The sequence below is a fragment of the Arachis hypogaea genome, chromosome 9 (genome assembly GCF_003086295.3).
Source record: "Arachis hypogaea cultivar Tifrunner chromosome 9, arahy.Tifrunner.gnm2.J5K5, whole genome shotgun sequence".
Classification (NCBI taxonomy): domain Eukaryota; kingdom Viridiplantae; phylum Streptophyta; class Magnoliopsida; order Fabales; family Fabaceae; genus Arachis; species Arachis hypogaea.
In genome coordinates, this window is record NC_092044.1 from 19232917 (window position 1) to 19305005 (window position 72089).

At 34.0% G+C, this 72089-nt stretch overlaps 1 protein-coding gene, 1 long non-coding RNA gene and 1 pseudogene across 2 annotated transcripts; all 3 read right to left on the reverse strand.

The window, feature by feature from the left end:
• Positions 1-1300: 1300 nt before the first annotated feature.
• LOC112710608 (lysine-specific demethylase JMJ13-like) lies at positions 1301-12136 on the reverse strand (annotated as a pseudogene).
• Positions 12137-13619: 1483 nt separating this feature from the next.
• Positions 13620-19010, reverse strand: LOC112710609 (uncharacterized). The gene is made up of 4 exons (XR_003156925.3): positions 18874-19010; positions 18674-18710; positions 17993-18526; positions 13620-17808 (listed from the first exon to the last, which is right to left on the reverse strand). It is a non-coding gene; the product is annotated as an uncharacterized lncRNA (long non-coding RNA).
• Positions 19011-26784: 7774 nt separating this feature from the next.
• LOC112710610 (uncharacterized) lies at positions 26785-31020 on the reverse strand. The gene is made up of 4 exons (XM_025762894.3): positions 30591-31020; positions 29548-30134; positions 28560-29075; positions 26785-27067 (listed from the first exon to the last, which is right to left on the reverse strand). Exons 1-4 carry the CDS (start codon positions 30820-30822, stop codon positions 26903-26905), a joined length of 1500 nt encoding a protein of 499 aa, XP_025618679.1. The 5' UTR covers positions 30823-31020; the 3' UTR covers positions 26785-26902.
• Between the last annotated feature and the right edge of the window lie 41069 nt (positions 31021-72089).

Consider the following 72089-nt stretch of genomic DNA (forward strand, 5'->3'; position numbering starts at 1 on the left):
GTTTATTTTCTTCCCTCGTCTTTGTTATTACAATTTTTGCAAGAGGGATAGGAGTTGTATGATTTATATATATTATATTATAAGATATTATGTAAGAAGTCTTGTATATGAATCTATGCCTGCTTGTTTTTTTTTAAGATAAAGTATTTATTTTCGATTTTCAAAGAAATCAGCGATACGGTGTTGAGTCACAGGCTCCTATTTTAATATTTAGTATGTAAAGTAGTCGTAATACTTCTTGCTATCAGAGTGACGCAGCCGGAAGCGTGATATTCTGGTAGTGAGGGTGTTACATTATGGTATCAGAGCGGTTCTTCCTGTAGAGCCTGAGGAATGGACTGATTATGCTTCAATTGCATACTCTGAGCGTCTGTCATGTAATAGGTCTCATTCAAATAATGAGAATTAGAGTTTTATACACATGACGATTTATTGATTAATGCCATTAGTCTTGCATTGCATAATTCCTGGTATTAAATTTGGCCGGCTTAATACTAGTAAATTATGTATATGGAAGCACCAATGGGTTATGATAGACAATATGCGAGTCATAGATAATGCGAGTTGCAGGTTTTGGGAGCGTTAGAAATTAATTCTTGAAGTTAGTTGACATGTGATCCTTATCTGTGATAGGTGTTAGTTTTACCTTTATCAGTTGTATTGGAAATCCTTGATTCAATGCCTTTCTTGAGATACGGTTTGATTCTCTGTCAAATTATATTTCTGACTATCCCCTGGATTCTTGATGTTATGATTCTCAATTTTATGTTCTTTTACAAAAGACAACCCCAATGAGAAAAGATTGCCTTCAACCTGTTTCTTTTTTTAATCAAACACATAAAAATATAAAGAATTAATCTCCATCTCAAGACATTATTCTTACCAAAGCAGTTCACATATAAATCATCTATATTTACTGGAACTTCCTCATAGTGCAGTATGCAAAGAATTCTTGTTGCCAAAAAAATTATCTTTATATCAGTCAACAAAAACTACATAACAATACCGCCATAAAAATGAGAAGAGACACTTATACATTCTCTTGATTTCATTAGTAACCAACGGGCACAATGTTGGAAACGAATCAAATTAACAAAAGAAACCATAATATGATGTTGGTATGTGAAGCTTTAAGCTCCATGGATGAATACAGAAGCATTGCTTCTTTGCATAGAAGTTCTTCATGGTGAAGCAAAGGAATCCTATTAAGCAGTGCATATATCCGGCTAGCAATAACTTTTAAAGGAAACCAATCACTAATTGCAAAAGTTCATAGCTTCTCCGCAGTTAAAACCTATAATTTAAATTAAGATATGCAACATTAATTTTTAATGTATTAACTAACAGGGTGGGAAAGGTAGCAGGGCATAATATTCTTGAAAATAAAGTCTGTGGGAATGAACAAATTTAATTATGACTGAATCCAACATGGTCTGCCTTAGCGAAGGTAATCACAAACTCCCCTAGCTTTTGAACAGCCTTGTAAACGGGGATTTCATGTTCCAACACACTATTTGGCGAAAATAGAATTGTTTTCCCCCAAGAAAACATCAAAGGCTCCATTTTTTCCATCACTTGACAAAATATCATTAGTATATACACATGTTCTCTCACCACCCTTTCAAAGTCCAATGCTGCATGACCTGGAATATCATTTTGATGCCCCACAGTGATGATAATTAATTCTGCAATAACAGGATAATATATTGATACCGTTAAATAAACATCTGAAATGGGAATTCTTGTTAGTAATAATATAAAGAATTATCAGCCAAAGTAATATTAACCTGTATAAATAATGATCCTTAACATTCCAAGCAAACATACTAAACATCATTTCAATGTACAACATGGATTCAGTTACTCCCTAAAATAAAACCATGTGTAAGTCATGTTATAATAGTATAAAAAATGTTGGTGTTATCCAATACAAAGAAAGCAAAACCAAAACAAAAGACCAAAAAAAACTTATTGGAATAGATGATTCCAAGAGCCGCCATGCAGATTTTGGCAACCGAAAAAGTTTCTGAAATTAGTAGAAAAAATGGTAGTATTCAGTACAATAATCAAAATAGTAAGGTCAAAGCATTCAACTTATCTATTTTGTTAGAATATTTTCTATTCTAGACTTCTAAAAATAAAGAAAACATATGTTTTTAAAGGAAGTGAAGAAAAGAAAAAAGGAGATTCTAGTAAAATTAACACCTTCAAATTCCACTTACTGCTACCAAGCTTATCAGAAGGAGATGAGAAGGCACTGCATCAACATCACATGCATATTGAACTGTTTCCATTTTTCCACAAGCAACTTCTTTCCAGAACTCTTTCTCCAAGACTCCAAGTTGGAGGCAGGAAGACATCCAGCACTGCAATAACTTCCAGAAACCATGAAACGATAAAACTTATTACCACATATTTGCATGTAACCACGGAAGAATGAATCTAATGCTTGCTTTCGCAAGTTTTTAGTTTTGGATTAGTAATGTAACACCCTAACTACTAAAGCTCACGCTTCCGGCTGCGCTACTCTGATAGCTCGGACATTACGACGATACTTATACTATTTAATACTAAAATATGAGCATGTTTAAAACTTTTTACTGCAATATCACTCCCAAGATACTTCATTCGATAACGTACATCTATAGATATCATACAACTTACAAAAACTCATAAAGAGTACATCCATATATATACATATACATATAAATAATATTACAAGCATTATCCAATACAATTCCTATCCCTCTTACAAAATATATCAAGATAAAGGCGAGGGTACAATAAATAACAATCTAAAGCAATATAGAACATCACAACAATAATTAAATAAACTCTCCGTGACTTCAGCGCCCATATCCTAAAAGGGGAAAAATGTAAGGGGGTGAGAACATCATCCTCGAAAGGGTTCTCAGTAGAGGGTTTTTGGGAATTACTGTAATAGGATACGTGAAGATAAACCGTACCAGTGATAAATAACTGACTTATGCCTCTTTTCAGAAATAACGGTTCACAGTAAAAGAGAAAATCTAGAAATCCTTTTCTGAAAGGAAACTGTTCATTTAAAATAATATTTCGAGAAGCTTTTCAAAAGGTTCATCTATGCTAAACCGAAAATAGCCTTTCATACTATTCCAAATCAGACACATAAAACTGAAACCAACCATCGATCCATCTCATTTCAACCACGGCCTTTGGCCCAAACAATCCAACCATCAACCAATCACCAGAATTCAACAGAGTCCCAGATGCAAACACAGATAGGAAGTTCAAGCAAAAACAAACAGTTACATCAAGTAGGACAATTAGCAGTTAATCACAAAGGCAAACCAAGTATAATATGCACACCCAAACAATGTCACATAGATGCATATGATGCATGCTTGTCCTAGTGGCTGATGATATCATCTGTCGGTTATATAGCCAACCCGACACGTCCTGGTAGCTAACCATGGACAGAAACACCCATCGCGGAGCAAGTAGGTTTGAGCTACAACCCCATTGCTACTACCCGCTCAACCCAGAGCCAGTGGAATAACCACTACTGCGGCTACTACCCAGGCGGGTGTTTAAAAGCTCAACCTGGAGCGAGTGGAATCACCACTACTACCGCTACTACCCAGGCGTCACAGTCTCTGACCTGGAGCAAGTGGGACAAACCACAACCCTTGCTACTGCCCAGGTATCTCAAGCATATATTCATTCAGTTCCAGCCATGGATCAACATCCATCTCAGCCATCCGGCTTAAATTCAAAATTCATAGTCAGCCATACGGCCCATAACTCATTCGGCAATCAGCCATAAATCAATATCATACATAGCCATTGCGGCTCACGATTCAATCCAGAACCAGCCAATATTCATAATCATACACAGCTATTCCGGCCCATAACAAAACGGCACTTCCACCATTCAACATCATCAAATGCATAAAACCGGCATTTAAGCCATAAATCACTTTTCTCAAGCCATTTCACTTTGAAATCAAATTTCAACTCTTTTCAGCCTTTGCTTTAAAGATCTCATTTCTCAAATCATCTCATGGCTCATAAGCCAAATTTACTCAAACTGAGTTTCCTTTTTAAAACAGAGCCACTCTCGGCATTCTCTTTCCAAAACTTCCAAAACCATGGAAAGTTAAAGATTCATTTTGGGAACATTCAAAATCACCTATCTCACAATGGGATTTTATAACAAAGTTTCTCGGCAGAGTCCCAAGTCTTTAGGGAAGGTCAATCTATATCAATTCTTTAAAATTCATTGAAACTCTTAAAATCATAGATTCTTAGCTCAAGTAAATAAAACTGAATTTATTATGAAACCGAACCATACAAAATCACAAGTTCCAACCCGGTCCAAAAATCAACTCATTTGAAACGGAATCAGTTCATTTGAATCAAACCACTTTCAGAATTTTTTTTTGGAACCCATTTTTCTAACTCTTCCAAAATGCCTCAAGCTTAATTACTCAATCAAAAGTCTGGTTTCCTTTAAAACCACTAAAAGCTCCTTTTTATATTGAAATCAATATTAGAGCACCATTCTCCCCTTCAGTGATTCAAATGGTAAAAATAGTTCATTTCTAAATAAGCCGAACTCAACGCATAAAGTTCATTAAATAAATTAAGCTTGATAACATAAATATTCTCTTAATAAATCAAATAATACAATTTCTCAAATCCAACCCTTTTTAAATAACTTTTCAAACAAGACTAGGATTTTTGTAGAAATTTTGGCAGCACCTCCCCTAAACTTGGAATGATATAATAATTGAAACCCAAATTAAATTCAACACTAATTGTATATAGAAAATACTATTTGCTCATCAATATCCACAAATTACTTTCAATAAAATGTCCAAATCAAATAATTAGAAATAATATACTTAATTTCTTCATTTTCCAAAATAGTAGTATTAATATCTTAAAATATAATTCATTTAGTCCAAAACATATAAAATCCTTTTTATTTCATAACTATCAACTTTATAATTCAAATATAGAAAATAATCCAAAAATTATAAAATTGGATAATAATCATAGCTCATCTCAAATCCAATAAATCAAAACTTGCCTTAATTACATTTAATAAAATAATTTCTGAAATTAAGGTTATAAATAACCATATGATTTGAGACTTGATCATAATAAAACTTTTCAAAAGTTCTGGGTCTTACATTCTACCCACCTTATAAAAATTTTCGTCCTCGAAAATTGATACAAAACGAAAGAAATCTCATAACAGTTCACCCTTGAACACATTTAAGGAGTAAGCAAAATATCTCAACATATAAACATATATACAGTTTTCAAATACTTTGATTGTCATATGCATAAGGATGCAAAGGTAGAAGTGTGAGTGCAAAGCAAACATTACAAGGTAGGCTCAATGCAAAAAGGTGACATGGGTCAAACATGTGATAGTAAAGCAACGCATTGAAGGTTATAAAACAGGATGAGGTTACAACGACGTGCTCAACATCCGCACACTAATCTCATCTCAACCTAAAAGCTTCAACTTCCCAACTCCATTAAGCACCTTTCAATCCCCATATCCGATCATAAGCCTAACAACCGCAAACCCGTTCACAAGGAACAAAACATCCACAACTCATAACGTTGCACACCTACCGATTCAACTTTTTTATACACGTATCACGTCTTAAAGAACTAACGCATCGCGTTACTACTTCTACAAGTCACACGTGATATCAAACAATTCTCGAGTCTACTCAGAAGGATACAAGATTTAGAAAGGAGAGTCAAATGTCAAGGATAGTTCTCATAGATTTGAAAGAATGTATCCAATCCAGGTAACAAAGACACTCAACCAATGAAGTTTGCTAGAAACAAGTCAATTGACAACTTCAAAGATGGCCCTTGGATCAAAGAAATTCAATAGGACCAATAAGCAGAAAAATCAGCGCATTAGTTGAAACAATTTAAAGCTGAGCCGAAGTAGCATGAGGTTTGCAGAAGAGAAGATTTCAAACCCAAGACAAAGCTCACAGAACTCAAGAGCACGATTAGAAATACTCCCGAATACATTGTTCACAAAAAAATCGAAAACTTGCGGAAAAATCACTTCGCAATTTAAAAGAAAATTTAAGTAACAAACATTCTCCAAGAGAATAACAAAAGCAATAACGTGGTTTTGCTGTAAAACAATTTTTATGTTGAAACAGATCATGCAGAATTTTAAAAACAAGGTGCACACAAGTTTGGCTAAAGGCTAAATTATCTCCTCAAATATTTTAGAAAGATAATTAGGTGCACAACTTAACCAAAAGCAATCATAAAACTCGGAAGAAGAATCAAATGCTTGTTCAAAAATCTCCAAAGTCCATATTCAAACAAGCGTGTATAAAAGTTTGCTATAAATTGGTAAAGGAATTAAGTGTTGCATTACAGACAAACTGGTTTTCAATAAACAAGAAAGCTTTCAAAACTTCATTTAAAATAGCGCATGCCCAATTTAAATCAACTTTGTCAAAGATTGAACAATGGTTTCAATTGTAACCAAGCAACTAAAAAAATAAGTTCGATTTAGAGCTTCTTCAAAGAGAATTAAATCTGCTTTATAAAATTCAAAACAAGACTCCAAAAATATACTTGAAATCACCATCTCACAATAATATTCAAGAAGATTAGAATGTACTTGAAAAGGAGTCAAGTCATACAAGAAAGGATCTTAAATCAAAGTAGTTCAAACAAGATCCACTAGGCATGAGACATCAAACAAGCTTTCAATTGATTCAAAAGAATACAAAAGTCATAGAAAAGACAACTCAACCATTAGTAACTTCTCAAGGATAAATCTTTGACTAAAACTCTGGTAAAGACAATGAGAGGATAAACGATGCACCATTTTGAAATGAATCAAACTAACTCATATAGGAATGAGATTCACAAGAAAATAAAACCAAGATCAATAGTAACGTTCACAAGGTGTAAAAGGTTAGTTAAAAACAAAGTCAAACATGACGTTCATAGAGATAGAAAGCTATGAGTCCAACATTCTCAAAAGAACAACAATGGCATAAACCATATAGGATGCTACAATCAAACTCAATTCAAAATAAGTTAAGTAAAGCTTATCAAACGAAACTCAACCGGGATAGAAATGAAAAATTCCTTCCTTCCAAAATTTTGAAAAGTATCCAAATACATAATCAAATGAAAATGTGCCTTAGAACTATAGTAAAATTATTAGAAAGTCAATTTGTATTTAAAGTAAGTGCAGTTCCATAACACAGTAAAAGCTCACACGAGGTATTAGAAATAGACAATTGTTAAACTATATAAGAAATCTTCAAAGTTGCACCTATAGAAAAGCATATATCTTTTTAACAGCAATTTTCATAAAAATCTCAAAATTGGCTACAATCACTGTTAAATAAGAGGAAAATTGAATCAACAATTTCTCTATTAATGGACTCAAAATCCGGAGTTAAAATGCACAGCGCAGAAGGACAAGTTCAAAGTCATATCAAAGGATACATGAATCAAGAAGAACTCAATCAGAGAAAGGTAGATACAACAAGGATTTCAACCAAGCATATGCAATTAAGTTCAAACAGGAATGCATATGAATAGAGGAATAAAGTTGAAAAATCAAGCTACTTTTCAAAAGGATTAGTAACCAAGAACTTCAAGTTAGGATACGAAAGAATATGTCGACTCGAACAGAATTCAAGACACACAACTGAATAGCCTCGAGAAATAGTTTCCAACATTCACAAAACCCGCAATTTGCTTTACTCGAAACTCGTATATCGCCTATGATAACCCATCAGTGCTCTCATGTACATAATTCACTAGTACTAAGCCGGCCAAACTTAATATCAGAAATTATGCAATGCAACACTAACAGCGTCAATCAATAGACCGTCATGTGCATAAAGCTCTAATTCTCATCATTCGACAAGACCTAATACATGACAAACGTTCAGAGTATGCAATTGAAGCATAGTCGGTCCAATCCTCAGGCTCTACAGGAAGGACTGCTCTGATACCATAATGTAACACCCTAACTACCAAAGCTCACGGTTCCGGCTGCGCTACTCTGATAACTCGGACATTACGATGACACTTATACTATTTAATACTAAAATATGAGCCTGTTTAAAACTTTTTACCGCAATATCACTCCCAAGATACTTCATTCGATAACGTACATCCATAGATATCATACAACTTACAAAAACTCATAAAGAGTACATCCATATATATACATATACATATAAATAATATTACAAGCATTATCCAATACAATTCCTATCCCTCTTACAGAATATATCAAGATAAAGGCGAGGGTACAATAAATAACAATCTAAAGCAATATAGAACATCACAACAACAATTAAATAAACTCTTCGTGACTTCAACGCCCATATCCTGAAAGGGGAAAAATGTAAGGGGGTGAGAACATCATCCTCGAAAGGGTTCTCAGTAGAGGGTTTTTGGGAATTACTGTAATAGGATACGTGAAGATAAACCGTACCAGTGATAAATAACTGACTTATGCCTCTTTTCAGAAATAACGGTTCACAGTAAAAGAGAAAATCTAGAAATCCTTTTCTGAAAGGAAACTGTTCATTTAAAATAATATTTCGAGAAGCTTTTCAAAAGGTTCATCTATGCTAAACCAAAAATAGCCTTTCATGCTATTCCAAATCAGACACACAAAACTGAAACCAACCATCGATCTATCTCATTTCAACCACGGCCCTAGGCCCAAACAATCCAACCATCAACCAATCACCAGAATTCAACAGAGTCCCAGATGCAAACACAGATAGGAAGTTCAAGCAAAAACAAACAGTTACATCAAGTAGGACAATTAGCAGTTAATCACAAAGGCAAACCAAGTATAATATGCACACCCAAACAATGTCACATAGATGCATATGATGCATGCCTGTCCTAGTGGCTGAAGATATTATCTGTCGGTTATATAGCCAACCCGACACGTCCTGGTAGCTAACCATGGACAGAAACACCCATCGCGGAGCAAGTAGGTTTGAGCTACAACCCCATTGCTACTACCCGCTCAACCCAGAGCCAGTGGAATAACCACTACTGCGGCTACTACCCAGGCGGGTGTTTAAAAGCTCAACCTGGAGCGAGTGGAATCACCACTACTACCGCTACTACCCAGGCGTCACAGTCTCTGACCTGGAGCAAGTGGGACAAACCACAACCCTTGCTACTGCCCAGGTATCTCAAGCATATATTCATTCAGTTCCAGCCATGGATCAACATCCATCTCAGCCATCCGGCTTAAATTCAAAATTCATAGTCAGCCATACGGCCCATAACTCATTCGGCAATCAGCCATAAATCAATATCATACATAGCCATTGCGGCTCACGATTCAATCCAGAACCAGCCAATATTCATAATCATACACAGCTATTCCGGCCCATAACAAAACGGCACTTCCACCATTCAACATCATCAAATGCATAAAACCGGCATTTAAGCCATAAATCACTTTTCTCAAGCCATTTCACTTTGAAATCAAATTTCAACTCTTTTCAGCCTTTGCTTTAAAGATCTCATTTCTCAAATCATCTCATGGCTCATAAGCCAAATTTACTCAAACTGAGTTTCCTTTTTAAAACAGAGCCACTCTCGGCATTCTCTTTCCAAAACTTCCAAAACCATGGAAAGTTAAAGATTCATTTTGGGAACATTCAAAATCACCTATCTCACAATGGGATTTTATAACAAAGTTTCTCGGCAGAGTCCCAAGTCTTTAGGGAAGGTCAATCTATATCAATTCTTTAAAATTCATTGAAACTCTTAAAATCATAGATTCTTAGCTCAAGTAAATAAAACTGAATTTATTATGAAACCGAACCATACAAAATCACAAGTTCCAACCCGGTCCAAAAATCAACTCATTTGAAACGGAATCAGTTCATTTGAATCAAACCACTTTCAGATTTTTTTTTGGAACCCATTTTTCTAACTCTTCCAAAATGCCTCAAGCTTAATTACTCAATCAAAAGTCTGGTTTCCTTTAAAACCACTAAAAGCTCCTTTTTATATTGAAATCAATATTAGAGCACCATTCTCCCCTTCAGTGATTCAAATGGTAAAAATAGTTCATTTCTAAATAAGCCGAACTCAACGCATAAAGTTCATTAAATAAATTAAGCTTGATAACATAAATATTCTCTTAATAAATCAAATAATACAATTTCTCAAATCCAACCCTTTTTAAATAACTTTTCAAACAAGACTAGGATTTTTGTAGAAATTTTGGCAGCACCTCCCCTAAACTTGGAATTTTGCCACCTGGTTCGGGTCCCAACTAAACCGTTCCTCATTCCTTTTCAACAACACAAAACCAGAAATCAATTCAAAGCAAGCTAAATCCAACAATCGCCTCAGTGGCGTATCTCAAGGATACCATTTAAAATCAACTCAATATCAATCGATTTAACTCATTTCCAAAGCTTTAAAGAATCGGTTCAGCAATAAATCATGTCCAAAACCAAGTCAATTAAAGTAAACCAGGCTGAATTCAAAAGTGCATTCGACTTTTCACATCATCAAAATAATCAACTCAAACCAAATCAATCCTCAACGGATTAAACCCAGATTTCAAATCTTTCAAGAATCAGCTTCAAACATTACATTTCACAGGCCGCACAACAATTCAGCCAAACCAACATCCATAAACATTCGAGTCAATCAAATAATAGATAAGGCAGATAGAATCACCACATACACAATATCTCACATCAGTATCCATATGTAATAATTCCAATACATAAAACATAATTTTTGGAAAGTGCCCCTACCTCAAAACGCAAATTCATGATCCAAACGCGTCACTGAAACTCTCAATCAACCTGAATTTACCGGCAGCTTACATCACAGCTTTGTTTACCCTCGCAGCAGCAAGGACAACCCTTACGCGCAACATGTGGCTCCGATAACTTAATCCTAGAAAACATTATCATTGCGAAAGCCTTAAAACACATAACGGGATATGAACGGGGAAGTTTCAATACAAAGGTACTTACTGTAACTAAAGAATAACGTCTGAACCAAAGAACAGAAGCCTTAACGGTGGTTTCGACAGCCACAGAACCGCCCTTGGCAGCCAAAATCACCGTGACTCAGTCTGTTACGTTAGTGGTTCCAGCAGTAGATGAAGCTGTCCCCAAAACGAACATTAGTTGCAACAGAAATCTCCAAACAGAGCCATCAACTATCTCCAGTAAAGGCAGCGACAACGTCACTTACTATAACCATTTTATTCAATATAACTAGTGTCAGCAACAATGCTTCTAAGTAGAAACGAATTGATGGAACAAGAGGGAACCAGAAACAGGGTAAAGCTTACCCAGTAGTAGCGATTCTCACGGTTCAAGATGGAGCCAGGGCAAGGCCAGAGCAACATAAACTCCAACAGCGGTAGCGACGTTTAGTCGGATTCCAAAACCCAGGAGCAGAGGCAGAAAGGCATCTCCTTTCCTTGATTCGCGCGGCGCTGCTCTTCTCTGTACCCAGCGGCAGAGGACCTTGGCGGCAGAGAGGGAGGCAGTCACAGTGGCTCCTCGACAGCACCAGGGAGCACGATGCTGATAGCGGCGCTCGCAACGGGCTTCGCGGTGAGGAGCGACCGCGACAACTCAAGCCCCACGAAGACGGCAGCAACGGTGGCAGTTCTCGGTAACCTATCATCTGCGGCGGCGCTGGGCAGAGGCGGCGACGACGCAACTGGCGGAGACGAGCTTGGACGACGACGGTAGCACGGACAGCAGAGGCGGCGCGACGGGGCTGGCGCCTTCCTCCCCCTGCGCGCGCGTTCTCTCCTCCATCCCGTGGCAATGGGTCGCAACTTCCTCTCCTACAACGGCAACACGACGGCACGGTGAAGCTCCCTCTCTTTCCCTTAGCGCTCTCAGACGTCCTCCCCCTGTTTTGTATGTGTGTGTTTGCGTTTTGGGGGAAAGAAAGGGGTTGGAGGCTGCTGTTGCAGCTCTTGAGTGTGTGTGTGTGTTGCTAGGCTGAGGGAGGATGAGGCTGCTGCCTGATTTGGGGGAAAGGGCTGCGGCGGCTAGGTTTGGAAGGATTAGGGTTTCATTTTTTTCAAAAAATAGGGTTAGGGCCATTTTGGTAATTTCACATAAAATTGGGAATGATATAATAATTGAAACCCAAATTAAATTCAACACTAATTGTATATAGAAAATACTATTTGCTCATCAATTTCCACAAATTACTTTCAATAAAATGCCCAAATCAAATAATTAGAAATAATATACTTAATTTTTATTCATTTTTCAAAATAGTAGTATTAATATCTTAAAATATAATTCATTTAGTCCAAATCATATAAAATCCTTTTTATTTCATAACTATCAACTTTATAATTCAAATATAGAAAATAATCCAAAAATTATAAAATTGGATAATAATCATAACTCATCTCAAATCCAATAAATCAAAACTTGCCTTAATTACATTTAATAAAATAATTTCTGAAATTAAGGCTATAAATAACCATATGATTTGAGACTTGATCATAATAAAACTTTTCAAAAGTTCTGGGTCTTACAAGTAAAACATAGAGTTGTAACTACTGAAAAGCAAAGTAACAATCAGGTCTCACATTCAAAACAAAAACATCCAAGATCAGACTAAGGCAACAACAAATACCAAAACTGCAAGAGACAATACCAAACAAAAAAAAGTTATAGCTACTAAAACATAAATATAGCAAATACCAAAGTTATTGTAAAAACTTCACACTTTTAGTTTCTTTCCCCGTGGAAGGTATTAACTACTAAAAGCAATAACAACATGAATTTGCTCAATAGGGATACCTTGGTCATAGAAAGAAATGAACTATATTAAGCAATCATCTTTTCAAATATTCTTCTAATAAGAGCTCAGGCATCAAAATCATCCTTGATACATTTCAAACACCAATTTAAACATTTGGTGGCAAATAAAAATCAAAAGAAAGCCAAAACACAGGATGCTCTTTAATACTTTTGTTTGAACAACTAGAGCATCAAATTAAATCTATTTAGAGTAACCAAATTCTTCGGCTACTGAAAACAACTGTTTTATCATTGCCAAAAAAATATAAAAGAGCAAAGGTTAGTACCATATGTTTAGATCATGTCTTGAAATGACATAAAAAAATAACTTGTATCATTGCATCTACCTTTAAAATTTTTGTAGTAATTTAATGCACAAAAGTTACATGTAATAAAATGAGTAGATGATTTCAAATCATAAATTATGCAAAATACCTTTTTTGTTAATCATAAAGTGCAAGTAAGAAATATCCTTAAGCAATTTCAGAACCATATTTATCCTCTATCAACCATTTCTTTTTCATCAGGTTCTACAAAAATATTTGCACAACAACCATAAAAAACAAATTCTCTTTCCAACTTTCACTGGAAAATTGTTTTAATAAAATAGATAAAACATCTATTTTGTAAAGCAAATATGAATTAAAAATACAAAGTAAATAATTTCTTCCGTAATATTCCATACTTTCAAGAGGAAATAATGTCAATTCCAAATTATTTCAATACAAAAGTCCCATCGCACATATTCAATAATATCAGTATCAGTTTTGCTTTTTTCTTTTTCTTCACACATGAATCTGATATATATCACTTGCTAAAACATTTAGCTGAATTCCAATCAGATAGTAATTGATTGACAAATTTAATTGAACAAATCATGAACATTTTTGTATCAATACAAATGGGAGTTCCATAATATTCAATCACTAACTAATTTCCCATTTTCATTCAAGAAAAAAGAAATAAAGACAACATTACATAATACTAACTATTGAACTAAATTAGAGATGATAAAAAGAACTCACAGGCAAATAAAAAAAAATCCTGATTTCAGGCTTTGAAACCACAAAAATTCATCCAGCTTTTCTATTGTTCCTTTTTGCTAGAGAGACCAAAACGCAAAAAAATAAAATAAATTTTATCTCATATTACAAAAAATGAAAGACTGCAAATTTAATGGATAAAGAATGTTAAACCAATTATAATTAAAATTTATAGAAGTGTAAAAATTAGCTAAACTATTTGATTTTTTACTTCAAATTTTGTATTAAATAATTACTACTAACATGCATACAAGAAATAGCTTGGGGAATGTTTTAAGAAAAAAAATTAAATAAATTTTATGTCAAAAAAGACATTAAACATCAAAGAAAAATAGAAAAGAAAAAAGAATCAATAATTAATTCAAATAGAACAAAAAAATTATATCCAAAAAGATTAGTAAAAAAACATATGAATTAATAAGAATAGTAATTTTAAATTACACTAATACATCAGCCTTCTCTACCTAAAGTAACAACTAACCAATATACCCTATCCCTTTACAAAGATACTTATCATTGATGAAATCAAAACAAAAGCAAATGAACTAAACTTTAATTTCTTATGAGCTTCATTGATAAAATTTTTCAATATTCCTTTATTTGGTGAGTATTATTCATATAACTGAAATATGATCAAGTAATAATCATGTGTTTAGATACAATGCTAATTTATAGAAAGTAGTAACAAAAGAGTAAGAATAATAACACTTTTTTATATTAAAGAATGTTGCTGCATTATTACTTTTATATGATTGAATTCATTTGCTTAGTTTAAGATTTTAGAATACTGGATTATAGAATCATTCAAACAATAGTTGTTGTTAGTATTCAAATTTAATCTATATGAATAAAAATAAATCAATATAGCAATTAAAAGGTAGTAGAAATACTTACATCAAATACCTTGGACTCCAATTGTTTTTGTTTTGCATTTCTCATCGATTCACCAAAGAGTATTGCCTACTCATCATAATTTTCAAAGATATCACTACAAAAAAAAGTCTATGGTCACGGTAAAAAATCGTGACCATAGCTAGTGAAAAGGGTGACCATAGATCTATGGTCACGGTTTTGGACCTATGGTCACGGTTTTTTACCGTGGCTTATTCTCTCGTGGCCATAGGTCTATGGTCACGATTTTTTTATCTATGGTCACGGTTTCTATTTTCAAAATCTGACACTTTAGGCCACGTTTTTTTACCGTGACCATAGTCTTATCTACGGTCACGGTTTTCACCGTGACCATAGCCTCTATGGTCACCCCTCCTTAAAACCGTGACCATAGATAAGGCTATGGTCACGGTTTTCACCGTGGCCATAGCCTCTATGGTCATCCTTCTTTAAAATCGTGACCATAGCCTTATCTATGGTCACGTTTTCACCGTGACCATAGACTCTATGGTCACCCCACCTAAAACTGTGACCATAGCCCTATCTATGGTCACGGTTTTTGCCGTGACCATAGCCTCTATAGTCATCCCTCCTCAAAACCGTGATCATAGCCTTATCTATAGCCACAGTTTTTTGCCGTGGCCATAACTCTATGGTCACCCTCCTTAAAACTGTGACCATAGGAATATCTATGGTCACGATTTTTCACCGTGGCCATAGCCTCCCAAAATCGTGACCATAGATCCCTTTAGGCCACCTCTTAAAACAATGACCATAGACCCTTTTAGGCCACCCCCAAAACCATAACCATAGACCCCTTTAGGTCACTCCCCAAAACCGTGACCATAGATCCTTTTAGGTCACCCTTTTTTGAAAAACTGTGACCATAGCCCCTTTTTGGTCACTGTAAAAAACCGTGACCATAGACCCTTTTAGGTCACCCACAAAACCATGACCATAGCCCTTTTAGGCCATCCCCCAAAACCGTGACCATAGACCCCTTTAGGCCACCCCCCAAAACCGTGACCATAGACCCTTTTAGGTCACTCTTTTTTAAAAAACTGTGACCATAGACCCTTTTTGGTCACTGTAAAAAACCGTGACCATAGACCCCTTTAGGTCACTCCTCAAAATCGTGACCATAGACCCTTTTAGGCCACCTTTTTTTAAAAAACCGTGACCATAGGTACTGTATGGTCACCCTTTCTAAAAAAACCGTGACCATAGCCTTTTTTTGTCACCCTAAAAAATCATGACCATAGAGGGTCTATGGTCACGGTTTTTTACCGTGACAAAAAAACCGTGGCCATAGACCCAAAATGTTGTAGTGTATATTGAAGATTATACCAAAGTTCACTACCACACCTTAATTAACAACATATCTCCTTTAAGATGAATGTTGAATAAATTACAATTGTTGAATAAGATAATTCGAAGAGATAGTTTTTCACACAACAATAACAAAAGAAGAAGGCGTTTATCCCATTACTGACATAGTTGATTTGCCCTTCACACAATTAATGCAGGAAAAAACTTGTTATCACTTATTTGCACCATAATAATATTACTAAAACATAACTAACCGCTTAATTCGTTCATTTATTTGTTTACTGCAAAATAGATTTTAATGAAAGACATTATTACATCTAGAAACAACAATATTTCTGCAAGATCCAACCTCGTTTTTCACCAAAAAGGTAGAACACAAAAAAAATCATATACTCTACAATATAAAATCCCATATATAGAAAAGTCATAAAATTGAGATAAAATATTCAATTGATTCAAAAGACAAAACAAAAAAGTGGACCAATTTAAGATATAAATGAGTTAAAAACTTACACAATTGAAAATCATTAGACCTCTTGGGCCTGGACATATAGAAACATTTGTAAATTCTCAATTTAGATATTGCAGATTACATGAATGCTAAAACAAATCAAACAAATACAGAAAAATTATTAAAACATAATAATAAGTACCATTCTTTAATAAATATAATGTTAAAGCACAACTAAATGACCGATTCCATGAGCTTAAAATAAATCAAACAAATAAACCCAGAATAAAAACAACTATATTGTAAGACATTATGAAACTATTTATGATCTTATTTGTGAAAATTCAATAACTCATTAATGTGAAGTATCATTGAAACATGCACACCCGTAAAAATACTACTCAACTGGATTACACTTTTGACACCAAGCTTCTTCAAGTCGAGAACATTTTTGGAGATAGGACTGCACCCAACAACAAAATCGATAAACAACAGCAAACACAATAAATCGCTTGCTCAAACAAAGATAAAGACTTTTTCTAAATCATGAAGAAGTTCCCACACAATCCTACCATGTATAAATCTGAAAAAGAAATCTATTAAATTAAAATTGCAGATTGAACAACAGCAACTTGTGTGTGTTTTTTTTGTCAAATTTTTCAATAATAAATTTAGTTATAAACAGATAGAACAAAGCATGGAATGCTTATTAAAACAAATCATTAAAGGACCTTAAGAAACATCAATATTATTGTCTATTAGAATGCTTTACTTACAATGATAACTTTGCAAAAACTTATTAATAGCCGATTCTTTGAAAATGCCATAAAATAAAACAATTGTGTATATTTTCTTTAAATATAATTAATTAAATGATGCATATTCAAATACAAAAGAATAATTAATTTATTATACATGCATACTTGTAGAAAGGAAAAAAAACTACTTAATTTAAAAGAATTCCATATTTACATTAATAAACTGGAGTAGTGCAGAAGAAATAAAAAAATTACTTCTAAGATAAGTGTCTCTGTTGAATGCTTTCTTTTGAGAGTACAGAGTACCGCTTGATGATTCTCACTTTGAAGAGTACATTGTAGTGCAATTATCTTTATCGATGGAGGTGATAATGAATATCAATATAATCCTTTAAACATGCATAGTTCAGAAGAAAACTTAAATAGTACCTCTTTAAAAATAAACTTGCCATTTGCCTTCGTTCCTTTTTATATATCACCAATATATTCTGGATAAAGAAATGAAAAAACTTAAAAAATGCAAGATCTTTCAAAGAAACACTTTTCACGAATTGAGTATTTGCAACCTAAAAAAATTGTACAATGATAAAAATAAATTTTTTATGTATCAATATTTAAAGAATTGAAAAAGAAGCTCATACATTGTTGGATCAAAAGAAGTAATGAACTTACCACAAAAACAATCTCTTCAACCAACAAAGCTTTCATAACAATATCTTTTCACCAATGTTCTCTCTACCAATAGGTTTTTCTTTGCTTGAAATTACTGTCCTCATTCATCCAGTAGTATATTAGGCTTCACTTTTACTATTCTATTCATGAGAAGCACAAAGTGAATATGAAAACAAATTTATAGAAATCAAAAAGCAAGAAAAAATAAAAATCGAATCATAAACACATGATATCCTTTCACAAGATGTGTTCTTATTTTTCAAAGCTATCATACCTAATCTTTCGATGAAGTTTAATGGTCAAAGAAACACTTCATAAATTTCATTGATATTGCGCAATTAAACAATTTATGTGACTATTTTAACTTTTAAAAAGTAAATTATCTCTGCAACATGGCGGATCACAAAATCTCAGATCTCTATGTTCTCTTCACCCGTATGGTCAACTTGCCGCCTCCAACTTTTGTCTTCTCAACAGAAACAGCTCCCAAGCCTATGCCACTATGTTTTCTTTTTTTGCCAGATGCTTTTTCAACTGCAATCGAAAAAGGATTCTTATACTTTATGCTAGAAAATAACAAAATTTAACCCATAATAATATCAAGTGAAAAGACAATAAACATTAAACATAACAAAATAAACATTAAGAACGAATCTTGGGAGGGCATCCTGTGTTAAGCACCTGCTTCACATAAAATAATCCTTCACCTAGCTGTAAGCTGCAAATAAATTACAGCAGAAGAGTCTCAATTCTTAATTGATTTGGAATTAGCACAGATCACATAAACTGTATTTTTCTAGTGTCATTTAAGAGAAATGTATCAATATAAAGGTCTTTTGATAAGATATTTCTTTGGTCCTGTAATAGAAACTAAATGTTACCTGTTAGAACTAAATCTTTTCACTAATAATTATCTTTCCCTCTTTTGGTATACCCCTCTGGTCTTTGCATCCATGCATTTGGGAAAAGCACGGAGGATCAAAAACATAGATGATGAGAGACTATATGTACTTAGCTCTCCCTACTTCACCGTAAGTTGTGCAGTTCTAATATATCTAAAAATAATATAAAAAATAAAAATCAAATACACAAACACAACAAAACTATAGTAACTAAGGAAGATAGTTCTCTGCATCACCAGCCACTAAAATATTTTTCTCCAAAAAACACAATTGAAATTCAGAAAAAAAATATTTTCACAGCTAACCAGTCACGGGGAAGATATTAACACAAAGCCATAATCAATTCCAATTAGCGTTTCCAACAAAACATAGTGTGCAAGCGAGAGAACTAACCATCCTGAGGATGGCTATAATTAACATAACCGAACAATCGGTGAGTGGTCAACTCACATTCGCAAGACCCACCGCCGCCGCTGGCAAAAGAGCGGCTGCAATGCCATTTTGCGATGGAAGCTGTTATGTGGATCCAACAGCGGCATGGCCTCCGCATCATTCTGCTACGTTATCTTTCTCTCTCTCTCCCTTAACCTTCTCTTCTCTGTAACATTGCCGGAGAAGTCTTTTCTTACAGGCGCCATCCCTGCCAAGAATTAACTCTCTCTCATCTTCCCTTCTTGTTTTCTAAACTTTTGTTTTCTCAGTTTTTTAAATTTCGACATTAAACGTGAACATACAAACACATATGAGAATATAGGAGAAAATTAATAAAGGTTTTGAATTTGAATTCAATTAAAATTCCCGCTCAACACTTTTTTCACAGAACTTTTTGAATTGTATTATTTTATAGATTTTTAATGTTGTGCCACATGTCTATCACAGAAAATTCTACTTGTCAATTATACAAACTGCCACTTGTCAAGCAACTAACCTCTTTCTACTCTTCTATTATATATTAATAGATAGATTAATAGAAGATATTACTTTTATTTTCTTGATCCTTCAATCATAATTTATACTAATTTTTGGTTAAAAAATAAATACCAAATTTATAATAGCCTTTTCCGTAACCCAACAATGATCTTTTGCAAATCAATTATTTTTATTGGAGAATAAAAAATTATAATTCTTTTTATTTATTTATAATGTTCTATCAGAATCGATATTAAAATAACAATATTTTTTTAGAAATGTATAAATAACATTTTTTTCTTTTCTATTTTATTAAATATACATTTTTTTCTCTAAAGTTAAAATAATACACAATTTATTCTATTTGACTAAAATACTTTTAAATAATAACTATAATTATATATATAAATTAGTGATGTTTATTTAGTTTATTCAAATAATAGTAATAAATATTTATATTTTATTTATTTTTAATACTTTATCATTAATCATGAAATATATAAAAAATTTAAATTAAATATCTTTGTAAAATGTTAAAATATTTTATTTTATGTAATAAAACATTAAAAATAAACAAAATTTATTAAAACAATAATAAAGATATATTTTATATTTTATTTATTATAATTTGAATCAACCAAATATTTATTACTAATTTATATATATAATTATAATTATTATTGAAGGATATTTAATTATTTATTCAAATGGATTAAGATAATAATTATTGAAGAAACAAAACGGATACATTTTATGAATAAAAGAATGGGGAATGTATATCGACATTTCGCGGAAAAAAAAGAAAGTATTTTTTGAATTACTCTAACACGTTGAATTTTTTTTCTTTTGTTATTAATTTCTCTATAGCCCACAAATAATCGAATTCCACGTATGTAAGAAATGTGGTTCATGATTTTTTCTTTTTTAGCAAAATAGAAAGATTTAAATCGGTCACTTTTTAAGTAAAATATCTAATTATTTAATTATCTAATTAATATTCTATTAAATAGAGAATGAGATTCTTTCAATGCACAAATATTAGTACTTTATGTACTCTATTATATTTAAAAAACATGAAAATTAATTTAGTTGAGTATCATTATTTATTAAATATTAGGACTATATTTTAGAAATATTGCTAAATTAACAAATTTTTCACTAAATTAATTTTTTACCCATATGAGATATGAAAAAGGCATAAGCTGAAACTCAAGAACATTAGAATTTTGAGATTTCTTATGTGTTAAGAGATTGCACAATAATAGAATTAATATTAGGTCCAATAAATGAGATTTATTGGTTATCCTAAAAAAATAATGAGATTATTTTTATCACTCTTCTTATGACAAAGTGTCTATGATAAGAGGTTAAACTCCTTTTTAGAAAAGGGATTCCATCTTAAAGAAAGAGGGGGAGTACAATTACTTTTATTAGAATTATATACCACTCAATAGAGAATATACTTTCTCCTGAAAGTATAAAAGGTTTGATCGTCAAACTAACTTTTCAAAAAAATAGCCTATTTGTATAATGATACAATTCTATAAAGATAGATCTAATGCTTACTTAAATTTTTTATAATCATGTTCAATAAGGATTGTCCTTAAAATAAAATTATGCACTATTGTAGTGGGAGATTTCATATTTTGAGAAAACATGATATTTATTATGCACTAGGTGTATTTTACAAAAGGTCAAGCAAACATGCTCAAGAGCAAAGGTGTTTAAGGTCAAAAGAGTTTTGATAAACACAAATGTGCATTGAAAAAGTATACACATGATTGATTGGCTCTAGTACAAGTAAGAGATTATTGTGATAATAGTATGCCCAAGATCTAATCTATCATGATTGGCTCTCATGCAAGTGAGAGATTGTTGGGAATAAGTAGTATGACCATAATCCAATCAATTACGTGTCAAATAATTTGTTATTGTTATTATATTAAAATATTAATATAATAACGTACTTGATTAAATTTAGATATTTATCATTGTGATAGTGATCATAATATTGAGAGATAAATCTTTTATAATTTAATCTAAATTGTTCTTGGTCATGGGATTATTAAAAAGGACATTAATAATCCAAAAAGATCAATATATATAATGGTCTTCATTGGATGAAGATTAATAAATTTCATTTATTAAATTATATATATAAGTGGTGCATATAGAGATATAACTATTGAACTGACTTACTCTGAAAATTCCTAATGGTTATAATTACCGCATATTTATCAATAGGATATTCTCAAGATAAATATAGTAATAGAGTTCCCTTTGACCTGCGACTATCATAGTAATTAACAATGTATTTATTATACTTTAATTTCAGACACCTAATACCCTAGAGTGCTAGTTGAATGGATATCGGCACTATAAGAAAAGAGAGGTATTTTAACATAATTTTTTTTAACAGTCATAGTTAAGTGTAAAAATTAATATATATTTTTGATAAATATTACAAATGTCAAATTCTCTATGTTTTTTTGATGAATAATTTGATTGTAGAAAATTACTCCTCAATTTTGACACTCATTTGTTTCCAACTTACTCCATTATTCTTTTTTTTCGTTAAGCTCCATCAATTTTGGCATCACACTGCTCTCAGTTTGGGATCATACTACTCATTCTTCATTTTCAAAATCTCAGTTTATTTTTTAGTTTCAAGATCTCATATCATTCTTTGTTAAAAATTTTTGTTGAGAATTTTTTTATGATCAAGTGTCAAAATAAATAGTATTTTTGACGGTTAATAAGTATCACAAAAAATATATTCTCAAATTTTTTAAACAAATTATTTTTTACGGCCAATATTTATCAAAATAAGATTTGAACTTTTTTTACAATTACTTATATGTTAAAAATACTATTTTTGACAAAACTTTTATTAACATATTTTCATAGTTAAAATAGTGTCAAATTTTATTTTTTTGACGATTTTTAATTTTTTTGACACATAATAATCCTAAAAAATAATCTATATTGTTGTAGTGCGGGTATGATTTAAATACTTGTAGAATTAATGATTAGTCAATAAGGAATTCGTCAACTCTCGGTAAAGAGTTTGAACTCTATGATTATAATGACTGAGATGAATAAAACCTTAGTTAAAGGGATTGAATGAATGAAGAAATGAGTTTCTTAAGTCATTCACAGTTCATTATAATAATGGTAACAAGTTAGAGTTTGACAATTAAACCATACTCTAAGGATTAACCAAGAGCTGGAAAGATAGAAGGAATTATACTTTGTTCTTCTAAGGTTCTTAGTAAAAATATATTACTTCATACTATCAAGTCATTGAGGAGTGTTGCTAGACGCCAACCTTGATTAGTAAATTTAGTATGACTAATTTACTACCTGCTTAGTATTGAATCTATGGGGTCACACACTAACGAGTATTCTAATCTTTGCTATAGAATTATTTAATTATTATTTTGATTTGATCAAATAAATATTTATATTAATTTAAAATAGAATATTATTATATTCTTTGCTAGCACCAAAAATATAATAATAGTATGATAATTGAGAATATTAAATGAGATTTGAGAGTAATTAGTTATTCTATTTCTAAATTTGGATGAGATCCTAACTGATTCTATTTCAAATTAAGTTATGATATGATTCAAAAATTTGAAGGATTCAGATTTAGAATTTCACGATATAATTTAAATTTGAATTGAGATTCAAATTTAAAATCAGTAACAAATCTCATACTATATATATGAATGCCAAGAGTAGAGGAAAGTGATGGAGACGAAAATAAAACACAAGGATTTTATTGCTTTACCTCTACGCACATAAACGTCGTATGTGAACCTAATTCTTGGAGAAGAATTTTATGGTGTGCAATGAGTTGCAAGAGATTTCTCAATTTAGATCAGATGTCCATTGGTCAAGGAGTTGACAACAAAGGATAGTTTCGGTGTGGATACACATAGAGTCTTCGTACAATCGAAGAATAAAGTTTTTACTAAAGCGTCTAAAGGTATTTAGATCTGAATATCTGATCTATATATTATTGGAATAAAGTTTAAGTACAAAATAGATTTTTAGGATTACCTTCTTCTCTTCCGCTGCGTGTTATGAATACATGGTAATCCTTCAAAAATGACATTTCTTTAAAATTCATCATCTTATTTTTATTATTCTAAATGTCTTTTTTATTAGATTGGATCGATATTTTGTTATATCCGATCTAATTCGACTGTGTTTGCCCTTCAAATTTCGTACTCATGTTTTTTATTCAGCTTGAAGGTCAAATAATAAATTTTGATGTTCAAGAAAAGACAATAATTCTATCTTTTTTCGACTTTAACTTATCCATTTCTGCTTCTGTAATCAAAATATTATTTCTATAATCGAAATATTAATAGTCAAAATACTTTTTTATGGAGAAAATTCATTTTTTTACCAAAATATATATATATATCAAAAATAAAAGATTGTCATGATCATAAAACATTTAATAATAGAGTGAAAAATGATTATATATATAAACAAAAGATTGTCATGATCATAAAACATTTAATAATAGAGTCAAAAATGATTTTATTAAAACAAATGATATTGCATGCATGGAATATCTGTTTGCTAGGCGCACTTGGACAGTAATCATTATCCGAGCCATTAAGACAATGCTAAACACCTAGGATTCACTTTGATGTAGTCAAGAAAATAATTAATGCATTAGGTTTATATTATTATATTACTAAAAAATTGGAAGTCATTAATCATGTCATACGTACTTATCTTCTTAACTTTTAAACTTGATAAAAAGAAGTTTAATATTTTAAATTTTTTATGTTTTGATGATAATTAAAAAAAAATTCTTTTTCTCATTTAAAAATTATAAAAAATAATTAGTAGAATAATAATGCTAGGAACTAAAATAGTTTCAATTAAAAACTAGTTAAATATTTTTGGTGAATCCAAAATCTTTACGTGATGTTTATACAAGATATTAGAATGTTTTTTTTTTATAAATTGGATGGTTTTAATTTTTTTTTTAATTTATCATGTTTTAGATATTTAGAGAAAGAAAAAAAAGTGAAGAGACAAAAACTAATTAAATTAATTTCTGTGATTCACGTTGTAATAATATTAAACGTATCTTCTTCTAATTTAAATATAATAAAATATTTAATAACTAATATTTTAAATCATAAATAAAACTAATTATTATATATATAATTAATTAAATTATTCTATTTTTTGTTGATTTGGAGTTGGTTCATATATTTTTCCTTAATAGAATTATTTAAGATAGAATTCCTTTGCATACTACTAATAATAAATCTGCAACACTGGTTCAACATTAATAATGTGTTATTAGTTATATCTGTCATTATGTTCTGCGGTCACAAGTTGCCAATTGGATAGAACCTCTACTTATGAATAAGAGAATCTCACTTTTAATAAAGAGCTTTTTTAATGAGTACATCGCTCAAGAAAATAAATAGAAGAAAACATTTAGTACAATCTTTCGAAAACGAACAACTTAACATTGGAATTATTTATTTATTTATTGTGTATGGCTTAACTAATATATTTAGAGTGATCATCAGCTCTTAAATATAATTTATATACATGTTCAATTTCGAGTTTAAACATCGCCATACACTTACTTTTGTTATAAATATAAGGTAAGTACTTAAATAAAAATAGTAAAAATATTTTTTTATAAAAATATTTTGTTTAAAAATGTAACTTATTTATTTAGTTATATTTTAAATAAAAATAATATTTTTATAAAAAAATATTTAATAACCAAAAAAATTTAACTAAAAATAACCATAACTTATTTTATTTAATATTTATTAATTATTGCGATAATTAATAAATATTAAATAAGATAAATTTTAATTTTTTTTATTTTACTAATATTACCATTTTATAAATATCAAAATCTAATCGTACAATTTATTATTTAAAAATTAAAAATATATATTTTTACATAAAAATAATTATAAAATTTTTATTATAATATCCACGTAAATATATAAAGCTTCCTTGGAAAAGTAAGAACGAACCATGCATTTTCTTTTGTATTTTATATTACTTTTATTTTTCTTGATCCTTCGATCATAATCTATACTAATTTTTGGTTAAATAAATAAATACCAATCATACAATAGCCTTTTCCCTAATCCAACAACGATCTTTATTTTGCAAATCAATTATTTTTATTGGAGAATAAAAAATTCATAATTCTTTTTATTTATTTATAATGTTCTATCAGAATCGATATTAAAAAAAATATTTTCTTAGAGATGTGTAAATATTTTTCTTTTCTATTTTATTAAATATATATTCTTCTTTTCTCTAAAGTTAAAATAATATACGGTTTATTCTATTTGACTAAAATACTTTTAAATAATAACTATAATTATATATAAAAATTAGTGATATTTATTTAGTTTATTTAAATAATAGTAATAAATATTTATATTTTATTTATTTTTAATACTTTATCATTAATCATGAAATATATAAAAAAATTAAATTAAATATCTTTGTAAAATGTTAAAATATTTTATTTTATGTAATAAAACATTAAAAATAAATAAAATTTATTAAAACAATAATAAAGAATTATTATAATTTGAATCAAGCAAATATTTATTACTAATTTATATATATAATTGTAATTATTATTGAAGGATATTTAATTATTTATTCAAATGGATTAAAATAATAATTATTGAAGAAACAGAACGGATACATTTTATGAATAAAAGAATGGGGAATGTATATCGACTTTTCGCGAAAAAAAAAGAAAGTATTTTTTGAATTACTCTAACACATTGAATTTTTTTTTTTTGTTATTAATTTCTCTATAGCCCACAAATAATCGAATTCCACCTGTGCAGGAAATGCGGTTCATGATTTTTTTTTTAGCAAAATAGAGAGATTTAAATTTGTCACTTTTTAAATAAATATAAAAAAAAATTATATCATTTGAATTATAACTCATTACTATAAGATTCATGATCTTATTATTGAAAACTAAATTGATGAAATTAACAATACACGTATCTAATAATTAAGGAATAAATTATAATAATATAATGTAGTAGCTAGTGTAATAGTTCTAATATAGCTGGAGCTTATCCTCATCGTCGATGGTTGGTGGTGTTATAATGACGTCAAAGTCACTTAGAGTCCACTCAGCAACTTCATCGCTGTCACTAACAAATATCTCAGTACCACTATCAAGTGATGTCCATTTTCTTTTAGCTGGAGGAGTGCCTGGATCCTGCACCACGTAAGAGAATAATAATGGAATCAGAAAAAGAAAAAGAAATCATATTCGTATTATTTTATGTTTTTTTTATATATTTTTTATATTTTTTTAGAGATAAAGTTTATTTTTAAATTTTTGTCAATTATTTTTAATATTAAAAGTCCAAGATATACAAGAAAAAAGATTTACACAAAAATAATACATATAACATTTCTTATTAAGAAATATAAACAAAGACTAATAACTAATTTTTAGTTATAATTTTAACTATACTTGTTGAAAATTACTTGTTCATAGGAATTGAGATAAATCTTAAAAATTGTTGAAAGCGGTATGGTGAGATAAATATAATAAAATAATATCATCTGTATATGAGCAAGGACAGGTAGACACAATAATTTCCTTATAAAATACAGTTATTAGGAATCCGGTTGTGGAATCATTGAATCAATCCTTTGAACTTTCTTTTGAAAAAAAATGGCAAGAAAATCTGCTGTAATTTTATATATTATTAAATAATAAAACTTAAAAATTATTTTACCATATTTATGTTTATTATAATTATTTTAAATTTTAGAAATAATTTTATTAAAAGAAAATGCTAGAGGATAACACTTTGTTTAAAAAGAAAAAATAACAAATATTAATTTAAATACAAGATACATATCAAAATGAAAATATTGATTACCTCATATTTTTCTTAATTAAATACTATTATTGTAATATGTACTTATTAAAAATAATTTTTATTCTTACTTTTCTAAATATACCTGCTATATCATCTGAAAGAAAATCTTCGAAAAAAAAAAGATAATTAATTTTTGAAAAGCAACAATAATACCAAACCCGTTATGACTATTAAGACTTCATAAATAGCAAGACAACAAAACATAAAAAGTGTTTTTGAATTTGAAAACATGTACACATGCCCACCCAGTTTTATCCCAAGACACAAATTTTATGTATCTTTTTTATTTTTTAAAAAAGGTAGAACAAAAAGGAATACAGACTTTCTATTTCCTAATTCTATATTTGTGACCTACCCCAATTACTTTTTTTTTTTTTGCCTACGGTATTCATCCGTTCCACAAGATAAGGACTAATTCGTCGCGGATCTGAACTTTATTTAAGGGTTTGTCGCTGGTCAATGGGTTACTGCATGCACAAGATAGGATTCAAAATTCAAATCCCCGACACTTAGCGGACGAGTGAGCTAATCACTCAGACAACCCAAGTTGGTTACCTATCCCAATTACTAAACATTACCTTATTAACCAAGGTAACGAACATCACTATACGATGAATGATATAAGAGATCAAAATAGTGAATTAATTCCAATTATTACTTGGCGGAAACTCACATGCAGATTGCCTTTATATGAAGTTGAGAGTTAAGATTCGTTAGATGAAAATTTAGTCAAAGATGTCAAATTATTAACAATTTTTAATTATCAATTTCACACGAAAATAACTGTATTTGAGTTTTCATCTTTTTCTTACTAACCTGATAGAAGTAAAGCCTACTAGACAAGGCACCAACATCAAGCTCCCATGTCCTTGCATCTCCAACCCAACCATCACCCTTTTTAGTAGGATACCCATACTGACCCCAAATAGGGTGAGGTAGCAACTGAACTATCTCTTGTGCCTGAGGATTACTATATGGGTCACAAGTATCCACTTCATGCTCCAAATGTTTAGCATTCCCTGGTGCACAATAATAGTGGTAAGCAGAGTAAGGGAAATTATCAGTGTCATTCCTGTAAATTTTTCTATCTTCTGCTGTTATATGATATGGTGGGCAATTTCTTTGCCCTGTTGGGCTGCACCATGCTGGGGTTTCAGGGTTGATGATCATCTCACTGTATCTAGTTACATCACTGAGTACATCACCATCACAAGGTGCACCATTATTCTTCCAGCAACTTCCAATGTCAAGGAGGTAGAATTGGCTCTTGGCTCCTCCACCAAGCTTGATGTCTAAGGTTAACCTCACTTTGAAATTTGGTGACTCCGGAAGCTGAAAAGTTGAAAAAACCATAAATTGGTTTAATTTTTTTGCCAACCAAAATTGAATTGAATGCCTAGTTAGAAATTGGTCAATTGTTGCCACTTTTCCAGAAAACATTGAATTGAATGCCTAATTAAACAAATTGAAGTGAAATGGTCTATGTTCCTGATAGATTCTCTTAAACAACCTTCAAATTACAAAATGAAAGAAAAACATTATTGTCCTTTAAAATTAATTGTGTTTATTTAGCATTAACCTTTAAAATATTATGTCTACAACTATATTTAATAATTGTACCTAAAGTCCTAACTAAAAACAAGAGAAAAGAGTATTGCCAAATTAGTATAGTATTTTTTTCTCTCACCTTTATTATTGTAGTTGTTGAACATAATTGATGAATAAATTTCAGACATATCTTTCTTGATCTTAAACTATTGGATCTGAAGGAACTTTGGGATTAAAGTAATGAACAACTACTCACAATTTTGAGCATTCCTCTTGTATCATAATGGTAACCACCAGAAAATCCTTTTGTTGCATCAGCTCTAAGGTAAAGCATCAACCAAGGGTACTTCTTTGAAGTCTTGAGCTTATGCTTGAACACCCAACTCCCAACACTGACCTTCTTCTCCCAAATCACTTCATAGTAAGAAAGACCATCATATCCATCATCATCACAATCAAAACCCAAATCATAAGAACCACTGAACCCTCCACTCATTGTGCCCTCTTTGATCTGTGTCTGTTGATGGCACAAGATTGGTTGGTTCATGCACCCTTTGCCAAAGCAGGGGAACCGGCCGGGGCTATCGAAAGGCGGTACCTTCTTACCATTTTGAGGACACAAGCCAGACTTGGTGTCATAGTTTCCATTCTTGAGCATTATCATCCAAAATTGCCATGGATTTGGTGTGTCCTTAACCTCACATAAAGAACCTAGGTAGAGCTCCTTCTTAGCTGCATAAATGTCAGTGTTGTTGATATCTTGTGGCCCAACACTATCAAATGGTTGCCCAACCCCAAGTTTGTTATCAGCTTCTGTAACCTTGTGTATCAGTTTCCCAGAATCTGGAATCACCAAAGAAGAAAAAAGGAAGAGATTTTTTCAACAATCAATTCCTCATACACCTTGTAGACACCCACATTCAAATTCTTCCTTTTTTTCTTTGAAAAATAATAAGAGAGGAGAATACTATATCAATATTTTTGAAAACAAAATTACTCTTCTCTCTTGTTAGTGTAGTTATTGAGCATAGTTGTTAGATATAATTCTAAACATAACATTTTTACCTTTTTCTTTTGTTTACCCTTGAATTGAGTTGGTTGTTACAAATAACAGAATTCTAAATGAAAACTCAGATTATTTTAATAATAATAATAATAAATAAAAAACTAAAGTTACTTAAGAAAGGGTAAAGGAGTAAAGGACATAAATAACAAGGGTGGTAGAATAGAAAAAAAGAAACATGAGATTAAAAGGGGCAAAAACAAATGAAAATATGAATAAAAGTGATTTTGACAAACCTGAAAGATCAAAGCAATCAGCAGCTCTAGGACTACCCATGAGAGGTGCTTCTTGTCCAACTTCATTGCAGAAGTTCCAACCTTCAAATCCCACTCTCAAACCATCTCTCTTCATTCCTGGGTCTCCCACAGCTGAGACATGGCTCTGAACTCTTGTTATGGAGAGAAACACAAGAAGAAACAGAAACGTAGAATGGGAATGCTGCTTCTTTTCCATGATTGCAATTCCCATTGCCAATGAGATTCTCTATTGGATCAAGGGACAGTGTCTCGTGAGCATTGTTGTTGTTGTTGGAGGGTCTGATGTTATTGTTAGGAGTACCTTCCACTTCCAGACACAGTTTTTTATTTGAAAGAATCTTGGCTTTTCCCTTTCAAAGTACTACTGCCTTTTTTCCGGAACTTGCTATCTGTTATTCACTTATTTCATGTCCTTATTTATTGCTCCTTGAGTTTTAAAATAAATAAATATTTTTTTAGAAACTTTTTTAACTAAAATAACAAGATAATTAAAGCATCTTTAATACTAATTTTAATTTTATTTTGAGTCCTATAAACTTATTTCACTCCCCTCCCATACGAGATGCTAAAATGATACTCCCTTTCTCTCTATTTTATAAATGTATATTTCCCTCCCTTCTAACTTTTAAAAAACATTCTCTTTAATTTATTTTAAACTTTTTGTGTTAACTAATGTTAACTTTATCTATTTTTTAAGAAAAAAATTATTTTTTAAAAAAATACCCATTAACAAAAATTTTATTTTTTATCATTAAATTTTACTTACCAAAATATCCTTTAATAAATTATTCTTTTATTGATTAAATTATATTTTTTTAAAAATTTAATAATTATATTATTGTTTTCTAAAATACCCTTCAATAATTTTTTAATTATTAAATTATAATTTTACCAAAATTTTTGTTAACAATTTTTTTATATTTTACTATTAATTTTTCGATATCTATATATATATTATTTTAACATTAAATAAAAAATTTTAGTAAGATTATTTTTCAATATCAATATATATTAATTGTTATACATATTAACAGTGATAAAAATTTTTTATTTAATGTTAAAATAATATATATTGATACAAAAAAATTAATAGTAAATATAAAAATAATTGTTAACAAAAATTTTAGTAAAATCACAATTTAAAATTAAAAAATTATTGAAGGGTAAGTATTTTAGAAAAAATAATTTAATTATTAATTTCTTTGAAAATATTTTGGTAAAAATACAATTTAATCAATAAAAGAATAATTTATTGAAGAGTATTTTGTTAAGCAAAATTTAATGATAAAAAATTTTTGTTAATGGGTATTTTTTCAAAAAATAATTTATTTTTTCTTAAAAAATGGATAAAGTTAATATTAGTTAACACAAAAATTTTAAAATAGATTAAAGAGGAGGTTTTTTAAAAGTTAGGAGGGAAGGAAATGTACATTTATAAAATAGAGGGGAGGAGAGTGTCATTTTAGCATCTCGCAAGGGAGAAGAGTAAAATTTTCTTTAATATTTATGAAACCATAGGTAAAAAATAATAAGTTAAAATTTAAAATAAAATTTATCACTCAAATATTTAATTTTAGTTCAATTAAAATTTTATATTGATTTTAGTTATTCTATTAATATAGTTTTACGAGTGGTAAAATTTTATTAATTTTTTATCAAAGTAATATCATCTTTCTAAAATGAGATCGATTTTATTTTATCTATTAATTTTAATATATATTTTAATTTTAAATAAATTTATTTTTAAAAATATTAAAAGTGATACTTGAAAAATATTTTATTGAGATGCCTATCAAAAAAAAGGTAATACTAAATTGGTACTCGAAAGATTCTGACGTTGATAAAATGGTATCTGATTTTTATTATTGACAAATAATCCTTGAGAGATTTTAAATTTTGACAAGTGTGTCTCCGAGCTCGCCGGAACACATCTTCGACAAGCACGCTGCTGACATGGCCACCGTATATTACTGAGATGGCCAAAATCCTCCCCAACCCTAATCCCTCCCCTCCCCAACACACTTCCCCTCCCCTTTCCCAATGCACTCTCCCCCTTCTCCCTCCCCCCCCCCCCCAAACGCACTCTCTCCCTTCTCATTCTCCCACATACACTAAAATTTACCAGCAACAAACTACCAAAAATCCTATTCCAAATGAGAATGGCTAAATGTCAGTGTAAAAGGTTTCCCTCTTAGTTTCTATTATGATGGCAATGAAAACTTGAAAATTTGTTCATAAGCTTTACAACTAAAAATAAAGATCTCTCATCTAGCCACATTTTCTATTTCATTATTAAGAAAGTACCAAACTCAGAAGGACCTTCTATATCCAGTATCAAACTCTAAACACAATTCACTCTCTTCCAAAGTGAGTCAGAGATCATTACTTTAATGGCTAAATGCTTACCCTACAGCAATTTCAGAAAAAAAATGAGAAGCCACAAATTATATTCTTTCCTATTATTGTTGTTCTTGTTCTTTTGAGAAGATTGAGAAGCACGACACGCAGAGGCAGAGGCAAAAAAAGCAAGTCACGGTGGAGCCAAGATGGCCGCTGCTTCAACACAGACAGAAGAGGCACGGTAAGACAGCGACTGGCAGCGAGCAGCGAGCAGATACAAGCAGCAAATAGATGTGAGTAGCGAGCTATTACGAGCAGCGAGCTATTGCGAGTGGCGATTGACGATGGGGAGATGAGGTACACCTACCAGCGAGAGGCATGGAGATAAGGCCGATGAGTGAGGCGCTGCTGCTGTTTGTTCTGTTCTTCTGCTTGACCACACAGAGAGAAGTGAGACAGTGCAGGGACGACGCGATAAGATGGCGACTATGCGGCTTTGTGAGAGTGAGAAGTTGAGGCGCCGTTTTGGCCCGTCTCAGAGTGAAAGAGCGAGAGTGTATTGGAGAGGGGGAATGGAGGATTAGGGTTGGAGAATTTTCACTTATTATTGATTTAATTTAATTATTAATTACATCTAAGTAATTAGTCTAGGAATGCTGCCATCTCAACAAAACATGGTGGCCACGTCAGCAACGTGCTTGCCGGAGATGTGCTCCGGCGAGTTCGGAAGTACGCTTGTCAAATTTTAAAATCTTTTAAGGATTATTTTGTCAATAACAAAAATCAAATACTATTTTATCAGCATCAGAATCTTTCAAGTACCGATTTGGTATTTACCTCTATTAAAAAATTATAGTTTATTTTAGGCAGTCATTGTTTGGTCGAATAAACATAGTGGCAAGCAATCAAGAACCACACAAAGCACTGAAATACATTTTTTAATTTTGAAATGAAAGCAGCAATGGTGTTATGTAGGGGATATTGCAAGTAGGCATGTATAATCCTATTGTGGAGGATAGCTGCACTGAAATCAGATGGTCACTATTCAGTGTTTTTCAAAGAGTGAACTACCAATCCGATTCCTGACCATTTTGCAGAATGACAAAGCAACTCCTGATGAATAAAGTAATCCACTTCGGTCCCTGTCTCATACTTCCGTGACACAAGGCGGTCCCTGTGGATGAATCTTCAGTAACTACGAACAGAAAACGCTGAGCTGTCACAGTGATCGTGTGTTAGCTTGCTGATGTGGATGATTGCTGCAGATATGGATACCTCAAATGGTCAGGGGGTTAATTGTCCTCATCTACGTCAACATAAAACGTGGTCGTTTTGAGGGGAGGAGACATTTCACCTTTATTTCACATTGTGCCATTCTATAAAAATCCTTCATTCACCTTTCAGAATTACTAGAAACCCTAGGAGAGAACGTTTTTCACCTTCGTAACCATTGTTTACCTTGGAAAGTTGTAGTGTCGTGTTGACGTTGTTACTGGGGTGGGCATTGATGAAACTGATGTCGTTGTCGTTGACGGAGCTTTGATGGCGCTTGGAGGAGTTCACTCACGGTGCTTGTCACGGTCCAGGTAAGCCGTGTTCTTAATGGACCTCTTTGTCTCTTGTACTTTATGTGGTCCTATTAACTGACTCTGACATACCACCATTTATCTTTACAACTCACTTGTGGTCCTGAACAAAGAAAACATAAAACCTGATTAAGTAATGTCCAACGTGATTACTCAAGGTTGATAATATATTATTTTAAGCACACATTAGAAAAAGCTAGAAATAGAGTCTACTAATTTGGACTGTGGTGAATTTAAAAAAAATTGAAATGCTTGTCTCCCATTTGTTGTTTCAATGTGCCATTAAGATCCTAATGCATATTTATTTTTCGCAGATGTCTAAATATTTAATTATTTTAGTGTTTCATCATGGGGAGAGATTTCAGAGAGATGCTAAGGGAGGTCTCTTCTACATGCATGAAAAAGTGAAGAGATTTCCCCCGTTAGACCTGGATTATATGAATTTTTTGACCTGGTGACATTGTTTAAGGAGTTGGTTTACACAGGGTATAAGGAGATGTTTTGGCTTGATATGAGAGCACCCAACATGGAGGCTGGTCTTCATGCCATTAAGGAGGATATGAAGATTAATTAGATGAGGAAAAATAAGCTTATGAACAGGGACACTGATGAATTGTATATTTATTTTGAACACGAAGAGGATATTCCTGAAGTAATTGAGGATGGTGTGGCCCTTGGGACTATTGTGGTGAGTTCATCATCATCATCCTCCAATGATGGATACGAGACTATAGAGGATGATCCTTACAAACCTCCTCCTCCTAGATATGAGACAGATGACAGCAGCAGTGATGAAGAAAAAAGAGCAAAAAAGAAAAAGATAGGGTAAAAAAAATCAGTGTTAGGTAAGAGAAAAGTGAATGAAGAGGCTGCTGGTTATGAGACAGATGACAAAAGTAGTGATAAAAAACTTAGGAACACAGATGAAGAGGGAAGAAAAAGAGTCTCAGCTAAGAAAAAGAGTGGGGGTAATAAGGCTTCTTCATCTAGCACTAGTCCTAAAATTTCACTAAACACTGCTAAGAAGAGGACATCAATAAAATATGCAGGTATTAGAAGAAGACATATACTAAGGGATGACTTGTCTGATGGGAATGTGCACGATGCATCACATTCCAGGAGTTCAATACTGCTATGGAGAAAATGAAGAAAGTGAATATGGAAGCTTAGGAGTATCTTCAAAGGTTTGAGCCTGTAGTTTAGACTAAGGCTTACTTCAGTCACGATCCCAAAGTCGACAAAATCACGAACAATATGTGCGAGGTGTGGAGCGCAAAGATTGTCGAATACCGGAAAAAATCAATTTTGACGATGTGTGAGGACTTACGGTACTACCTGATGAGAAAAATGGTCACACACAAAAAAAAAAAATTGGAGGCTTATTCTGGTCTGTTGGCCCTAGTAGAACAGAAGAAGTTAGATGAGTTTAAGCCTAAAGACAATAAGTGGAGAGCAATTTGGACTGGAGACAACGACATAATTCTTTTTGAGGTACAAAGGAAAAATCACAAGGTTGGTGTAAATCTGCATTAAAGAACATGTACCTTCAAAATGACCACGTTTTATGTTGACGTAGATGGGGACAATTAACTCCCTAACTATTTGAGGTGTCCACGTCTACAGTAATCATCTACATCAGCAAGCTAATACACGAGCGGTCACCGTGACAATTCAACATTTTTCGTTCATAATTACTGAAGATTCACCAACAAGAACCGTCTTATGTCACAAAAGTATAAGACAGAGATCGAAATAAATTACTTTATTCGTCAAAAATTGCTTTGTCATTTTATAAAAATAGTTAGAAATCGAATTAATAGTTCACTCTTTTTTAAATCGGACGGTTCACATTAGGTAACCGCCACGTATCGCGTAATTGCGTGCTCTCTCCGCCGTTTTTCTCTTCTCCCTCGTAATTGTCTTCTCTCAAAAGAACCATTCGATTTTAACTCTCTCTTTCATCCCTCACTCTTGAAAAACAAAAGAACTCTCAACTCAATATTATTCATCATCACTTCATCAATAAAGTATAATAGAGCAATGTCTATGCACCGAAAAATTAAAGATGTTGATTAGATTGAAAATTACATTGTTCATTATCTCGGTTATCTTAATCATGTACGTAATTATTTGTAAATTATATATATATAAAATATATATATATATATATATATATATATATATATATATATATATATATATATATATATATATATATATATATATAGTGTTTAGGTAATATATTAGTAAGAGTGTCGATAAGTTATATAATTCAAATGGCATAATTTTTCGATATTTATTTATGAGATTGCACATATTTTTTAAATTTTTAGATAATATTTTATTAGATATGTGCTAGTAAAACTAAAGATTTAGTAATAACATTAATTATAATATTAGTAGATAATACTGTATTAGCAATAGCAATAACCAGGGACGGATTTAAGTATAATATTGTAGGACAAGTGCTTTTACTATAATTTGAATTTTTTTTAGTAGTACACGATAATAATATTTATTTGTCTCTATTAGATTATTAAATTTAACTACACAATAATTTTTACTCAATTATTAATACTTAATTGTCAATTTAAAATTTTTTTATTAGATATTCGTTAGAATTATCAATTCTCATATTTAAACGAAATTAGTGTTCTTTTTTAAAAATCAACTCAAAAGATATATTCTTTTTTAAAATTAGCTTTAATTTTTGCATAGCAACTATATTATAATTGAAAGAACTTTTTTAATTATAAATATCAATAAGAGTTGACTTTTAATTGTGTTGGGAAATGAATTTTTAAATAATTGTTTAGTAATATATAGAATGAGAGAAATTTTGGTGATAGTGTTAAAAGAAAAATTACTTAATTTTTTAAAAATATAAAACCTAAAACAATAGAATTTTAAATTATATATTATTATTTAAATTACTATTTTAGTGTTTTAATTTATATATTAGATATTTTAAAGGCTAATCGTATTTTACAATAAAAAAATATAATTATAACAATAATCATACTATATGTACATAAAAAATTATCTGTATAAAATATATATTGAAATATAAAATACACATTAAAAATAAGTTAAACAATATATGTATTTATACACAGATATATAATGGTTAATAGATAATTTAATATTTAATTTTTTATATACACATACTATTTTTATTATAAAAGTTATTATGATGTTATATAAATTTTGTTTCCACTATCAAAATTTTCTGGATTCGTCATTGACAATAACGTTAGTTATATTCTTAGATGTATTAGTAATAACCGTAGTAGTGATCTGTTAATATGTGACAGTAATTAGAAAACACTACAATTCATTAGAATATTTAATTAGTATGTTAGAACTAGTTATTTCGATATTATAATATTAATTAATATGTTATTAGTGTTTTGGTAAAAATTAGAACTAGTGTGTTTAGAATTTATGAATAATTTTATTAATTACAAAACCATGTACCGGGAATAATATAATTAGCATTTTATATTTTCGGTCATGTTAATATTAAATGTTTTATGTTAATGAAAATAAACAATAAAATTTTTGGTAGTTTTTAAAAATGTTACTAATTGTTGGTCGTAGTTAAAATGAATTATTTCGATAATTTTATTAATTAAAATAATAAAAATTATGCATAATTTTATGATTTTAATAATTAAACTAACGAAAATTATGATTGTTTAGGTTTATGGATAACCTAATAATTAAATTGAACTTTTTTGGGTATTGTTAATAATAAAATTAATTATTATAGTAATTAGGGCAAAAAATCATAATAAGCCAATGCCATCTCGAATTTAGTATATAAGCCAAACCAAAAAAGTTTTCAGTAATCCGCCAGAGCATATTTTTATATAATTTGAACTATAGTGGTTCGAACTGCATTTGCTAATAATTCAAACTAGAGCAGTTCGAATTAGCAGTTGACTTTTGTTAATAAATCGAACCAGGTTAGTTCGAATTATGAATGCATGCATGGTTCGAATTATAAAGAGAGAAGACAGCCAAAGTTATTCGAACAAGGCTGGTTCGAATTACAAAATCCCTAATTCGATGAAGGCTGGTTCGAATTAGTGGGAGACAGAGCAGTATATATATGGTTGTAAACGTGAGTTGCTCTCATTAGAGGGTGTAAGATGGCTAGTGAGGAGAGTTTTGTTGTTTTGGTTCACCACAAAGGATCCATTAAGAGGAAAACTCGTTCCGGTGTGAAATTCACAGATAAGGATCCTCTCTGTATTGTCGTGAGTCCTTCGACGAGCTATGATGACCTTGTTAGATCTGTACTGATGAAACTTGGTCAGGAAGGTGCGAAGCGGGTTAAGAAGTTTTACTATCACATTCCAGTGACGGTTCTCCAGGATACCGTGAAGTATGATTGTTTCACGATCAGTTGTGACGAGGACTTGCAAGTAATGTATCTTTGTCGGCGGCAGTTTTCGGAGGTGAGGACACCAGAGTTGTTGGCAAAGCTGGTTGATGTGGTATCCAGCTCAGGGGGTTCGAACCGGAATACCACCACTTTAGCCACGGCAGCCGGTTTTAGTTCTCGGCCTGCCCTTGGTTCTTCCTCCATCCCTATGTACCAGCCAGTGGTCCAACCTGTCACCTCCCCGTCTTTTGCTGTTGATCTCAACGGCAGCGTAGGCGACGAGGTTGGTTCAAGGGAGAATCTGCCTGACGCTTTACTGGGCGTTGCACCAGTTGGCGTTGGAGACGAATTGTTGGGTGATGCAGAGGAGGATGACGTCGAGCCGGATATGATTGACGATGACAGCGGCGATGATATTGGAGCGAGTGAGCCTGCATTGGCGGTAGGTGGTTCTAGCTCTGGCACACAGCAGCATCCACCTCATTTTTCGTCTTTGGACTTGGATGCCATGAGACAGGAGGGGGTTTCTGGGCACTCTGTTGGATTCAGAGCTAGAGATGCGGAAGGGACTGCTGGTCTGACAGAGTTCCAGGTCGGTCAGCAATTTCAGGATAAAGATCAGGCCCTGTTAAGTGTGAAGACTTACAGCATCCGGCGAGGGGTACAGTACAAGGTAGTCGAGTCTGATTATCGCCGGTATGTGAACAAGTGTTCTGAGTTTGGGAATGGGTGCACATGGTTGATTCGACTGAGTCTCCGACAACGCAAGGGCATTTGGGAGGTCAAACGATACAATGGACCTCATACTTGTCTTGCCACCTCCATCTCGAGTGACCACAGGAGTTTGGATTACCATGTGATATCTGCGTTCATTATGCCAATGGTTAGGGCGGATGCATCCGTCAGCATCAAGGTGCTCCTGAATGCCACGGCAGCACACTTTGGGTTTAGGCCGACTTACAGGAGGGTCTGGATGGCGAAGCAGAAGGCTGTTGCCCTCATCTACGGTGACTGGGATGAGTCATACAACGAGCTGCCCAGGTGGGTGTTGGGAGTCCAGTTGACGATGCCTGGTACTGTTGCAGTCCTAAGGACTAGCCCCGTTCGAGTTGGAGGACAGGTAGACGAGTCTCAAGCTTATTTTCACAGACTTTTCTGGACGTTTCCACCGTGCATCGAGGCATTCCGTCATTGCAAGCCACTAGTCAGCATTGACGGCACCCATCTGTATGGCAAGTACGGGGGAACGTTGCTCATCGCAATTGCACAGGACGGGAACTCCAACATTCTACCTGTTGCATTCGCACTAGTAGAGGTGAGAATGCTGAGTCTTGGGCATTCTTTCTCTCCCACCTTCGTCAGCACGTGACACCGCAGCCGGGACTGCTAGTTATATCGGACAGGCATAACGGCATCAAGGCTGCGCTTGAGGCTCCTGACGGAGGTTGGTTACCTCCATCTGCATACCGTGCATTCTGCATTCGACACGTAGCTGCCAACTTTGCCCTTACCTTCAAGGGCAAAGACGCACAGAGGCTTCTTGTGAATGCAGCGTATGCCAAGACCGAGGTTGAGTTTGATTACTGGTTTGATATTCTGCGGTCTGAAGACCCGGCGATGTGTGAGTGGGCAAACCGGGTTGATTATTCCTTGTGGACTCAACATCGTGACGAGGGTCGGAGATTCGGTCACATGACAACGAATATCTCTGAGTGTGTGAACTCAATCCTGAAGGGTGTCAGAAACCTACCTGTATCCTCGCTGGTGAAGGCAACATATGGAAGGCTTGCAGAATTTTTTGTTCGCAAGGGGAGAGAGGCTGAGGCCCAGATGGGAACCGAACAACAATTCAGTCAACACTTGGCCAAGTGTATTGAGGCCAACTTGAAGACGGCGAGGTGCTTCACGGTGACTTTATATGACAGGGATAATTCCGAGTTCACCGATGCCGAAACCACTCCGACTGGTTCCTTCTCATTGGGTAGCTACAGAGTATCGCTTGCCGCTCGGACATGTGACTGCGGGTACTTCCAAGCGCTTCATTTCCCATGTCCGCACGCACTTGCATGTTGTGCCTAGTCACGGGTAAACTAGACCACTTATGTTCACAGCGTGTATAGGATTAGTTCGGTATTCAGTGTGTATCGGATGGGATTCACCCCTCCAATTCCAGAGGGTTTCTGGCCACCATACGACGGGCCCACTGTGATACCGGACCCTGACAAGAGGCGTGCGAGAGAGGGTCGTCCGAGGTCCACCAGGATACGAACAAATATGGACGAGGCAAATCCAAACCGTCCAAAGAGATGTGGCCTATGTCGCCAACCCGAACACACACATCGGAGTTGCCCACAGTTGAGTGGATCGTCTCACACTGGGGGCCATTAGTAGCCATGTTCTTAGCGGTAGTACTTATTTTAGTTAAGTTTTATGCCAATGATGTTTTTACTTTAATGTATTCAGCATGCTGTGTTAAGTAATGAATATGTTGTGTATCACTTTGAGTCTTGCTACAAGTACCCTAAATGCAAAATTTAATAAATAAATGAACATATTAGACTGTTATATGATGCAATGATTATATATACTCACTGATAAATCCAGTAAACACCCATTTTCAAACTACAATTCCATGAACAAACAACAAAGGAAAACCGCTCTAAAATAACAACAAAAGTACAATGTCTGTGATACATGAATAAACCCTACGGAACAAAATACATGATACATGACTCATCTAAACAGATGCGAACCCATACCGCAACGACGGGGTACCCGTGCCCGCTGACCTCTACGGATAAACGGCTCCTCATCCTCGATATCATCTGCATCCTCATCAGGGCCAGGCTGTACAGGTGGCGTAAAATGGGAGGCTGCCGCAGACGGCCCAGCAACAGACTCTGATGCAGCAGTGTAGGCAGATTGTGGGGTGCTTCCCAAACCAAAATGATCACCAACAGATGCCGTAGGAGGCTCGTTCAGATCAACGTCTAAAGGTGCCTGAGTGCCTGAGGTCTCACCACGCCTCCGGGCCGGCACGTCCTCCTGCATGATGGCGGTAATGTCCGCTAGAAACTGTGGACCCTCGAAGTCCGCATCAAGCGTATCTGAGCCAAGGAAATCTGACCATTGTGATCCCGGAATAACCCAAGGGGTACCCTCCTACTGAGGCTGGTCATGGGCGGGTACACCAACGAAGTAATCCCGAAGAGACACATGCCCAAGTCCAGTGTCACCAAGCTCAGCCCCATCATCCATACCTGACCCATACAACTCTCCTCCATGTCCACCATCGTGGGTACTAACACCACCAACTGCAACAGCCCCTGCACCATCCCCGCTCACCGGACCATGCTGATCGTCGTCATCGTCGTCGGCACGACGCCCTCTCCGTCTCCCTCCCTGGCCACCTCGTCCGCTTCTAGCCGCACGAGCATGGTCATCATCATCTAGAGCCGCATCAAGCCACCTCCACTCACGCTGGCTCCGTCGTGTGCCCACATGAGCTCTCCTTTCAACCCTGCGCCTGTCAGGCACGTCCTCAGGACGATCCATGTCAAGAACTCGCCCAGCACCTCGCTGTGAGGCCTCAACTGGAATAGGAATGGCTCTCGGATCCCCCAACTGCATATCCGGAGACAAGAACCTCTTTCCATGCTGACTCCACCACTCGAGAAACAAATGCGATGGTCTAGGGTCGGCAACAACATCAAACCTCAACACCGTGTCCGCACGGGACTCCCAATACAGATGCCACTTCTGAAGATTGTATGGAAACCATCGATCACCGCCTCTGCCGTCCTTCGACATCAGAAAGTCGATGTTCAGTGCGGGATTCGAAGGGGGCTGCACCCCTCCGAACTGTGGAAGAACCCTATCTATCTGATGCCACTCTATGATGGCAAAGTAGATCAGCGACGTCACTGACCGCCACAATGCCATATGCCGAGGCTCCAAAACCTCTGGATGCACAACCTGAAGTACATCGGGAGTGGTGCACGGTATCCAGATAAACTACACGGAGAACTCTCCATTGTCAGGCCAACTCATAAAGTTTGGTTAAATAAAGAAACTTATTAAGTAGCGTACTCACCTCCCCGTGCTGTAACCGGTCTATCCTCAGCCGCCACATCTCCACTCTAGGACCCTTCTCGCTACCAGAAGGGTTGTATCCTGACCACCTGCATCATACATGTGTCTTATGGCAACTTAATTGTGTGTTTAGGGTTTCTAATACATTATTAACGAACATGCATTTATTTATATTAAAATAAAATAGAGAAGGCTGAGTAAAGTACCTCGAAGCCAACGGCCAGCTGAACGTCTCATATCCAGAAGGCCTAAACCGAGGAAATCACCAGAAGATCCAAGACTGAAGTAGCTGAAGTGGGCCTGCTAACTTAACCACATGTCTGTTCGCCACTCGGCACATGCACCGGTACAACCATGCCAGTGCTGCAGAACCCCAGCTATAGGTACCCATCTCCTCCAGCCTAGCTATGTAGGGAAGCCATCTGATGTGAATGCGGTTACCAGACTTGTCCCCAAACAGCTGCGTACCCAACAACATCATGATGTACGCACGGACATATCGCCGTACAGTCTCGTCATGGGCTCCATCGGGGCACTCACCAAAAGTCTCCTGAAACCAGCTGCAGTTCACTGCGTACTTCTGAACCTGGCTGGGAGGTGGAACCACTCCAAGCAACTCCTGGAACCACACCCAGGCTGGGCGGGCACCCTGGATGTATAAATGAAACTCTGATAGGCAGCCGCTCACGTAACGCCCGTCCACAGGCAAACCCAACTGGTATGCCACGTCCTGAAGTGTGATCGTGCACCATGGATGTATAAAACAACTAACACAAACCACTAACATAAAACAACTAGCAGAAACCACTAGCATAAAACAACTAACACAAACCGCTAACATAAAACAACTAACAGAAACCACTAGCATAAAACAACTAGCACAAACCACAAACACAAACCACTAACACAAAACCACTAACATAAAACAACTAACACAAACCACTAACACAAACCACTAACACAAAACCACTAACATAAAACAAATAACACAAACCACTAACACAAAACCACTTACATAAAATAGCTAACATAAAACAACTATACCATACCACTAACATAAACCAACTAACATAAACCTCTAACTAAACCACTAACATGAAACAACCAACACAAAACAAAACCAGTAAGTCACATATACCGCTAGCATAAAAAATATTTACGTACTAACCTCGTCGTTGATGACCCCGGCTATATGAGTAACTCCGTCCAGGCGATATAACCGTGCCGGATCGTCTCCCATCAGTAGAGTATTCCGTTCAGGTCTTCGTCGGAGAGAATCTAGGTCGTTTTCTCTGAGATTTGGTGGGGTAGGGGAAAGGAAGAACGGTTCGAATGAGGGTGATTCGAACTCCTTATATAGCCGAATCACTAGTAATTCGAACCAGGTCGGTTCGAATTATGAATGAGCCACGCTAAGGGTAATTCAAACCAGGTTGGTTCGAATTACATACGTTGCAAACTTGGCTATAGTTCGAACCAAGCTTGTTCGAATTACGTTGGATTGAAGTTCGAACCAGGTAGGTTCGAATTACATGCAAAGTTTCGTCAGCCTAATTTGAACTAAACTAGTTCGATTTATTAAGAAGAGTGTTTCGAACCATGCTGGTTTGAATTATATAAAGATAGGGCTTGACTCATTACTGAAACGAATTTCACTTTGGCTTATTTAGGTAATTTGCAACTTGTCTTGGCTTATTAGGGTTTTTTGCCCTAGTAATTAAGTTTGTAAAATATTGTCTTAGCAAGTGCAATAACAGATAAGTTGTGCGTCCCTTTCAAAATCAGATTGATCAACTCAACTAGATTCATGGTTATGTAATTTCATTGGTATCTGCTATCAAATGTCAAAACATACTGTTCGTGCGAGATCTCGTCCAATCAATTAGTATAAACTTCATTCTACTTGCACAAATACTGATAATCCAAGTCGTGTTTGCACACCGTCTTAGAGTATTCTACAATTAAAAAAATAGAACCACGAAGTATAAATAACATTTATCATAAGGGTATTTATAAAAATAACAAACTTCAATATTTTTATTTACTTACATTGACGATAAATTTTTATAGGTACGGTATCTTAAACTTCCTCAAAAAATTAAACATATATACTTGATACAAAACATGTGAAAAGTTTTCAAAAGTGACCAAGCTTTATTACTACGAGCAATGACTGATCTAATAGAATTGTATCGATTAGAGACAAAAGTTAACATCATCCCATGTCATCACATGCCGCAAGTTATTGAGGAAAAAAAATCACACATCAGAGATCTCCTCCTCCACAAATGACAAATGCAATAGGCACAATATTGTTGTTATCATCTTGTGAAACTGCAACCGACAGACAACTCTTATGTTTTTCATATAAGTGAATCATGTCTGCTTATACAACTGGTTTACAATGTTTGAATGCTCTAATGCAAAGTAATACCTCCAGAATACCTTATGTAATATTCGAATATCAAGAATCAAGTCATTTTTCTGGCATGCAATTATAGTTTTAAAATAAACGACTGTTGATGACTTCTTATGACACATGACTTCAAACCATTTGAAAAAAACCTTCATAGAAAGCTTTCCAATTGTCGGAAACTTTTTCCATTGCCTTTTGTCTTGCTAGCCATAGTTTTCCATGACTTACGGTATAATTAAATTTCGACTGAACTTCAATAATGACAAATTTTATCTTTATAGATTGGTTAGCCTCTACCATTAGCTTTATTGCTTCTGCAATTATGTAGGAATCTAACTTGGAATGATCGTAAAAAATAGTGGCTCTAGTACAAATGTGACTATCATTGTATTTCTTTATGACCCACAATACTTTCTTCTGATCATGCTAACGCTGATAAGCTAATCATAACTTGTGCTATATTGTGTACATTTGGCATAGAATCTCATCAATTCTGTTTTATATACCCTGTAATTGACGTCTCTGTAGAAATTATAATCTTTGATCGCCATAATCACAGGTTTTTTAGTACTGAATTCCATCCACACACCAAATTTAACATCTACCACAACTGGAGGTTCTGCTTAAAGAACACCACCAAATAAATTCAACGAGGACAATAATTTTAATATATAAATACACGACTTATAATTTTAATATAAATAAATAACAAAATAAATAAATAAATATATAAATGAATCATAAGATCACACATAAATAAATAACGAAATACATAAATAAACAAATACAAATACATAAATAGTAAATATATAAAATTTAAATATAAATATATAAGCTAAAAAATATATTTGACCCACAATAAAAAATATTATTTAAACCATATATCTATTAATGACAATGTTATATTCTATAAATCATATCATTAATATATAATATTGAATGTTGTCAATGACTTAGAAAATAGGGTGAATTTTAGGCCATTTTTTACTCTTTTTTTTAACTTAATCACCAAAGCATATTTGAAATAGAGTTTATATAGCTTTTATTAAACAATTATATAAGAGACAATTTAGTTTTGTCTCATAACATCAAAATAGAAAATAGAGTAAAAAAGAAAAGCTTGCATTACCATGTGTCTTGGTTCAGCCACTTAGTGCAGTGTGACCTACATTCAGTTTCTATTATAATAATGGTAGAATTTTTACTATAATTTCTAAAAATTACATTCACCAATTTTCTAGGATTCTTCCTTGCTAATCCTATCAAGGAACATACAAGTTTCTAACAAATTTTGTTTCAACTAAACTATCAAACCTAGACTCTCAACACTAAGTACTTATCCAATCTAGCAAAGAGAACCTCTCAGGCTCATGACACAAAACAAAAAAGTAGATCAAAAGAGTTTGACACAATCTATGGCTTTTTCTTTAAGTTCAACTGTTTTTGTCTTTTCTTTCAATGACTTTTATTAACACCTTACTAGTATTTGTTTTTCTATTGAAACAAAGAAAGATGAACTAGAAAAGCTAAATATTTAATGTAGCACCATGAAAGAGAAGATAAGTGTAGCAATAATGCTATAAAAATCAGATATGTAGTTCTCAATATTTAGTTTTCAATTTCTAACCGATTACTTCCTTTTGTATAGGGGTAATGTTTCCAAAGGTTGTATAGCCAATTACACTACAAGGACGAGATCGTGGTTGTCTTGCTCCTTCAAAATCAGAATATAGTGGCTGAGGTAGAGGAGGTGCAAGCATGGCATGGACACAAGGTGACAGTGACATAGGATCATGGTTGTACTATTCTTGATATCCTTGTTGTTGTTAAAAGTGTAACTTTGAAAATTTCTTTTTCTTTTGCTTGTACTAATAGCATCAGCACCCTTGATTCTTTCTTTGGCTTTAAGTTGTGATCTTTTTCTCTCCAACCATTTGATGAAAGCTAATTTAGATTTGTATTAAAAAGAATCCAATTTTGTAAAACCCGGTTAATTAACGGCTAATTAGCCTATAATGAGAATTTATTCTAGAAAGTCAAAAATGTGATTTTTGTGGCTAAATATGATAGAGGAGATTGAGACGAGAATTTCGGTACCAATTTTATAGAATTCGGGCCAAGATTGGACTGAACGGGCCAAACCAGGCCAACCGGACCCAAAGTGGGCCCTTGGCCCAACTAAACTAAACCAAAACCCTAGTTTTCAGCACTCTCTCTCCTCACAACACTCAATTCACGCTGAAATTAGAGAGAAGGGGGGGGGGGAGAAGAACACTCTCTCAAGTTCTTTCTCTCACTTGATCTTCAAACCACCATAACTTTTGATCTAGAGCTCCGATTGCCGCTCCGTTTGCGGCCACGCATTCACCGCGGAGAGCTCTACAAAACCCATACAATTAATCTTGAGGTAAGCCACGTTTTGTTCTTCGAAATTTCAGCCTTGTTTTCGAGTTTTATGAGCAAAAATGTTGATATTTTGGGCTCTTTGATGTTATAGGACCCAACTCTCTTGAAGGAGAAGGTTAATCTCGTCTCCTTGGACCTTGGGTGTGGTAAGATTCTCAACCCTAGTGTAATTTGTTAATTCTATGATGTTTGGGTATTGAGATGTTGTGTATGGGTATGATGATTGTGGCTTAGGTTGTGTATGTGTGAATATTGGAGCTTGATTGGTGATATTAAAAAGCTTAAAAAGGGATTTGGTGGTGAAAAATCTGTTCTTGGAGGTGTTGAGGTCTTGAGAGCTTGTGGATAAGTGATTTGGAAGTGCTCCGGTTGAGCTTGGGAAATCGACTAAGGTATGGTTTCGGTTTCCCATATCTAATATGTAATGTGGTAGGAAATACTTAGGCTAGAGGCCCTAAGATAGGCATTGAATGGTTGATGTTGTTGAATGATTGAGATATATGATGTGGTCATATATGTGGTGATGATTAATGATGCCTTGATGGTATGATGTATGAGAAATATGCATGTTGTGATATATGCTTGATGATTGGTTATGGTTGAATTGTGGGTTGAACCATGTTGATGGTGAGTATGATATTAATTATGTACCATGATGATTTATTGGGATTGATGTTGTTGAGAATTGGCATGAGGAAGAGTATCTGATATGTCAACGTGTTTGAGTTTGAGCCACTTGGGTAAAGTGGGTTAAAATGATGAGATGGTGATTTTGATAAATTGTGGTAAAGTGTCAATGTGTGAGTTGAGGAGGCTTGATGTTGAAATTGATATATTTTGATTGATTTCAAAGAAAATGGATGAAAATGGCATGTTTTGATTGATTTTGAAAAGAGTTGAATATGGCTTGTTTTGAAAATGGCATGTTGTGGTTTTGTATGAAAAACATGATTTTTGGGCATACTTTGACGGGACATAACTTGGACTACGGATCTCTGTTTTGTACCAAATCTGTTTAGAAATGAAATTGGATCCGGGATGTCCTTGCCGTTCGAAGAACGGCTGAAAAACGATTTAAAATGAGGAAGTTATGTCCGTCGGAAGATTTGGGGTTGAAACTGTGAATTCTGCAGCTTTTAACTTAGAAAAATTTTTAGCAGAATGACCCCCCGCGCGTAGGCGCACTTGGCGCGTACACGCCGTTCTTCTCGAAAGCGCCATCCACGCGTGCGCGTGATATGCGCGGGCGCGCCGATGTGCTGCACCAAATGCCCAGCCATTTTCCAGAGAGTTATGCCAGAACTGTGCCAGTTTTGTGTCTGGGGCACGAGAGTACCCACGCGTACGCGTGGTTGACGCGTGCGCGTCGTTTGGCTAGTTTTCAATCCACGCGTTAGCGTACATGACGCTTACGCATCGATGAGTTTTCGAGGCCATCCACGCGTGCGCGTGGAGTGCGCGTACGCGTGGACCTGTTTTCATCCCAAAGTTAATTTTTGAGTTTTAAAAGCCAAATTTCATACTTCTAAGCCTCCGATCTCACCACTTATGTCTTAAATCATTATAATATGTCTAGCTATGAGAAGAAGGGCTAGTGAATGTGGCAACTTGCGAGTGAAGCAAGGGAAAAATGGATGATCAATAAGGATCAAGCATGAATATGTGAGATGCGGAGGATGGTGGTAGAAGTGTTTGTTATGCCATGGGCCGAAAGGCTGTAATTGTTGATGAAACGGCTGGTTATGGATTTAACCGTGAGCCAGATAGCTAGATTATTGCCGTGTTACGGCGGGGCCATGATTATGGCTATGTATAAACGCATATATATGCTGTTGAATGAATTGTGAAAGTTGCACTTCCATTATCGGAGATGAGAGTTTCCCTGGGAGAAAGCAGTGGCTAGCCACCACGTGCTCCAGGTCGAGACTTGAAGCTCTTTTGACCCTATGTCGTCAGGGTGGTCGGGCACTGTGAAATTCCCGAACGAGCTCACCCCCAAAAATATTCACCAGTAATGGTGATGGATAAATATTCACCAGTGATGGTGATGGATAAATATTCACCAGTGAGGGTGATGGATATGGATCATGATTATGATCAAGTTTACTTTGAGTATGACTCAAGTTAGGGAGACACGACAGAGGGACAGTCCAATGGTTAACTGCCAGGACTTGTCGGGTTGGCTCTATAACCGACAGATGATATCATCAGCCACTAGGGACAGGCATTCATCATATGCATACTATATGAATTGTTTGAGATTGCCTATTTGACTGCATATTACTTGCTAATTGTCTAACTGCCTTAATTGTCCCTATTTGTATATTTCTTGTCTGATATAACTGTGTTTGCTACATTATACTCCTACTGGTGGTTGGGAGGTTTGAAGGAATTGGAAAGGGAAGTATTAGTTAGACTGAAGTATCTTTAGTCAGATGCCCTTTATGGTTTAGCTTGTTTATAAGCTTTGATATTATCTGGAGGAAGTTCTAGGATTGCCTTCGGCTTTCCTCTATTATTATGTATTATATATGTGGAAGCTGTTACCATGCTGGGGACCTCTGGTTCTCACCCATGTGGATTTTGTGATTTTCAGATGCAGGACGTGAGGTTTCCCGCTGAGGCATGCTGGAGACTTCTAGATTTGCGAAGATCCTTTGTTCTCGGGGCTATGTTTTGGTTTATATATTTTGCTTAGATACTTTTATCTCCATTAAATAATACAAACTATGATGACTCCTCTTATGGGAGATTTTGGAGAATAAGTTTTATGTATTTGTGTCCCTTTGGGTTTCCTTTGGAGTTTTCCTTATTTTTATCATATGTATATATTGCTATGCTCGGACCGGTTATCTTCGCAGCCAGATCTTGAGTCTTGATATTCCTATTTTTGACACTCCTTTGTATATATATAATCTCGCGTTGGTTTATCCTTGCTCGTTACGTTATCGATCGGAGTGTTGCGCTTTAGAGTTGCGATTTTTGTTTACCCCTTTTTCTACAAAGGCTCCTAGTTATAATCAGTCATTCATACTACTATACGTACTAATTTTTATTTTAGAGGTCGTAATACCTTGCCATCTCTGAATTATGACTTAAGCATATGACTTTGTATGGTAGGGTGTTACAAATTTCTTTTTGAACTTTTTAGCCTTTGTTCGAGTTGATGCCTTAGCTCAAAGTTGCAGCACATTTGACCTTTCTTCTATGATTGTTTTCTTTGTTAAGGTGGGCCTTAGAGCCATCCAAACTAAAAAATAATCTACACATGTAGAACCTTGGATTTATGCAAAGCATTTTCATTTTGGATTGCAAGTTTTCTCTCTTGCTTACTGGGAGTAATCAGGTGCGTGGACAAATTAACGAACTTCTAGAGCACATCCTTCACAACACCAATGAGAAGGCTCATTTGAGTTGATGATGCTAATGTTCTTGCTACTGATCATGGAGAAAGATCATCAATTTCATCCTCTTCATCAATGACTACTTTCTCAGTTCAAGTAGTCCCTTTTTTTGGTTGTTTGACTGAACCATCGCTTTTCAAATAAGAGTTTTTATTCTTGTAGAACTTATTGTTGTGATCTTTTTTTATGTCCATGGTATTTTCTGTAACACCCTTACTATTAGAGTGGCGCAGCCAGAAGCATGACATTCATCATTCATAAGACAATGATAATCACTGAGTTTGAAAACAGTTTTCTTCTTAAGTATCTTATTATGACAATTCTGAAACTCCATGGTGAGACTGTGTTTTTAGGTTCTCACCCCCTATAGCTTTACCTTTTTAGGAATCGGATGAAGGAGCATTATGAAGAGTTATACTGCGTTTTGGTTTATATGATATTGTATTAATTAGATAATTTTTCTTCCCTTGTCTTTGTTATTACAATTTTGTAAGAGGGATAAGAGTTGTGTGTTTGATATGTATATTATATTATAATCTATTATGTAAGAAGTCTTGTATATGAATCTATGCCTATTTATTTTTTTTAAGATAAAGTATTTATTTTTGGTTTTCAACGAAATCAGCGATACGGTATTGAGTCACAGGCTCCTATTTTAATATTCAGTATATAAAGTAGTCGTAGTACTTCTTGCTATCAGAGTGGCACAGCCGGAAGCGTGACATTCTGATAGTAAGGGTGTTACATTTTCTAACCTGACAGACTAAGGAAAAGGCTAATTTATCGCGGATCTGAGCTCTATTTAAGAGTCTGCCGCTTGCCAATGGATTGTTGCATGCACAAGGCAGGATTCAGATCGAAAAGAACCTAATTTCCTTATGATTTGTTTTTGCCTTTATCCAAGTTGATGTCGTAGCTCAAAGTTACAACACACTTGGCCTTTTTTCTATATTGTTTGCTCTGTTGTAAGCTGGGCTTAAGAGCCATCCAAACCAAAATATATTCTACACATGTAGGATTGTATTTTGTCACTTGATCTTCAATATGAGCCTACAAAAATGCACTTTATCAAACAAATATTTGGATTTTCAAACCAAATATCATATGTTTGTCAATTGTCATTATCAAATTAAATTATATTATTTTTTAAACTTAACAATCTCCTTCTCATAACAAATATAATATATGAGATGATACTCAAAAGAAATTAAAAAAGATAAAAATTAAAAGCTTCTCTTTAATGATACTATTTTGTCATGATGTGCTCTCTCTTTTTTTCATAAAAAAATACTCTCCTTTAATATGAATTTTTTTAGAAAATATCTAGAAACACAATCATAACAAGTTAACAACCAACTATACAAGTGGCAAGTATATTCTTCCAATATAACTAAATGAGGTGAAGACAAAGGAGACGACCAATAAAGAACAAGAATGTGCACTGCAATTGGTCATTGTTGTAAAATAAATAAGGAATATATACTAAATATAAAATAAAGATGTGCAAATAGAAGACTCTAATATTAATATAATTAACTCAATAAAAATAATTCATATATTTGTATAAATAGAGAATGATATGAAGTAATGTAAATAGAGAGCGATATTAACAGTGTATAAAGAAAGAGGGGACTATTTTTATTGCTTGTGTTTAGTTCTACAGATTACTTCATTATTTATAGGCGTGTGAAGTTTACAATTTCAACTTCGTTAACTTATGTTTGCCATGAAGAGTTGAGCCATTCAGTATTGAAATCAAACGCCCATATTAATGATGGTCATCCACCTCATCTTTCATCCTTATCACAACACTCCCCCTTGGATGACCATTTAGAATTATGCCTCGTTAAAACCTTACTAAAGAAAAATCCAATGGGAAAAAAAACTTTAGTGAAGGAAAAAGAATACAAAATCCTTTGTGATGGGGACTGCCTCATTAAAAACCTTGTCAAGAAAAACCCAATGGAAAAAAACCTGACTAAGAAAAAAAGAGTACAGTCTCCCCCTCTTGTCGACATTATTTAATGTCTCAAAATCGGTGCATTCCAATCTCATGTACCAATCTTTCAAAAGAGGATTTCGGGAGTGACTTTGTAAATAAATCTGTCATATTATCACTTGAACAGATCTGTTGGACATCAATTGTCTCTTGATTTTGAAGATCATGAGTGAAGAAAAATTTGGGAGAAATATGCTTTGTTCTATCACCTTTGATGTATCCGCTTTTAAGTTGAGCAATACATGCAGTATTATCTTCAAACAGGACAGTAAGAGCTATCTTATGATCAATTAGTCCACATGATGACAGAATATATTGGATCAAATTCCTGAGCCAAAAACACTCGCGACTAACTTCATGTATCGCTAGTATTTCAGCATGATTAGAAGATGTTGCTGCTATCATCTGTTTTGTGGACATCCATGATATAGCTGTACCACCATATGTGAATAGGTATCCTGTTTGAGATCTCCCTTTGTGTGAATCAGACAAGTATCCAGCATCTGCATAGCCAACTAGTTGTGACTTAGATCCATATGGATAAAACAATTACATATAAACCGTTCTATGAAGATATCGAAATATTTGTTTGATTCCACTCAAATGTCTTCTAGTTGGAGAGAATTATATCTTGCTAGTAAATTCACAGTAAATGATATATCAGGCCGTGTATTATTAGCAAGATACATTAGTGCTCCAATGGCTCTAAGATATGGTACTTCAAGACCAAGGATATCTTCATTTTCTTCCTTAGGACGAAATTGATCCTTTTTCACATCCAAAGATCTTATGATCATTGGGGTACTTAATGGATGTGACTTATCCATATAAAATCTCTTCAAGATCTTTTCTGTGTATGTTGTTTGATGAATAAAGATCCCTTTTTTGTATGCTCGATCTGCAGGCCAAGACAAAATTTAGTCTTTCCAAGATCTTTCATCTCAAACTCTTCTTTTAGAGCTTTATAATAGTTGGAATCTCTTCAGAAGTTCCAATGATATTTAAATCATCAACGTACACAGCAATTATAATGAATCCAGATGCAGATTTCTTTATGAAAACACATGGGCAGATATCATCATTCTTGAATCCATTTTTGACCAGATACTCAGTAAGACGATTATACCACATTCATCCAGATTTCTTTAGACCATATAAAGATCTTTGCAATTTAACTGAGTATAATCCCTGTGAATATTCATTGGATGGCTTATATATCTTTAGTCCTTCAGGGACTTTCATATAGATATCACGATCCAATGATCCGTATAAGTAGTCTGTTACCAATCCATTAAATGCATATGCAGTTTATGATATGCAGATAAACTGACCAAATAACGTAATGTTATTGCATCCACTACAGGAGAATATGTTTCTTCATAATCTATATCGGGCCTTTGTGAAAAACCTTGTGCTACAAGTCAGGCTTTGTAGCGCACAACTTCATTTTTCTCATTTCATTTTCTCATAAATACCCATCGGTATCCAACAAGTTTTATATCTTCTGGTGTACGGACTACAAGTCCAAAGACTTCACGTTTTGCAAGTGAGTCTAACTCAGCCTTCATGGCTTCTTCCCATTTTGGCCAATCTTTTCTTTGTCGACATTCTTTGACTGATCTTGGCTCAAGATCCTTACTTTCATGCATGATATTTAATGCCACATTATATGCAAATATTTCATTGACAATTGTCTTATTTCGGTCCCATTTTTCTCCTGTAAATACATAATTTATCGAGATCTCGTCATTTTCACAATTTTCAGGTACCTGAATGTCTTCTGGCATTAAAATTATATTAGAATTTTGGACAACTGCAGGTGTCTTTGCTATGTCTTTTTCAATAAGAATAGTATTTACCTCTTTTCTTTTACGAGGATTTTTGTCTTTGGAACCGACAGGCCTACCACGCTTCTGGCGTGAATTTGCTTCAGTGGCTATTTGTCCGACTGGGACCTCAATTAGAATTTGGACATTTTCTACTGGTATATAAGGTTTGGTAATCCTCTTTGTATCGGAAAATGTATCAAGCAATTCATTTGCTATTCTTTGCAAATGTATAATCTTTTGAACTTCTAGTTCACATTGCCTTGATCGAGGATCCAAATGCATCAAAGATGTTGCTTTCCAATTAAGTTCCTTTTCAAGAAACTTATTCTCTCCCCCTAATGTTGGAAAATTTGATTCATCAAAATGACAATCCGCAAACCGGGCTTTAAATACATTTCCAGTTTGTGTCTCAGGATACCTCACTATAGAGGGAGAATTATATCCAACATATATCCCGAATTTTCTTTGGGTTTCCATTTTGGTGTGATTAGGTGGTGCAATAGGAGCATATATCGCACACCCAAATATTCTTAAATGGGAAATATTTGGCTGCTGGCCAAAAGCTAATTGCATAGGAGAGAATTGATGGTAACTCATTGGCCTTAAATGAATAAGTGTTGCGGCATGTAAAATAGCATACTCCCAAACCGAGGTTGGGAAATTTGTTCTCGTAAGTAAAGGTCTAGCAATTAATTGGAGGCGCTTAATAAGTGATTCTCCTAACCCATTTTTGCGTGTGAACATGAACTACTGAATGTTCAACACTTATTCCATTAGCCATACAATAAGCATCAAAAGCTTGGGAAGTAAATTCACCAGAATTATCAAGACGAATTGCGTTGATTGAATTTTCTGGAAATTATGCTTTTAATCGAATAATTTAAGCCAGTAATCTCGCAAATACTAGGTTGCAAGACATGTGACCATCTCGAAGATGCGTCTATCAGGAGCATAAAATATCTAAAAGATCCACATGGTGGATGAATAGGTCCACATATATCACATTGAATCCTTTCTAGGAATTCAGGGGACTCAAATCCAATCTTTACTGGTAATGGCCTTAAAATTAACTTTTCCTGAGAACATGCAGCACAACAAAATTTACTAGATTTAAGAATCTTCTGGTTCTTTAGTGAGTGTCCATGGGAGTTTTTAATAATTCTCCGCATGATGGTTGTTCCCGGATGACCTAATCGGTCGTGCCAAGTTATGAATTTATTTGGGTTGGTAAACTTCTGGTTTACAATGGCACGTGACTCACTTGCACTAATTTTGGGATAATATAACTCAGATGAAAGTGAGGATAACTTTTCTAATATAACCTTTTTATTTAAATCATGTGTTGTGATACATAAGTACTCATGATTTCCCTCATTCATTGTCTCAATATGATATCCATTTCGGCGAATATCTTTGAAACTCAACAAGTTTCTTAGAGACGTGGTAGACAATAATGCGTTATTTATTATGAATTTTGTTCCTTCAGGAAACAAAATTATAGGTCTTCCAGAGCATTCTATTACATTGCCTGAGCCAATAATAGTATTAACATATTTTTCTTTTGGCACAAGATGGGTAAAATATATATTACTTTTGAGAATGGTTGCGAACTTGCACTATCCGCAAGGCAAATATATTCACTCTATGTCCTTGCCATTCTTTTCAAAGACAAATAATAATAAAATGTGTAGAAGTATATGCACATAAAATTATTTTCTTGATTGAAAATATTTTTCTAAGAAGTATAGTATATACTAAAAATTTTATTATTATTATCTTGGTACATTCAATCATTTTGAAATTCATAAACATTTTATTAAACATTATTTATATACATTATTCATATGCATAGAAAATAAAACTTAACAAGAAGTTCTTTACATTATTTATTTACATGAATACTTAACAATTTCACATATTAAACTATTCCATCATTGATCAAACGACCAATATTTTCTTCAAGATCCTCAAAGAAATCAGATACATCATAATGAGTGGTGGAATTTTTAGCATCATTTGAAACGAAATTTGTTTCCTTTCCTTTATCATCTTTTTTCAAAGATGCTTGATAAAGATCGACTAGGTGCCTTGGGGTACGACACGTATGTGACCAGTGACCCTTTCCTCCACAACGAAAATATTTATTCTCTGTTGATTAATTTTGCCCATTAGTCCTTCCTTTATCCCACTTCTGGTGAGATCCTTTGTGAATATAATTCCTTTTCCTTCCATAATTTTTCTTGTTGCCAAAACATTGCCATTTACCTCTTCTGGGATAATGATTTGCCGCATTTACTTCAGGAAATGGGGCGGCGCCAGCTGGGCGCGCTTCATGATTTTTTAAAAGTAACTCATTATTGCGTTCAGCAACAAGAAGGCAAGAAATTAACTCAGAATATTTTTTAAATCCTCTTTCTCGATACTACTGCTGCAGGAGCACATTCAAGGCATGGAAGGTTGAGAAAGTTTTCTCTAACATATCATTATCAGATATCTTTTTCCCACATAATTTCATTCGTGAGGTGATTCGAAACATTGCATAATTGTATTCATTTATGGATTTAAAATCTTGTAGACGCAAGTGCGTCTATTCATATCGGTCTTGAAGAAGTATCATCGTCATTTGATGATTATACCTTTCTTCAAGGTCTTTCCACAGATCTGCAGGATCTTTTAATGTGAGATATTCATTTTTCAATTCTTTGTCAAGATGACAATGAAGGAAAATCATGGCCTTGGCTTTATCCTTCTGGAATACATTATTTTTAGTCTTAATGGTATCTCCAAGATCCATTGAATCAAGATGGAGTTTAGCATCCAGTATCCATGATAAATAGTTGTTTCCAGATATATCAAGAGCATTGAATTCAATATGAGAGAGTTTTGACATAATAAAAATTTGTTACCTGAGTCCTCCTAAAATTTGATCAGAATCTCTTGTTGATAACATGTTGTAAAAAAATAAGGAATATATACTAAATATAAAATAAAGATGTGCAAATAGAATATTTTAATATTAATATAATTAACTCAATAAAAATAATTCATATTTTATATAAATAGAGAAAGATATGAAGTAATGTAAATAGAGAGAGATATTAACAGTGTATAAAGAAAGAGGAGAATATTTTTGTTGCTTGTGTTTAATTTCTCAGATTGCTTCACTATTTATAGGTGTGTAAAGTTTACAATTTCAACTTCATTAACTTATGTTTGCCATGAGGAGTTGAGTCATTCAATATTGAAATGAGACGCCCATATTAACGATGGTCATCCACCTCATCTTTCATCCTTATCACAAGAGTCATGACTTTTATTTACAGTGTAATTAATTGGATGTGGCACGAATTTTATTTTTGTATTAAAATTATTTAATTCACTAATCAGACAGTTCGATTAGCATTTTCATTTAAAAAATAATTTTACACATTCAATTTTGACTCTTCAATTTGCACATACACTATTGAGTTTCTAAAAAAAAGAAAAAAAAAAGAAAACACTCGCCACAATTCATTGCATCCAATTTTAGCACCCTAATATCAATTTTCGCACTCGAAAATCGGATAATCTAATTTCATGACATAAGAATGAATTGTTGGATCCGATTTGTTTCATTATAATTAAAAAAAAAATAAATTCATATTAAAGGATAACAATACATAGTACAATATGAAAAAATAACACACACTGTAATTGCATTTAAAAAAAAAATCAGCCCACTAAAATAGTGTCTTCATTTTGGATATAAAATTTTGCATGGGAAATATATTGAAAGAAAAGAAAAAGACTTTTTTTATTGAGTTATAAATTATGTGCATTTTACTTTATTGTTTTGGGAATGTGTATCATTAATCTATGAATTCTTTTATAAAATATGTGGATGTGGTGTTTTTTTTCTAAATTTATCCTGAGACCAAATAGCACACGTTTTAGTTTGGTAGATCAAATAGCACACGCTTTAAAAATTTAAAGAACTGTATAGCATTTTTCACTCTATTGTATAAAAAAACTTCATTTAATTAAGAGAAATTTTTTGTATACAATACTTTTAATTTACACGATATAACACTTTTAGAAAAAGGACTTTTTTTTTCTCCAAATTGCAACTTATTATGTTTATTAACTTAATATGTTGTAAGTTGCAAACTTTTATGAATCATAAACAAATTGAAATATTTGACTATGTATTATTATTTTTTGATTATGCAACAAGTTTTTTTAAAATATTCATCTTTTAATTTAAATTAATTTTCAGCCTGTTACAATATAGATAACCGTTAAACATTTCTCTAATCAAAATTATTTGGACGGTTTACATCTTTAACGATAGAGGGTGTAATTTTTTCAAAACTTGAATAAATTAACTTTGCACATATATAAATAGAATACATAGTCAAAGACCAAAATACACAAAACAAACACTTCTCTTTTTCTTTATAAGCTGTAACATATAATTAGTGAATATATATATATATATATATATATATATATATATATATATATATATATATGAATTATCTCTATTATATTAAGATAATAATATTAATGAATATTAATGTTAGAGGCTTTTATTTATATTTCTTTATTTTATATTTATTTTTTCTTTCTTATTTATTTATTTCACAACACGTTATTAGTATGAGGTTCTGATAAAAATTTAGGAAAATTCAGGTAATAAATTTTTATTATGTCAAACCTTTTTCATATTGAATTTAATGCTCTTGATATATCTAAAAACAACTGCTGATAATGACATGCCAGAGAAAATTTTTTGACATTTCATGCCTCGAATCTGCTCTTGCAGGCTGAAATAGCAGTGTTGAGAAAAAGAATTTAAAAAATATTCTGAACTAATTTCTTGCATTCTTGTTGGTGAACGAAATAATGAATTACTGTAAAAAAATCATGAAGTGTGTCCAGTTGGCGTCGCCTCATTTTCTAAAGCAAATACGGCAAATTATAACCTCAGAAGAGGTAAATGGTAAGGCTTTAGTAAAAAAAACTTATGAAAGAAAGAAAAATTATGTTCATAAAAAAATGATCTTACCAGAGATGGGATAAAGAAAGAAATAATGGGAAAAATAAATCAATAGAGAATAAATATTTCCGTTGTGGTGGAAAAAGTCATTGATCACGTACCTGTTGTACTCCAAAATACTTAATTGATCTTTATCAAGCATCTTTAAAAAAGGATGACAAAGAAGTATCTGATTTCTTTGAGAATCCTGAAAAAATATTGGTCATTTAATCAATGATGGAAAAGTTTAATATCTGAGTTCGTTAAGTACTTATGTAAATAAATAATATAAGAAACTTCTTGTTAAATTTTATTTGTATGCATTTAAACTTCAAGTATGATGTATATAAATAATGTTTAATAAAATATTAATGCTAATGTTTAAGAATTTAAAATCACTAAAGGTGTCAATTTATAATAATAATAATAATAATAATAATAATAATAATAATAATAATTTAGTATATGATACTATTTTTATGTAATTATACAAACAGTTTTAATCAAGAATACAATTTTACTACGTATATACATTACTCATTTTATGATTTTATTATTATTTGTCTTTGAAGAAAATGATAAGGATATATAATAATGTTTGCTTTTGCGGATAGTGTAAGTTCGCATATCATTCTCAAAAGTAATATAATTTTACTCATCTTGTACCAAAAGAAGAATGTGTTAATACCATTACTGACTCAGACAATGTGATAGAAGGTTTTGGAAGAGTTATAATTTTGTTTTTCGAAGGAACAAAATTTATAATAAATAATGCACTATTATCTACTAAATCTTTAAGGAACTTGCTAAGTTTTAAAGATATTCGTCGAAATGGATATCATATTGAAACAATGAATGAGAAAAATCATGAGTACTTATGTATTATAATTCATGATTTAAATAAAAATGTTATGTTAGAAAATATCATCACTTTCTTCTGAGTTATATTATACTAAAATCAGTATAATTGAATCACATGTCATTGTAAACCAGAAGTTTACTAACCCAAATGAATTCATAATTTGGCATGATCGATTGGGACATCCTAGAACAACCATGATACGAAAAATTATTGAAAACTCCTATGAACATTCACTAAAAACCAGAAGATTCTTAAATCTAGTGTGAATTTTATTGTGCTGCATGTTCTCAGGAAAAGCTAATTTTAAGTTCATCACCAGTAAAGATTGGATTTGAGTTTCCTAAATTCTTAGAAAGGATTCAAGGAGATATATGTAGACCTATTCATCCATCATGTGGATCTTTTAGATATTTTATGGTCCTATTAGACTCATTTTCGAGATGGTTACATGTGTGCTTATTGTCTTCTTGCACTCTAACGTTTGCGAGATTACTTACTCAAATTATTCGATTAAAAATACAATTTTTCAAAAATCCAATCAAAATAATTCATCTTGATAATGCTAGTGAATTTGCCTCTCAAGCTTTCAATGCTTATTGTCCATTGGTATAAGTGTTGAACATCTAGTAATTCATATTCATACACAAAATAGACTAGCAGAGTCACTTATTAAATAATTCTAATTGATTGCTAGACCCTTATTTATGAGAACAAATCTCCCAATCTCTGCTGGGAGCATGCCATTTTACATACTGCAACACTTATTTGCTTAAGGCCAACAAGTTACCACCAATTTTCGCCTTTGCAATTAGCTTTTGGCCACCAGCCAAATGTTTCTCATTTAAGAATATTCGGGTGTGTAATATATGTTCTGATTGTCCCGTCTTATCGTACCAAAATGGGATCCCAAAGAAAATTGGAGATATATATTGGATATGATTCTTCCTCTATAGTGAAGTATCTTGAGATACAAACTAGAGATGTATTTAAAACCCGATTTGCATATTGTCATTTTGATGAATCAAAATTTTCAATATTAAGGGAGAGAATAAGCTTTTTGAAAAAGAACTTAATTAGAATGCATCATTCCTGATGCATTTAAATCCTCGATTAGGATAATGTGAATTAGAAGTTCAAAAGATTTATACATTTGCAAAGAATAGCAAATGAATTGCCTGATACTTTTTTTTATACGAAAAGAATAACTAAATCCTATATACCGGTTGAAAATGACCCAATTCAAATTGATGTCCAGTTGGACAAATGGCCACCAAAACAAATTCACGTTAGAAATGTGGTAGGCCTGTCGGTTCCAAAGACAAAAATCTTTGAAAAAGAAAAGAGGTAAATATTATTCCTGTTAAAAAGATAAAGACATAGTAAAGACATCTATAGTTGTCCAAAATTCTTATATAATTTTAACGCTGGAAGACGTTCAGGTACCTAAAAATTCTATAAATTGTAAAAATGATGAGATCTCGATAAATTATGTCTTTACAGGAGAAAAATAGAATTGAATAAAATAATTGTCAATAAAATATTTTCATATAATCTGGCATTACACAGCATGCATGAAAGTAAGGATCTTGAGCCAAGAACAGTTGAAGAATGTCGATAAAGAAATGATTGGCCAAAATGGGAAGAAGCTATGAAGGCTGAGTTAGACTCACTTGTAAAATATGAAGTTTTTGGACCTGTAATCTGTACACCAGAAGATATAAAACCTATTGAATATAGATGGGTATTTGTGAAAAACGATATAAGAAAAATGAAGTTGTACGCTACAAAACTCGACTTGTGGCACAAAGTTTTTCACAAAGGCCCGGTATAGATTATGAAGAAACATATTCTCCTATAGTAGATACAATAATATTGTATTATTTGATTAGTTTATCTACATATCATAAACTTCATATGCATCTAATAGATGTGGTGACAACTTATTTATACATACAAATCATTAGATCGAGATATCTATATGAAAATTTCTGAAGAACTAAAGATATCTAAACCATCCCATTAATATTCGCAGGGTTACACTCAGTCAAATTGCAAAAATTTTTATATGGTCTAAAGCAATTTGGATAAATGTGGTATAATCGTCTTACTGAGTATTTAACCAAAAACGGATTCAAGAATGGTGATATGTAATACCCGATCTAACCGAAATTAGTTAAATAATAAGTTAAATAGGAGCGAATATGGTTGGAAGATTTGGCAATTGGAATTTGATGATTTAAATATGATATTTGGATTCAGTGAATTTTTTCGAGTCAGAAAACATAGTTTTTTGCGTAAAAGCGCGTAGTGGAATTTTGACCGGAAGTACTGGCTGAGATCTGTCTGGCACTGCAGCTGAGAAAATTGATTATGAGTAAATAAGATTAAGAAATGAGGAATTATAATTAGGGGAGGTAGAAATATTTGAAGTGCGATTTAGAGCGCTAATCTTAAAGGTTTTGGTCCAAAATTGGGCCAACGGACAAAAATAAGTGAACTGGGCCTAAGTGGGCCCAAGACCTAACATATATAAACATTAGTTATGAGCATTTCAGCTCATTTTGCCCTAAAGAATGAGTGTTGGGCGCTGAATTGAGAAGAGAGAAGAGAAGAGAGAAAACCTAACTCTCTTTGATCTTCAAATCACCAGAACTTGAGCTATGGAGCTCTGATTGACAAGCCGTTTGCGGTCACGCATCACTCTTCTCATCCTCTACATTTCTATCTAAGTTTTGTGGTGATATTCCATTCATCTCTGCCCAATTTTTGAAATTTCCCACTGTTACACGTTTATGGGAAGTTAGTGTTGAAATCTTGTGATTTTGGGTGTTTAGCGATACTCCAACATGGATTCTAAGTGAGTTCTATCCCTACTTCATATGGGCTGAGGTAAGAAGTGCTCAAACCCTTGTGATTTGTCATTTTTATGAGCCCTAGGTTGATGTATGTATGTGATATTGGTTATGTTAGTGTATTTGATGGTTTTGGTGCACAATTGGGAGATTGGTGTTGCTTGAGGAGCTTTGGTAAGGCTTGGGGCTAAGGTTGGTGGAGACTTCCAAAGAAGAGGCTCAATTGATTTGGCTACAAGAGGTACGGTTTAAGTTTCATTTAAGTACCGTGTGGTGTGATGAGAATTCCTAGGCTAAATGCCCCTAGGATTAAGTTTAGATTGTGTAAATGGTTGATGCTAATACGCATAGTTGGTATGTAATGTGAATTGATGATTGGGTTCAGAATTGTGTGGCCTTGTATGCTTGGTGTATTGAAAATTTGATGTATTGGGTAATGAGTATTAAATTGTGATTTATGCATTTAAATTGTGAAATTGGGCCAGAGGCCGTAAATTTTGGGCCGGAGGCCAGAAAGAGGTAAGGGAGGTAAGTTGATGTGTGCATTGTATGATGACACAAGTGATTGGATGAATTTCATATAATGAATATGCGAATGATTGGGTTGATTGTTAAATAATAAGGTTTGAGGAGTTGAAAGGTGGAATTATGTAGATGAGGTATGTTTGGTTTTGGGTTGAGAAATATTATGTGGTCATATATGTGATTATGATTATTGATGTCTTGATGGTATGATGATGCATGAGAGGTATATATATTGTGATATATGCTTGAGGAATGATTAAGGTTGATTTGTCACGTGATAGTGATTATGATATTGATTATGTATAATGATGGTTGATTGGAAATAGTATTGTTGGAAATTGAGATGGGAAAGGATGTATGACATGTTGATATGTTTGTAATTTAGCCATTTGCTTGAAATGGGTAAAGATGGTTATATGGCGGTTTTGTGAATCGTGGTAAAGTGTTAATGTATGAGTTGAGGAGGCTTGATGTTGATTTTGGTATATTTTGATTGGTTTCAAAAAGGGTTGAAATTGGCATGTTTTGGTTGGTTTTGAAAAGAGTTGAAAATGGCTTGTTTTGAAAATGGCACTTTGTGGTTTTATATGAAAAATATGGTTTTTGGGCATACTTTGACGGGACATAACTTGGACTACGGATCTCTGTTTTGTGCCAAATCTGTTTAGAAATGAAATTGGATCCGGGATGTCCATGCCGTTTGAAGAACGGGTGAAAAACGATTTAAAATGAGAAAGTTATGTCCGTCGGAAGATTGGGGTTTGAATCTGTGAATTCTGCAGCTTTTAACTTAGAAATTTTTTAGCAGAATGACCCTCCACGCGTAGGCGCACTTGGTGCGTACGCGTCGTTCTTCGAGAAGGCACCATTCACGCGTGCGCGTGGTGTGCGCGTGCGCGTCGATGCGCTACACCCAATGCACAGCCATTTTCCCGAGAGTTGTGCCAGAGTTGTGCCAGTTTTGTGCCTGGGGCGCAAATGCACCCACGCGTACGCGTGGCTGACGCGTACGCATCGTCTGGCTGTGTTTCAAATCCGCGCATCCGCGTGTATGACGCATACGCGTCGATGAGCTTTGTGGCCATCCATGCGTGCGCGTGGAGTACGCGTACGCGTGGCCCTGTTTTCATCCCAAAGTTGATTTTTGAGTATTAAAAGCCAAATCTCATACTTCTAAGCCTCCGATCTCACCCCTTATGTATTAAATCATTATGATATGCTTAGCAATAAAAAAGGAGCTAGGGGATGTGGTAACTTGCGAGTGAAGCAAGGGGAAAAGTTATGATCAATGATGATCAACGATGATTATATGAGATATGGAGGATGACGGTGGGAGTACCGTGTATGCCATGAGCCAAAGGGCTATATTTATTGATAAATGGCTGGTTCTTGATTGGACCATGAGCCGGATGGCTGAGTTATTGCCGGGTCACGGCAAAGTCATTATTGATTATGGCTGAGTATAAATGCATATATGATTAATGATTGAATGTGTTAAATGGATAATAATGGAAAATGTTGAAATGTGATGTGTAACCCCAGGTAGTAGGCAGTGGCGTTGTCCACTTGCTCCGGGTATGAGACGGAAAATGATGTTTATGATAAATGAGTTAATTATGGAGTTTTGAATGAATGTAACTCTGATACCTGGGTAGTAGTAAGGGTTGGGGTCCGTCCCACTTGCTCCAGGTTAATGTTTGAGATTTGATAACAATGAGGATTGATAATATGAATTGAGATTGAATGAATATATGTTTGAGATACCTGGGCAGTAGCAAGGGTTGTGGTTCGTCCCGCTTGCTCCGGGTTAATGCTTAAGATACCTGGGCAGTAGCAAGGGTTGTGGTTCGTCCCACTTGCTCCAGGTCAGAGATTGTGACGCCTGGGTAGTAGCGGCAGTAGTGGTGAATCCACTCACTGCAGGTTAAGCTTTTAAACACCCGCCTGGGTAGTAGCCGCAGTAGTGGTTGTTCCACTGGCTCTGGGTTGAGCGGGTAGTAGCAAGGGGGTTGTAGCTCAAACCTACTTGCTCCGCAAGGGGTGTTTCTGTCCAATGGTTAGCTACCAGGACATGTCGGGTTGGCTATATAACCGACAGATGATATCATCAGCCATAGGGCAGGCATACATCATTTGCATATGTTTGAGTTGTTTGGGTTTGCCTATTTGTTTTGGATTTCTACATCATATATGCTATGTTACCTGATTATATGCTACTTGTTCTACTTGTACCTTATTTGTGTATTAATTGTCTGTATTGCTTGTGTTTGTACAATTGAGAGATCCCTCATGTTAGTGTCGGTGGATGTTGAGGGCTGTTCTTGATGAGATGAATTGATAATGCGATTGCATGATGATGATGATGATTTTTGAATGAGATAATTTGAGCCCCTAGGTAGACGCAGTGATGTGATTTCACTAGCTCAAGGCGAGGGTATGATGTATTGATATAGAGTTGTTGAGGCAGAACAACTGGTGATGGTTTTGCTTATGATTTTGAGTCTGATTCGTGGAAGAATCAGCGAGTTGGAAAAATGTGTAACATGAACTAGATTTAGTATCCCCTTACGACAGATGCCTATTTATGGATTAGTGAGAATCTAGGCTGGATACTTGGTGAAAAGGAGTTTAGGATGCTTAGTGAGTTTTTAATTGCAGTGCATTGTATTTATTTGGCACTTTTACCGTACTGGGAACCCATGGGCCCGGGGTTCTCATTCCGTATATATCTCTTGTTTTTCAGATACAGGTTCAGGTGCTCAGAAGTGAGCTGCGGTTCGTCTGAGAGACGGCGAAGATATTTATTTTCTCTACTTTGTGTTTTGCTTAGAATCTCTCCACCTTTGATTTGAAAAGATTATATTATGTGTTGAACTCTTTTGGAACTTGCCTATAGAGACTCTTATGTTTCCTTTGGGAGAGATTAGGATGTACTGTTGTCAACTACTTTCATACTGTACCCTAGCCGGCCTAAACTTCGCGGGTCGCGACTAGTGGCTATTTACTTATGTTATATATATCTATCTGTTATCTATCTCTTAATATCCTTTATGCCTTGTCCGTATATCGCTTTCGGTTTCACGTTTTATCTTTTCGTTGTCGAAACGTGAGTGATACGTCTTCTTGATTTTATTTCTACTCTTTTCAGGCTTCTCGATTAATATTCCTTTCGAAATTACCTATATTTATATATTAAAAATCCACCTGAGAGTCGTACCATCGTAATATCATTGACTTATGACACGAGCATAAGGATTTGAATATTAGGGTGTTACATTATGGTATCAGAGCAGTTCGTCCTCGTGAGTCTGAGGGATGGAACTGCTTATGCTTCAATGCATACTCTGAGTTTGTGCCTGTGCTTGTTAGGGTATCTAACTGATACATCTAGCATGAAGTCCATGAGTGTACCTTTGGTACTTTAAAGCACTATACTTCCGATATTGAGACTGATCAACTTGATATCGATTGTTTGGTGTGTATAGGAACCAGATGGCGCCTCGTGGACCCGGTCGGGAACGTGAGAGAGATCGTACTAGCACGCAGGAACCGGAAGTCAACCCGAATAACCCGGTAAACCTTATAGCAGCGTTGGAGAATATGGCTGCTGCTATGCAGGCCACTGCGGAGGCTCTTGGGCAATAGATAAACAATAATGGCAATAGTGGAAGTGTAGCTCAGGGCCCGATGACACTGGCAACTTTCTTAAAGGTTAATCCACCTAAGTTCAAGGGAACCACCAATCCGACTGAAGCTGATACTTGGTTTCAGGCCATGGAGCGAGCACTGCAAGCGCAGTTGGTGCCTGAAGAGCAGCGTGTTGAATTTGCTACCTATCTGTTCACGGGGGAAGCATCGCATTGGTGGCAAGGGGCTCGACGTCTCCTGCAACAGGGGAATGATCCTATCACTTGGGATGCCTTCCAGGTGGAATTCTATAAGAAGTACTTTCCGAATTCCGCCAGAACAGCCAAGGAATTGGAGTTACTGCAGCTGAAGCAAGGTGCTATGTCCGTATCTGAGTATACAGACAAATTTGAGGAGCTATTCAGGTTTTCCCGCATGTGTCAGGGAGCTCTGGAAGACTTCGAGGAATGGAAATGCATTAAGTATGAAGGAAGGCTCCGGAGCGACATCTTGAGTTCAGTGGGACCAATGGAGATCCGAACTTTTTCAGAGTTGGTGAATAAGAGCAGAATTGCTGAAGAGTGTGTGAAAAGGAGGGTTACAGAGGAAAGAAGTCATAGAGAGCACAACCAAGGATTCTCACCAAGGGGTCGAGAGTTTAAGGAGAGAGGATACATACAACACTTTCCCCAAGGACGGAATAATTTTGTGATGAGCGAGAAGTCCCAAAGGAACGGTAAGGGAAAACGGGAAGCGGCTGCTTCTGATGTTTCGAGCTGTCAGAGATGTGGAAGTCATCACCCAAATAGGCCTTGCCGATTGGGGTTAGGCGTATGTTACAAGTGCGGGTTACCAGGGCATGTATCAAGAAATTGCCAACAAGGAGAGAGTCAGGATGCTGGCCGATTACGGCAGTAAGATTGAGGTAATTGCAATAATCAAGCTTAAATGGCAGTGTGTGATTTTATAATATCGCCTGTACAGTAAAACTGGGAATGTCGAGCTTAATATTAGACTGAGAAGCAAACCGGATGGTCCGAGTAAGGAATTGCCTTAATACAAATGGATGAATGCCTGTGATGTAAATAATTTTGGTAAAACGGATTGAACCTGTGACTTTTAGTTCCTTTGATTTAAATAGATAAGAAATGGTCCTAAATGATGGATTTAGAAACGTTGATTTGAAATACCAGTCATGCTAATTTGTGGTTGGGTACTTGAGGAAATAAGTGATGGAGCTAATACTTGACGAGAAATCAAAATGGCATAGCGGAAGCTTGCTAAAAGCGTTAGCATAGTATGGTAATAATAAGGAAAAGTGGGGTATGATTAGAAATGCTTTATGCTTTGAGTACTTAAAAGTTTAGTGAGCTTATACAGATACTGATTCTCGATAATTGGAATTAATTGCGGCTGTGAGCCTTAATGGTTTTGAAACGGATGAGGAAATTATCATTGATGCGTAGTCGGATTTAGATGATGATTGAGTGCAAGTTGTTGTGTTCGAGAGATGAGTGCTATGATGTTTGGTCATGGTGACCTTGGATTTAGATCAGGATTTGTAATGATCGGTTTCAGAGAAATCGTTTGGAAACCTTTAAATTGCAATGCTGATGCGATACTGAGATTGGTTTGAGGGAACACGTGACGGGTGGTAAACTCCAATTTTTGGGGAGGTGCTGTTGAAAATTTTCCCAAGAATTTGAAGGAGTATTTGGTTATGTTTTTGAAAATGATTTTTTTGATCTGAGTAACTTCAACAAAAGAGATGTGTCTTGAAAGCTTTTATAGATTATTAAAGGAAAACGGATTCATAAGAGTTTGTTAGCTTGTTAGTACAAACTCATTGGATTCTAAAAACGAAGAAAGCTTTGATTGATTATAGTGATGTGGGATGATGGCTATGATTAACGATGATGGCAATATTATTGATGAGATTTAATAGGGTGTGGGTTGATGAGACGGTAAAAGTAAGGAACGAGGCTGTTGGTCGGCGTTGAACAAATGACCGAGACCCTTGGAGATAGAGAAATCAGAGCGCGGCAACGGAAGCGCGTAGAGTAAAAGGACCTTGGAACTGTTATGCGTTTGATATAAAGGCATACTATGCTCGCGTACTCGTAGGGATGGATGGAATTTTCGAGGGCAAAAATTTCTGTTAGGGGGGTAGAATGTAATACCCGGTCTAACCGAAATTAGTTAAATAATAAGTTAAATAGGAGCGAATATGGTTGGAAGATTTGGCAATTGGAATTTGATGATTTAAATATGATATTTGGATTCAGTGAATTTTTCCGAGTGAGAAAACATAGTTTTTTGCGTAAAAGCGCGCAGTGGAATTTTGACCGGAAGTACTGGCTGAGATCTGTCTGGCACTGCAGCTGAGAAAATTGATTATGAGTAAATAAGATTAAGAAATGAGGAATTATAATTAGGGGAGGTAGAAATATTTGAAGTGCGATTTAGAGCGCTAATCTTAAAGGTTTTGGTCCAAAATTGGGCCAACGGACAAAAATAAGTGAACTGGGCCTAAGTGGGCCCAAGACCTAACATATATAAACATTAGTTATGAGCATTTCAGCTCATTTTGCCCTAAAGAATGAGTGTTGGGCGCTGAATTGAGAAGAGAGAAGAGAAGAGAGAAAATCTAACTCTCTTTGATCTTCAAATCACCATAACTTGAGCTACGGAGCTCTGATTGACGAGCTGTTTGCGGTCACGTGTCACTCTTGTCATCCTTTACATTTCTATCTAAGTTTTGTGGTGATATTCCATTCATCTCTGCCCAGTTTTCAAAATTTCCCACTGTTACACGTTTTTGGAAAGTTAGTGTTGAAATCTTGTGATTTTGGGTGTTTAGGGATACTCCAACATGGATTCTAAGTGAGTTCTATCCCTACTTCATATGGGCTGAGGTAAGAAGTGCTCAAACCCTTGTGATTTGTCATTTTTATGAGCCCTAGGTTGATGTATGTATGTGATATTGGTTATGTTAGTGTATTTGATGGTTTTGGTGCACAATTGGGAGATTGGTGTTGCTTGAGGAGCTTTGGTGAGGCTTGGGGCTAAGGTTGGTGGAGACTTCCAAAGAAGAGGCTCAATTGATTTGGCTACAAGAGGTACGGTTTAAGTTTCATTTAAGTACCGTGTGGTGTGATGAGAATTCCTAGGCTAAATGCCCCTAGGATTAAGTTTGGATTGTGTAAATGGTTGATGCTAATATGCATAGTTGGTATGTAATGTGAATTGATGATTGGGTTGAGAATTGTGTGGCCTTGTATGCTTGGTGTATTGAAAAATTGATGTATTGGGTAATGAGTATTAAATTGTGGTTTATGCATTTAAATTGTGAAATTGGGCCGGAGGCCGTAAATTTTGGGCCGGAGGCCAGAAAGAGGTAAGGGAGGTAAGTTGATGTGTGCATTGTATGATGACACAAGTGATTGGATGAATTTCATATAATGAATATGCGAATGATTGGGTTGATTGTTAAATAATAAGGTTTGAGGAGTTGAAAGGTGGAATTATGTAGATGAGGTATGTTTGGTTTTGGGTTGAGAAATATTATGTGGTCATATATGTGATTATGATTATTGATGTCTTGATGGTATGATGATGCATGAGAGGTATATATTTTGTGATATATGCTTGAGGAATGATTAAGGTTGATTTGTCACGTGATAGTGATTATGATATTGATTATGTATAATGATAGTTGATTGGAAATAGTATTGTTGGAAATTGAGATGGGAAAGGATGTATGACATGTTGATATGTTTGTAATTTAGCCATTTGCTTGAAATGGGTAAAGATGGTTATATGGCGATTTTGTGAATCGTGGTAAAGTGTTAATGTATGAGTTGAGGAGGCTTGATGTTGATTTTGGTATATTTTGATTGGTTTCAAAAAGGGTTGAAATTGGCATGTTTTGGTTGGTTTTGAAAAGAGTTGAAAATGGCTTGTTTTGAAAATGGCACTTTGTGGTTTTATATGAAAAACATGGTTTTTGGGCATACTTTGACGGGACATAACTTGGACTACGGATCTCTGTTTTGTGCCAAATCTATTTAGAAATGAAATTGGATCCGGGATGTCCATGTCGTTCGAAGAACGGGTGAAAAACGATTTAAAAT

What these genes read in the sequence shown, in the direction of transcription:
- LOC112710610 (XM_025762894.3), bottom strand. Translation starts at nt 30,822, where the DNA reads ATGGGAATTGCAATCATGGAAAAGAAGCAGCATTCCCATTCTACGTTT. An exon ending in CAAGAGGAATGCTCAAAATT is followed by an intron (nt 29,076 to 29,547) that starts GTGAGTAGTTGT and finishes TCAACTTTTCAG; the next exon opens with CTTCCGGAGTCACCAAATTT. An exon ending in GTAGGCTTTACTTCTATCAG is followed by an intron (nt 27,068 to 28,559) that starts GTTAGTAAGAAA and finishes TACGTGGTGCAG; the next exon opens with GATCCAGGCACTCCTCCAGC.